We start from the raw sequence: 72,089 nt of genomic DNA on the forward strand, positions 1-72,089 counted from the left end.
AATACACACTAAAGCGATAACATATGTGCCACATGCAGCACTGATACTACGTAACCAAAGTGTTAATACTTTACAAACCACAAGGGGAAAATATAACATATTAAAAGTAACGCTTAAAAGATAAGTCTGACATATATAAAAGATAGACTAAACTAGGTAGTCCATCATACAACAGAGGCAATAGTTAGCCTCTTCCATAAATATTGGGATTGACATAATGATTCTGACAGTACTGACCTGCCTCCTGTCCTGCATAATCATTTATGTGATTGTGGTTATTACCACAATCTCATACTATAATTGAGTGAGTCAACTGTTTCGATAATATAACAATTACTAAATTATTTAGAAGCACATAATGCAATGATATGATGACAATTTTATATGTAAGTTTTATTTATTTTCTTCTTGCACTCCTATCATTAGAGCCTTTACTCGGTTAACGTATTATCTTGGAACCTATGGTCCTTCAACTATAAAGCTTATTTGTTTGTTGCTGAAAGCCTACGATCCCAACCGACTGAAAGCCTAAAGTCTCAGCCTTTTTATTATTAAATCTTTCATGGAAGCCTATGGTCCCATTGGTGGCCTATGCTCATCAACTTTGTTATTAATCAATTTAGTCATAACACTAAAATATGCAAAGTTCCATTCACACGCATACAATTAAATAAACTTGTAAACATGATATTATAGAAATCAGCATCACTCTCAATAAGTAATTTATACTTACAGTCATTTCCTGCTTGTGTGATAGTGAATTAGTACAAATTGCTAAAAACCTATTTTTACACTTTTGTCACTTTTGACTTCTAACATAGCTTTTCTAATGTTGCTAGATAATATAACGGCATATAAAAATAGGCCGGTTGCATGACCACATATTTTCATGTGGGCATTATTGCGGTATTAATATAGCTAATGCCTAAAATATCCATAAAGTAAAACAAGCATCATAACAACATTAGTATGCTAAATATGTAATATTCTTTGTGTAAAAATAGTAATAGTAACCCCATTAATATAAATAATGAGTATGATATTTTTAGAAATATATGGGCAGTATAATTATAAATAATTTATATTTTATCCTTTTATGAAATTCGGGTAGAATAACGGTATAAATATAAATAATTTCTATTTTATTTTTTTATAAAATTTAGCAGAATAATGGCATTAGTATGACTAATGCTTAAAAATATTTTTATAATTTTGGGCAGTGTAACGACGCTTTTATAAAATACTTACTTTTATTTGGGAATTATAACGGCATATTTATTAATTAAATACAACATTTTGAAAATCATGTTTAAACACAACATTAAACATTTAAATAACCCAATAACTTATAAATCACACAAACTAAATCATGCCTTAAGAGCTTACTCAAAATATCATAAAATAAGATTGGGAAATTTTTAAGAGGATTCCAACCAGGTACAACCGAAATAATGAGGAAGAGAAAAGTTCTTTTCTTCTCTTTCTATGGGCTGGCCGAAAGAGACATGGAGGAAGGGCGAAAGCTTGCTTTGATTTAAAAGAGAAAGAGGAAGAGAGCTTTTCTGGTTTTTCTTTTGGGCCGGCCGTGAAAAGAAACAGAGGAAGGAGAGAGTTTGAGAGAATTGTCTCCTATTTTCTGTTAAAGGGGTACATGCCGTGTAGCATAGAGAGAAGGAGAGCTTGACGTTTTTTCTACAAACAGAGAAAGAGAAGATAAGAGTTTCTGCAGAAAATAATAGAGAAAGAAGAAGAAGTGTGATGAACGTGAGGAGTTGCACTTCTATATATAATGATGTGGGTGACTTAGATCAGTTTGAGTCATACCTGAACAATGGGTGAGGATCCTATTCGTGGGCAGCAAGCTAGGTGTCGATGAGCTGTATGGTGAGTCATTGCAATAACAAAAATTTGCTATCTCTAATGAACTATCGGTTAAGTTTCCATTTAACCGAAAGTTTTCTCCTAACTAAATTAAGTGGTTTAACTAATTTAGTTTGCTTTAGTCTTCATAACATTTAGGAGTTAGATATTGACGAAATGGGTTCATGCATGGAGAGAAAATCATCAAATGGGTAATAATAATTTTGATAAAAATCGGATGACAGTTGTTCGGTGAAGTTCTGTTCTAAGCAATTATATGGCGTTCGAGCGTTACATTTTGGGGATCAAGCGCAACTGCGATCGAGCTCCATGTTCTGCGGATTGAGCGCAACTGCGATCAAGAGCCATGTTCTGTGGATCGAGCACCATGTACTGGGGGGATCGAGCACACATTGGATCGATCGCCCTCAACAAACTTGGATTTGTGTAATACGCGAATGTTTTCGCATATTAGATGAAGTCCAAAAATCATAAAATCATATCTAAAAAATACATTAACAAACAGAGTTGTATTTGGCTTTATCTTCTTACATGCATTTTAATATATGGTATCATATACTCTAGGAACATGTATCAGTTTAATAGATTAAGTTAAAGAAATTTTCTCAAAACAGTTGCAGGATTTTTGCATGCTTTTAAGAACATGTGTAATGTTTAATATACCGAATTAAAATAATTTTCTTAAAACAATTGGAGAAAAAAATTTATCCTTATCTAAATAGATAAAGAAAATGATCAAACCTATGTATTTGTTTTGGTTTAATTTATTATTTGGTCATTAAAAAAGGGGTAAAATCCAATTAGTGGACCCTACTTGAAAGTCGATTTGCAAATGGAGTATGCCCAAAAGCTTATATACACATGGTTAAGATTGCACTAAAGCCATGTAAAACACTTAGAATCGTAATATTCCACCACACTTTCAAATCCGACATCCGTGGTAGCTCATTCTATTCACATGGACCCAGTGGTAGCCTTTTCTCTTTTGAAAGTTTTACTCATCCGTCAGTATTCAATAATCTAACATTATATCCATACGTAATATTAAAACATCTTAATTAAGCCTATAATTATTTTCTTCCATGACTCAAACTCATAACGTGGTATCTGATCTTATACCAATTATAACAGGTCTAATATGAGTAATTAGGCTTAAGGAGTGTACTCCACTTTTCATTATTAGGTTAGTTAATAATTAAGCCCATTCTAATTATAGCTAGTTGAATAGTTAGGCCATTTTAGTTGTAAGAGTTGTACTTGTTACTTTATTAGTTGCGCTATGCAAACGGATCCTTTCCATTTCATCTGAAATGGAAAGGAGCCGATTTTCGAAAAAATAAAGGGCAAAATCACTACCAAAAAAAGAGGATTTTTGGACCCTTTTTTTATAGACGGTTTAAAAAACCGTCTATAAAAAAATAATTATAGACGTTTTTTATTTAAACCGTCAATAAAAAAAATTTGTGTCGGTTTTTTCAAACAGTCCAGAAAAATACAGACGGTTTTAATAAAACCGTCAGGAATTATAAAATTCCGGACGGTTTTATTACCAACCGTCTGTATACACATAGACGGTTATAAACTAACTGTCCGGAAATAGAAATTCCAGACGGTTTTTATATAACCGTCTATATATTTATAGACGGTTGTTAAAAAACCGTCTGAAATTTTCTAATTCCAGAAAATTCCCTACCAACCGTCAGTATACACATCGACGGTTATTAAAAACCGTCTAGAATTTCTATTTCCGAACGGTTTTTTAACAATCGTCCGTAACCCTAATTCTAAAAGCTTTTAATCCCTAGCTCGATCAAATGGCCGGCCCCCTGCTACCTCTCTCACTCTCTCTCTCCTCTATAGCTCAGGATCTCACTATCTCTCTCGTTCGGCCGAGCACCGTCTTCCGACCCATTCTCCGGCACTCTTTCTCACTCAGTCCGGCCGGCACTCTCTCTCTCTCTCTCTCTCTCTCTCTCTCTCTCTCTCTCTCTCTCTCTCTAGCTCGTACTCCGTCCGAACCGGCCCCTATCTCTGTCAGATTGAGAAGACGCCGGCCCACCCTCACCTTTTCCGACGACACTCAACTTGTCCTTGCAGCTAGCAGCCCCGACCGGGAGCCCACCCCCGACACCCGGTACGGTGTATAGGTAATTAGTGCTTCAATTTTTTGGATATATATATATATTTTTTTTTTTGTGCTCATGTGATTGATCTCATTTTCTGTATTTATGGTAAAATTGATAAGCATGCGTAGTTTTTGTTATTTTTTTGTTTTCTGTATTAATTTTTTGGCTTTTTTTTTTTTTTTTTTGGCCCTCATGATAAGCATGTATAGTTTTGGCTATAAATGCATAGTATTTATACGATTGATCAAGGGGAGTGTATATTATGCTTCGTTACATGGTCAGTGGCAAGGTTCTCATATTATACGTTACTAAATAGTATATAATTTTTTTTTTTAAAAAAAAAACATTAATTAAAAGAACATGATAACTATCCTATAGCTTCTTTTTATGCTGTTAAAAAACATTAATTAAAAGAACCTGTTATGCATCAAATCTCCATAAATGGCAACTAGAAGAAAATGTATCTTATATGCAAAGGCATTCCAATCTTCATCCATCATAAAAAATCAGATAGAAAATTAAAAATAAGGTCCAATGGAAGTTACCACAATATTGATGCATAATTTTATTTTATTTTATTTTTTTTTTGGATAAGTAATAGTGAACATCAAACTTTATCTGGCAAAGATTAAAATTAGTTGTCAAACCAAATTGGAGATAACCTGGAAAAACTACCATAACTCAATATGCAAACCTTGTTCTATTATCAAGTATTGTTGAACATGATAATTAATATTTTAAAGGTTCTCATATTATACGTTACTAAAGCTTTTTTTTCTAGTTGTCATTTTCTTCAAAGGTAACTGGAAAGGTTGAGACCGAGGGGGCTAGCTAAATGAAAGGGCTAGGTAGTTTGGGGGATCGATTGCAACTTTTTAAAGTTTGAGAAACACATTGAAAATTGGGTAATAGTTTAAAAGGATAAATGTAGTTTTCTCTACTTTGTAATTTGACTCTTTTGATACTAACTTATATACTTAAATACACTATTTTGAATGGGTATTAAAATCCATATATATATATCCTGGTTAATTATTGATCACTTTTTTATCAATTCATGCAAATTAATACATGTCTCATGGTAAAAATAGTTATACTATACGTATATAAATCTTGCATAAAGTTGTCAAATGCTTATGCAATAACTCTTGGAAAAGCTAGCTTACGACCTTAACCAAGAGGCATTACCTAGGCTAAAAGTCCAAAAAAAACAAACTTAAAGCCACCAAATGCTTCCAAAATTCATCATTTTTTTAAGCAACTCTTTGTTTAAAACAAATACATTTTAGAATCTATATGAGACAAACAAATACCTGTCGAGAATAGACTCAGGCTTCTATTCGGACTTCTGAGAGACTTTTGAATTTCATAATTCTATTTTAGTTCTCCCTGTGTATGAAAGAAATATGAGTTGGCCTGTTGGCCTGTATTCACTTGATGTTATTCAAATTATCAACTAAGCAGTTGATAATCTTATTCTTATATGGGTGATATATCTTAGATATATCTTGAATTTTTCTGATCTTGAGGTATCTTATCTCAAAATATTTGGACTATTATGTGATGTAGTTAGAAAGATCGACAAGAGCTGGATGAAGATGCTGCGAAGTTCGCGAGAGTATATTCGCGGGGTTATGGCGTTTGTGAAATTCGCACGTGAACATGAGAATAGAAAAGGGGTCATTGTGTGCCCCTGTAAGAAGTGTTTGTTGGGCAAATCATGGTCCAGTGAAGTCGTATTTGCCCATTTAACATTAGGTGCTGGGATTATTGAGGGTTACACTGAGTGGATAATGCATGGGGAATCACTTGGACCTCCCGTGAATAACGAGACAATACCTGAAACTCCTAGGACGCTTCAAGTGGATAGCATTCCACTACATGGGGGGTCCAGTGGGATGCAAGACATGCTTAATGACGTTTTCGCGATGCACGATGTTTGTGTAGAAGCCGGTGGGTCTCAAGTGGGAGTTAAAGCCGAAACCGAGTTTGTGGATGTTGAAATTGAAGACTCTAATAGGGTGCCGAATAAGTTAGAAAAATTGCTAAAGGATGCCGATACGCCACCCCATGGAAATACAAAACATAGCAAACTGGGAGCTATTGTGCGTCTATATAGTATTAAGTGTATGGGCGGTTGGAGCAATACATCATTCTCCATGTTGCTTGAATTCATCAATGAGCTGATGCATCTGGATGCAAGTTTGCCTAAAGACACATATGAGGCGAAAAAGTACTTGAGGGATTTGGGCCTTGAGTATGAGAAGATAGCGGCTTGTCGCAAAGGTTGTATGTTATTTTGGAGAGAAAATGAAAAGTTGGACAAATGTACATTCTGCAATGAGTCCAGGTGGAAAGATGACTTAACTAATGAAGATGGGTCGACAAAAAGTTTGAAAAAGAAGCCAGTCAAAGTGTTGCGTTAGTTTCCTCTAATACCAAAGCTGCAGAGGTTGTTTATGTCACATCATACATCGCCACATATGAAGTGGCACGCTCAAGGCCGTACAAAAGACGGTGTGTTGAGGCATCCGACCGATGGAGAAGCATGGAAGGCATTCGATTCTCGTTACCCAGTATTTGCATCAGACCCGCAAAATGTGAGGCTAGGTTTAGCGTCAGATGGCTTCAATCCTTTTGGGAAGTTGATTGGAAGAGGCGAAGTGTATTATACGATTTGTCGTATTGGAAAAATCAATTACTACGCTATAACATTGATGTGATGCACATAGAAAAAAAAATATCGTTGATAACATACTTGGCACGCTATTAAACATGAATGATAAAACCAAAGACAACCACGAAGCACGTCAAGACTTGCGTAAGATGAAATTGAGACCAGAACTTCATCCGTTCACCGCGGAAAATGGCAAAACACTTTTGCCTGCAGCTTGTTTCACAATGACGAAAAAAGAGAAGACAGACTTCCTGCAAGTGTTACATGATGTTAGAGTGCCAGATAGATATTCTTCAAATGTGTCACGTGGTGTGAAGCTCAAGGAATGTACTGTTGGGGGTTTGAAGAGTCATGGCAATCACATAATCATGCAACAACTCATGCCAATTGCACTTCGAGGAACCTTATCGGATGATGTTGTGAGGCCTTTAATGGAGCTATGTGGGTTCTTTAGGGATATTTGTTCGAAAACACTGCGGGTGGAAGATCTGGATCGTCTAGAGAATCAAATTCCCATAATCTTGTGCAAATTGGAACGAATATTCCCTCCGGGTTTTTTTACATCCATGGTGTATGTAAGCATACATTTAGTATGTGAATGCAAACTGGGCGGACCGGTATACTACAGGTGAATGTATCCCCTTGAGAGGTAATGTTAAAATTCTGTTAACTTGACATTTGTTCAACCAAATGACCTATTAAAATATATATTTTTTATGTGATGGTCTCATGGTTGAACTTTAATGTAGGTGCCATGGTAGATATAAACATACCGTTCGTAATAAGGCCGCACCCGAAGGATCTATTGTAGAGGGTTACATTGTAAACGAATTGTTGACATTTTGCTCGCGATATTTAGTCAACGCGCCAACAGTCCACAATAAGGCCCCAAGATACCGAGATGAATCGAGAGGGGCGACCAATTGGTTAAAACTTGACAATTGCACGTTTGAGCAAGCACACCTATATATTTTATTCAACTCTGACGATTTCCTCCAATTTCGCACGTGAGTCACATTATTGGTAGATATTGTTAGTTTCTAAATACAATGAAAAGTAACCAAATACATCTTTTGTTGACGTTTAATGTGACGACCAGTTTTTTTTTTTTTTACAAACATAAACAAGTCCTCACAGTGGCACGACAATGTGTCGCAAAGCCAACATATGGTACATACCCCATAATATGTACCTGGTAAATCAAAGTATAACATATAACTAACTATGCAGCGGAAACATAAACCTGAATAGTGGAAATCACAACTTATGCATCTATTACAAGTTATTTACAAAAAAGAGCCATTTAACATCTATCTGTTTAAGTCTTATCAACATAATAATTAAACAACAGGAGTGGCTTATACAATAACAAGTGACACAAGCGTCACAAGCCATAAACAAAACCTATAAAATAGTGGACAACCGTGGTCCTGCAATTACAACCGTCGCAGCAAGCTTCGGTCATAATATCTCAAGTACACCTCTACTACGTCATTAACTACGACCGGAGTACCTACAGCCAAAGAAACATCATCTATACGGTTGTGGGGGTTTGCCACATCCGTATAGGTGGAATTATGAGCCCACCGTCTTAGCATAAATAAATACACTAAGATCTCAGAGGTATATTATTTACTGAGTTTTCGCAAAGAACCAACTTTTCTTTTCTAGTCATGCGTACACTATAACAGCCACCAATTTTATAAACTTTTGTTTGAAAGCCCCCATAGCTGATATAGCACACACCGACCAATAGAAAACATTTAAACATACTAGGCAACTAAGATTATACGTAGAAGTTCTGTTGTAGAAACAACCACGTACGACCTCGCCTACAATAATACTTTGTGGTTTGTTTGCTTAGGTTTACATAACCCTTAAGTTAGAAAACAATGGCATTTAAATCATGCAACCATCCGATAGAAATATACATAAGCTCTTTTCCATTAAAACTCTTATGCATACCAATACGTATAGCAAAACTACTCATAATATAAAAACATCACACTCATCAAAACCATGCTATAAATGATTATGCAATGCACATCATGTAAATTAATCCAAGCATCATGGAAATTAATCCAAGCATCATAGGAGTTACCCCAAGCATCATGGGGTTACCCTAAGCATCATGGGTGTTACCCCAAGCATCATGGAAATTAATCCAAGCATCATGGGAGTTACCCCAAGCATCATGGATGTTACCCTAAGCATAGTTTCCCGTGGGCTATAAACCTCACTTCGATGCACGTTTAGCGTTCATATGCATATGCCTCATGCCTTAAAACAATATACATTTCATTTCATAAATCATGCCTTTAACACATGCTTTCTTTATAAAAAACCTAAACAATTCAACATGTCATTTCTTAAACAATTTGCATGACTTACCTCACTCTAAAATCATATTCATGTTCCATTGCAGTCTAGTTTTCAAAACGCCCAACCATAACATACGGTGACTCCATTCATTTAAACTCCACACATCATATTCATACTTCAAAACATCATCGTAATTTCAATATACTCGAAAGTACTCAAATCGATCATCCAAAACAGTTCATAATCAACATACAGTTGGTTCAAGTTTGTAAAACAATAGATATTTTGCAATTCATCGTATATGAAAATAATACTTCTCAGTGAGTAGAATACTCACCTTGACTGCATTTGACTCTAACTCGAACTCTACATTGGAGAACCCACTGGAGTCTCCAATCCGGACACTATCCTGCAAACATTAGTATCATTAGGCTACGCTATTGAACTCTACACTCTATGACACATAGACTACCCGTGTGCTTACACGTCGCATTTCCTTTGTCTAGGTCTAGTTAAGAATCCTAAACTATGATTAGGTGATCATTTAGGTTTAGGTTCACATTTTATTTCGCTTATTATCTTTAAAACATGTTTACTATTTTACTTGCCTACTAATTATCATTAAATCACATTATCATTGTTGATCCCTTTTTATAGTTTCTTGTTGATTTACCAAGTTAGCATTATATATATATTTAAGTCACATACATGTTCATGCATATGTATACATATATACATATACACATACAATACTTAAACCTAGTCCATGAATACACTAAAATATTTAGTGCACATAGATAAGTAAATTGGATACCAAGTTACCTTATTATCATCATTAGACATTAAGCTTATGGTTTGTTTATCCACATAAGCCTAGTTCAGTAATACACTTAAGTACTTTTAATATACATGAATAAGTGCATTAGTTATTTAATTACTATCCATATAAATAGTTTAGATTATAGAACCTTAATCTTGTTTAACATATTAATTATTAGATTAGGTTACAATCACGTACTACAATATATTTATTTATTAAAGCTTGAGACATATACTTAAACATCAGAGCTAAGGATTATACTTTGGGCTTAAGTTGCTATTTATGTGGATCTATTCATACCACTTGTCTCACTTTACCATTTTATTCTTTCTTTATCTATTCCCTTTTCATAATATATCCCTTTAGATATCACAATAACCTATTCTCTATTTCAACCGTATCCGTCATTTAGATAATAAGGATCTAAACACTTTAACTTCAAACCCTTCAATCCTTTCATAACTTCATTTACCTCACCTCAAAGTATTAGCCATAAGCTACCATAACTAACCTCCAATTTAAATAACCCCATCAACAATAACTTCTACTAACATCTCTTAACACTTATCGTTCTTAAACTACCCTCCACTTTCAAGATCACATATACCCATGATTCAATTTTTACCAAGGCCTAACACATACTCATCAATTTTCTAAGAAAATCAACCCTCAACCAATCTACACAATTCAACAATTAAATTCAATCTCTAACAACACAATACAAACCAACCTCATCAATCGGTTCCTATCAAAACCCATAAAAATAATACAAATCAAAACTAATAACTCACCCATCAAATCCATAAATTCACCATAAACCCTAGATTTTCATCTAAATTGAAACCCCCTAAAAGAACAATACCATACAGCAATCCATTCCAAAAATCACAATCAAACCCTAGGTTTCATCTCAAGCAAAACCCAATCAAAGCCCTAAGAACGAGATACCAATTTCATGCTATTTAGACGATGGGTATTCCGAAAATACAGTGAAATAGAGTTAGGGATTTTTCTTTTACCAATTTTCGGTTAACATCAACCTTAAACCTACAAATCCAAGACAACCACAAACCATCCAACACATACCCACAAAATTCACCCTCCAATCCGCATCTACAGAAAATCAATGGAAATCTAGAAAATCGGAGACAAGGGAAATGAGGATCTCACCAAAACAGGGCCGAAATCAACGGTGGTCCAACCACCTCAGTTCAGAAACCGCACCACCACAGCCAAGGATCCGCTTCCACGCACTCGGGTTCTCTGCATTACAACCTCTCCATCTCCTTCACGAACTCTCTCGGTGTCTCTCTCGATCTCTGTTTCTCCGTGTGTCACAGGTGCGGGTGACAGGGAAGAAACAGAGGAAGGGGAAGGGGGAAGAAAGAAAGGGAGAAATGGGTCTCTCTCGGTGACTTCATGGGTGCGTTTGTGTGTGAACTGAAGAGAAGAGGAAAAAATGGAAGAGAAGGGAGAGGGAGATCGTGCTGCTACAAAGAGGAGAGGGGAAGAAAAGAAAGGAAGAGGAAAAGAAAAGAAAGAGTGGGTTGAGTGCGTGAGAGGGAGGAAGAAATAAGGAAAGGAAGAAAAGGAAGAAAGAAGAGGAATGAAGGGTGTGGGCTGGTAAGTGGGGTTTGATGGGAGAAAGATATTTCTCCAAAACAATCCACGGCCACACATGGCTGTGGATAAGACCAAACCTTGGTCTTATTTCAATTCTAGCCTTTATCCATTCTAAATTGTAATTTTTTCCCCATGTTATCTTATTCATTTCTCAAATAATTATTACCCAACCGTATTTTATTTAATATCATTGCAACTTAACCCTACAATTAATTATTCACTACATTAGGACTCATTATTATTCTTATTCCATTATTTTATCCTAAGCTTATTTTATTTTGATAATATAAATATTATCACTTAGAATCTAATTATTAGTCTCATCTTTTTATTAAATATAATTTATAAATGCTAAACTCCCTATTTATTTTCTTGGTTTTTACATTTAGGATGCACATGGAGTCGTTAATGGAACCAAACAATAGGGAACGTACCTCGCATCAACAGTTGGTGAAGCAACATCGGGACCAATTTTGTAGCTGGTACAAGTCATACGTGAGAAAATTGTTGTTTTGAATAATTATTTACCTATAACAGCATCATGAAACTCTGATTTTTAAATAAGGTGTCTAAATCACAGGTTGATAAGTTGGCCGAGGCGGATAGAATGGCATTGGGAGAGAAACTTGTAAGTCATGCTAAAGGCCCAATGCTCGATGCTGTAGAATGTAAGCGGTATGTGGTTAATGGCGTGTTGTACCGCACCTTGGATGTCGACAAAGAAAAAAAAAGTCAAAACAGTGGAGTGTGTGTCACCACTGAAGATGGTCCCATCTACTATGGTAGGCTAACTCGAATAATCGAAGTTACATACTACGACTTGACGCGGTATGTGCTTTTCAAGTGTGATTGGGCCGACATTCAACCGAGTAAGGGATACAAAAAGGACGAATATGGATTCGATCTTGTAAATTTCAAGAACTTAATACACACGGGTGCACGAATCACTGATGATCCGTTCGTATTACCAAATCAAGTATCGCAGGTGTATTATGTCGAGGATCCCAAAAATCCAAATTGGGCTGTTGCTGTAAGGACAAAACCAAGAAATGTGTACGATGTTGGTAGTGGTGAAAGTGATGACCATGCCGAAGCTGACAGTTATCATGAGCACGAGCCTTTCAACGTCAACGTGACGGGGGACTTTAGTTTTGATGATATTGATTGTGCACGTACTAATGTACCGGCCACCGAAGCAACCTAATAATAGTATGTATGAATATGGTTAAACTATTAAATAGAATCCAAATATATGATGTCTAGAGTGACTTACTTATAGTCGTCTCAGTTTTATTCTTTAAGCATGTTGTTTCTGTTGCTGCATATTGTATATTTTATTTAGTATTAAATGTGACTTATTTTAATGTGTTTGCAGGTAGACATGGCCCCTAAAAAATGGAAGCCGCAACCGAAAAAGGATTTTTGGACGCCTATAGACCGCACATCGGAGGGGCGACCGGTTGTGGGGTCAGACTATACGACACAGGATCCTAACGAGACACAAGGGGACGTACATTATGAGCATGTACGGCATGAGTAACCAGTTGTAGGGTTAGACGATACGACACAAGACCCTGACGAGACACAAGGGGACGTACATTGTCAGCATGTACTTGATGACCAACCGGTTGTAGGGTCAGACGATATGACACAGGACCCTAACGAGACACGAGGGCCGGTAGATTCAGAACAATGTATAGCACCTGATATGGAGTTTGGATCATCAGCACAATCAAGACCTGAGACTTCACATCATAGTGGTACTACTCGGGTGCCACGTATATTACGGGGTGGGAAAGTTTACACAATAGGTATGAATTAATTTTATATTTGATGATAATCAATTACTTTGATAATATTTTACTAATTTAGTGATAGTGAAGTGTGACGTAAATTTTTTTTATGGGTTACAGATTAGCAGGGTAGAAAGAATGTTAGGACTGTTGGTAGTCCTAAGGACATATGGCACATACCTGATGCAGAAAAGGTGGTGATCGAATTCAACATGTTGTACCAACCAACCGGCCCAGGAGTCGAGAAATTTAGAAGGATTTGTGAGAAGATCATAAGAAATGGTTGATTTGTACAGTTGTATGGTAATTGGAGGAAATTACCATTGGAATGGAAGGAAGATATGTGGCGCACCCTAATGGTATGAAACGATTTATTTTCATGTCTATCACTTCTTATTTATTTATAGTTTTGTAGTCTTACATTTTTAATTAAGTTGCGTTGATTTCATTTTTGGTGTAGAAAAAATTTCATTTTGAGCATGTTCACCTACTTGATCACATAAAAAAATTAACGTTGAAAGACCTAGCAAAAAAAAGAAGGCAATACAGATAAGAGATCAAGAGCAGTCTAAATTTGAAAGAAGGTGATACCTTAGAGTCTAGGATCAGTAGGGCTTCGACAATGTCAGTCTTCGATTCCGAAGACTTTGAAACGCAAGTTGATACGTGGTTGTCTTCGGCTAATATGATATTTACATTTATTTATTAAATTTGTTGAAGAAATATGCCACATATTAACATTACCAAATTTATAGGAAAGAGCGTTGAAGTCCAAGACAAGCCGTAGCCAAAATGTATTTCTTCACACTCTGGGATCGAAGAGCATCGCACAAGTTGCACGAGAAATGGTACGTATAATAGATAAATGTTTACGGCTTGTACGTATTGTAGTAAGATAATAAGCTTATAACTGATAATGTTAATGATATTGCAGGAGGAAGACATGAGAGAAACACCGAACCGAGATGATATGTTCATTGTCTCGCATACCAAGAAAGATGGAAACCCTGTGAATGCAGCGGCTGGGGAAGTTATCGTAAGTGGTAAATACGTAATATAATTAGTTCTATGTTCAAGTTTTCACCCTTGGATATTATGTGCAAGCGAAGATGAGAGAAATTATCGATAATCAGTCGCTTACAGAACAAGTATGTTCACAAGGGTCAGTCTATTGGTCGCATAACGATGCATGTGCACAAGTGCTAGGACGAGAACATTCCGGTCGTGTACATGGTTTGGGGCTAGGGCCGACTCCCGGGAAATCCATCTCTTACACCTCCGGACAATGATCGATCTCTAGTGCGCCTACTCCCAAAGAACTAGAGATGGCTGCTGAGATGGAACGTTTGAAGACTTTGTATGAAGCGACAAACATCAAACTGCAATAGCAAAACAACAAGTATGAAGCGCAACAGGACGAGCTGGCAGCCTTCAAACGAATGGTAGCCATGATTATGGCAGGGAAACAACCATCAATGGAAAACAACCAAGAAGGTGATGTTTTGCTACTTTCAAATTCATTGGACTTGATTTATTTTTACACTATTTATGGCCACGAGTCATTTTTCATGTTGTGGTTGATTAGTATGATATGACGAAAAAGCTCTCAAAAGTAAATAGAAATGTATGAAGTGGTGTTATTTTTTCTATCCTTACAATGTCATTTATTCAGCTAGAGTTAATTTTAGCTACGTCTTTTATGTCTTTGATTTGTTATGTGTCTCTTGTAAATAGTTGAGAATTTTTTGTCACATAATTTTCGAATGGGGAGATTGTTAAAGTTCATATTGGGTTGACATATTTTATAATACTATGCCTAAGTATAAGTCAAGGGATTCTCATGTTGTATATGCACTCAGAACCTTGTGTCATCTAAAGTCACTATGTATGAAGTTGGATCTTTTGTTCAATCAATTTTCTTTTAGGAAGTTTCATAGTCTTTGTTTCTGTAGGATTGAAGCCATTTCTCTAGGCTATGAGTTTGGATTATAATGATTTGACTTGTCCATCAAACAAAAATAACAGACAAAAAACAATTTTAAGTTGAATATGAAAGGTTTTTATGGTAACACATAAAGCATAGCAGTTTATTTGTGTATTTTCTTCATTCTCTTGTTCTTGTTTGTCTCAAACATCTAGAAACTCTTTTAGATTGCAAAAATTGTTTTCTAACTAGTTCCATATTATAAGTTGTATTATGGTTATGCCGTTATGGTTATTTATGGTTGAAGAGGAATATTAATCTAGGCAGTTATATTATAATCATTACTTGTATAACGTTTTCACCTTGCAACATGTTAATCGTAGCCTCATAAAGATGATTCTTACATAACAATTTGAGATTTGTATACCTATTGCAGCAAACACATAAAAGCATAAATGAACAAGATGGTTGATCGAAGCAAGCAAGGCACACAAGGTCGTAAATCGGATTCTCCTCTGGGCCGACATGCATGCATTGATGATTATAATGGTGCATGAAATTTAGGTTTTATGTTTTTGGATTTTAAGTATGTATTTATATTGGAATTCTGTAATAGGTATGCATGAATTTTTGAGATATGTAAGCTATTAGACTGTTGTTGTGAATAGTTCGAATTTGGAAATAGTTTTGGATTTGGATTTGAAATGTATTGACTTTGGATTTGAATTTAGGATTTTGGAAATGGATTTGTTATTTTGTTGTATTAGGGATTTTTTTAGGATTTTAATTATATATATTAAAAAAAAATAAAAAAAAAAAATATTCTAGACGGTTTGGGCCCAAACCGTCCAGATTTATTGAGGTACTCGACAGAAGGAAATTCTGGACGGTTTGGGCCCAAACCGTCCGGAATTTTACGAACGGTTTGGGGAAAAACCGTCCGTAATTAATTACGGACGGTTTTACCCGAACCGTCCATAAATGATTATGGACGGTTTAGAAAAAACCGTCCATAAATGATTATGGACGGTTTTAGTAAAACCGTTCGTAATTGCAGACGGTTTTTTGCTAAAACCGTCCGCAATTTTGAATGCCGACCCATTTTCATGGACGGTTTTAAACCGTCCAGAAAAAACCGTCTAGACCTATTTCCAGACGGTTTTTTTTTTCCGATTTCTAAACAGTTTTAAACCGTCCAGAAATCACCTTTTTTTAGTAGTGAATTATCCAAAAAATTGAAATGATAATTTTGCCTTTTATTTTTTCACTAACCAGTTTCTCTACATTTCATTTGAAATGGAGATGATACGTTTCCGTAAAAATAGTTAGCAACTGAGTCTATAAAAGGCCCATGAATCTAAATGTATACGAGTAAAGAAAGTTCTATTGGAAGTTGGGCTACATCGAATCAGCCCATTATCAATTTCATTCAGACTTTCAATTCATTTTTATCTCAAAAATACAATCAAATTTACTGTAATGTAACATCTAAGCTCTTTCTACTATTATTTTCTTTTGCCCAAACCGCCCAACACAAAAAGTTGGTCATTCACTTGCATGTGGGGATGAAAATGGGTTATTCTATTTTTATAATTGTAACCACTTTGTGTTAGGCAGTTAGCGGTTATTTAAAGTTATAACCACATCGCACAACCGCTTTTAAATTTGAACATTTTGAGATTGTTTTAAGTGTTGAGCCTTCATTGAAACTTTTATTTTTTTTTAAGCTTATTTTAATATATTTTTAGGCCTTTTTTTTTTTGTGCTGAATGTATAGTATCATTTTAAATCTCATATGAAACGGCGTAGTTTTGTGTGTGTATATATGTATATATATGGATAGGTTGTCAGGAGACATAAACCTTATCAAAAAGGAAGGGTCAAGTGGAACGTTACGAAGAAGTCCAATATTATAAGAGGAAACAACACATTCTTGCTTGTTCTCCAATTCAAAAATCAACCTAGAAGCTAGATCTTAGAGATTTTGTGGGAAACGATTTTGTTAAATCCATTTAGCACTTCAGAAAATTGAACAAAATACATTTTAAAGATATCGTCGATGCAATCAAATTTTGAAGTCCTTAATTATTTTATTTTTCGCCTTCAGAATTTTTCCTTTCCAACTCAATTTTTCTAACAGGTAAAGTTCTGAGACATTAAATTTGCCGATTGAACTGGGTCATGTGGTTGATGCTCAGTGTTTATCTAGAAAAGACTCACAGTAAGGAAGAATATGCATGGTAGTAGTGTTCAAAATAAAATAAAATAAACAAGTCAGACTTAATTAAGATAAACTTGAAGAAATGACAAGTAATTGTACGTTTTGTTTAAAATATGATTGAGTTAGCTAGATCCTTCTATAGAACACAATGTTCTTGACTTAAATTTTTTGATGGAGTGCAAAGTTACTCTTCTATATATTTTTCCCACTTTCTTCCTTACCGTCCCATTTCCAAAGAACAAACAGATTATGTCTCTATAATCTTTGTTTTCTTTTGAAGAAAGAGCTTACTTGTACAAGCATAGAGTTTTTTTTTTTTTAAAAAAAAAAAAGAAGAAAAAGAACCAATTTGGACGAGATTTCCTTTTGTTCAAGAAAGATATAATTAGATAGAAACCACATTAGAAGGTAAGCTACACAATTAGATTGAGACACCAATCTCTAAAAAAAAATAAAAAATAAAAAATTGAGACACCAAAAGCGAAACACAACTATGAACATGAAAAGAGAGATGAAAAAGGTAACTTTTCTTGGGTTTGTCTAAAATTTGGAAGTATGGAAGAAAATTATGAGGAGTTGTTCTTTCAAACCATATAAATGAATATCAAGTTCTTAAATAGCATAGTCATATAGTCATATCTATATCAACAAAATGGAAGGGAAGCATCATTTATATGATTTCTATAATTCATACTAGTAGCATGGGGATTGAGTTAATTGTCATAAACATAGGGTTAAATACCCCATTGGTACCTGAGTTATACGTGTTTTTAAATTTAGTACCTCAGTTTTGTTTTGTATCATTGAAGGTACCTGAATTAGAGGTAAAAACCCATTTGGTACCTCTGTGAAATTTTCCTTCCAAATTTTAACGCCAGGCCACGTGTCAACTGCTGAGGTTGACATGTGGCACTATATAAAAATAAAAAATTAAAATCTTTAAAAAATTATTAAAAAAAATTGAAAAAAAGAAAAAATAAGAGGGGTGGTTGAGCCAACCCCCCCCCCCCCCCCCCCCCCAAATTTGGCCACGTGGGCATTCTATATTGACAGTTTCAGAAATTTGGTAGGAGTATATTGCTAATTTTTAAATATTAGAAGCAAGATCTAATAACTTCAACAAATAACTTCAGATAATGAAGACAAAATGAGAGGAAAACGGGCATGGTGGATCAAGGCCTAGCCTTGTAGGATATTTCTCCTTTCCTTTCTTCTTCTTCTTCTTCTTCTTCTTTTCTTTTTTCTTTTTTTCTTGTTGTTGTCGTCACAAACATACTCAAAATCAACATGGAGATCCGGTATAATCGGTTAGACCATTGATTTTTTTCATATAATAAACATTTGTTAAATAGTATTCCTAATTCTGAATATATGTAATTAAAGAATAATAAATAAGTATTAAAAAAATAGCATATATATCTTATTAAAGAAGCTTTCGTAAAAATCGAGTGCAGTTAACTTGAGATAGGATTTTATATTATGTAATTAACATGATAAATATACGTCGACGCATTATTTAAAAAAATTAAATAATGCATGTGGCATCATTTATATCATTAGATCGACGCAACAATTTTAAATCTTGATCGTAAAATCGCTCCTTTATGTTTCACTCCAACTAACTGGTTGTATTCATGCATATAACAGAAAAAAGTTAATATAAGACATGTGCGGACAAGTAAACCTCATTTAATTCCATGTACACTAATATGTATTATGTACATGTAATGTGTTGGGAATAACAAACAATTCCGTCTTTATGAATTTCTAGATAACTTTTATTTTAAATAAAATTCCTATTATAAAGGAGAGGTTGGTAGATCAACTATAGCTATTTTAGTTGAGTGTGATTATTATAGCCGCATGCGCTCTCTCAAGTAGGACTATGCTATAGCCTGATCCAGTCCTATCAAAAGATCAGTAGGATCTAATGAGATTGGTACTAATAGAATAATAGGATTGATAATTTTCATTTTGAAAGTCAAACAATCAATTTAATACATATCCAACTGCTTTAAGAATTTCCTTTAGGCCACCAAACGGTCCAAACCTCCGTCTTTGTCTTATCGATGAATTTTGAGGTAACTAGTAGCCTAAGTAATTAAACAAGGGGAATTGCACAGCTAATCATTCATCAGGAAACAGTACTCCATTAATGATGCACATGCAACCTTATTCTTTTGAGTCTAATGGAAAATTTATCGGTTGCTGGCAGCGTACGAATCAGGGACGGAGCTAGAAGTTCTTATCGACAGGGGCCAATGGCCAAAAAAAAAATTTGATAGGGGCCAAATAAGCTAAATTTTTATTTTTACCTTATATTTTTTAATTTTTTAGAAACCTTTTTTTTTCTCACCTAATTAAAAAAAAAATTAGGAAATTGGGAGGGGGCCATGGCCCCTGCCAGCCCCCCCCTCCCTCCGTCCCTGGTACGAATATCCCACTTTTTTCAGCTACTTCTTCTGTTTTTTTTTTTCGTCTCTCTCTCCATGGAATAAGAATTAAATTAAGAACAACGCTAATTGCTAAACCTTCAACCAAGAGTACGAAGCTATTTGTGGCGAGAAAGGTCAACAGCTTAGCCCATATATATATATACAAGAGTAATGATTTAATGCCACTTAAAGATACAACTTTTCACCACCTTACCTATGTGGTAATGTAGTTCCCCACTACTTATTGAGTTTTTTTATTTTTTAAAAATAAATTAAGGTGGTGAAAAGTTGTATATTTAGGTGGTAGTGAATCATCCTCCACTTTATTTTATTTTTTAAAAATAAAAAAACTCTAAAGTTAGTAGGGGACCACCTTGCCACATAGATAAAGTGGTGAAAAGTTGTATATTTAGATGGTAGTGAATCATTACTCTTACTCTATATATAAAATGAGTAATGATTCATTATTTAGATGGAAAATTTATCGGTTGCTGGCAGCGTACGAATATCCCACTTTTTTCAGCTACTTCTTCTTTTTTTTTTTTTTTTTTTTTTTTTGTTTTGTTTTTCGTCTCTCTCTCCATGGAATAAGAATTAAATTAAGAACGACGCTAATTGCTAAACCTTCAACCAAGAGTACGAAGCTATTTATGGCGAGAAAGGACAACAGCTTAGCCCATATATATATAATAGACTTTTAATTCATATAAAAATAAGTATTTTTATTTATTTTTTAATAAATTTATATTTTTCATTAAGATGGACACGTGTCGTTATCTTATTGGCGACACGTGTTGTTGACGTGGCATTTGACGGAATCTGTTAAAATTTTTAACAGAATTTAACGCTAGGGAACAATTTGTAATTATTGCATACCACGAGGACCTCTCATGAACTTTTTAAACCATAGGGAGTGAAAAATAATTATGACATACCACAGGGACCAACGGTGTAATTTTCCCTAAAAATACATTTGAACGACATAACGCCTACACGTGTCAGAAGGAAAGCGCGCGAGAAAACCAACTAACACATTCGATCTTGTCTGAACGAAATTGGATATCCATGTTAACTTAATGTGTGGGATTAGATGAGAAGAGACACTGGCTTACCATGCATTTAATGCAAGTTAACTTGTTCAAATGAACTTTAATCGAGTAAAACCTAATTAAGTGTACGTGATAGTGAGTGTTTGGATTTTGGTCAATGTGAGTGGCTATAGTTGGTCTGGGGTGTCCGAACCACCCATGTTTGGCATGGGGGTAATTTTGTACATCTACATGTGTTTTTTATTTCACTCATTTGGTCTAAAAAACAAGCTTACAAGGGAATAACCCCTTTAATGCTGCATAAGCAGTTTTAGGATCCATTTAGATTTATGATTATGATTTAAAAATGTATGATATTTTAAAAATGCAGTTAAGTATTTGGTAAAAACGCGGTTTGCCCTTTAAAATCATAGTTTAACCTTTAAAATTGCGCATTTTTAAAAACACAACCATTTATCTATGATTTAAAAAAGGGAAAAGTACACATATAACCTCCTCAAACTACCATTCAATTGTCAATGTACCCCCTAAACTACCAATTGTGTCAATGTCCCCCCCTAAACTACCAAAAAATGTCAATTCACCCCTAAGACCAACAAAAAGACAAAAATGACCCTAATTTTTTTTGAATAAGACAAAAATGTCCTCATAAATTCAAAAAAATTAAAACTAAAACTTAAAAACTTAAAAAAAAAAAATAATAAAAAAAATTAAATAAATTAAATAAAAAACGAATTTTTTTTTTAAAAAAAAGAACAAATTTTTTAATTTTTTTTAAAAAAAAAGTAAACAAAAAATAACTGATTTTTTTTAAAAAAATAAAATAAAACAAATGAAAAAAAAAAAGAAAAAAGAAAAACCTGTTTTTATTAAATTAAAAAAAGAAAAAGAACAATTTTTTTTAAAGAAAAAAAAACGAAAAAACAAAAAATAACTGAAATTTATTTATGTAAAAAAAAAAAATAAAACAAATGAAAAAAAAAAACAGTTTTTATTAAATTAAAAAACGAAAAAGAACATTTTTTTAAAGAAAACAAAAAAAAAACTGAAATTTATTTTTTTATTTTTTTAAAAAATAAAACAAATGAAAAAAAACCAGTTTTTATTAAATTAAAAAAACGAAAAAGAACAATTTTTTTTTGAAAAAAAAAAACTGAAAATTATTTTTTTTAAAAAAAAAGAAACAGTTTTAATTTTAATTTTTTTTTTGGAATAATTTTTTGTTATTTTATATTTTTTTAATAATTTTTTTAAGTTCTTATTTTATTTTAATAATTTTATGAAGGGCATTTTTGTCATTAGGGGGACATTGACATTTTCTGGTAGTTTAAGGGGGAAGATTGACACAATTGGTAGTTTGGGGGGTACATTGACAATGATGTGGTAGTTTGAGGGGGTTATGTGTACTTTTCCCTTTAAAAAAACACTCTCTAACGATACATTTTTCTACAATTTGGTTTAAAATTGCACTTTTAGACTGTGAAATCACAATACCAAACACATTCTTAGACGGTTTTGAATGGAAAGAGTGAAATAAAAAACGTGAAAAAACATAAGAAGTTAAAAGTCATAAATAAAAAGGGACAGAGTAAATTAAAATTTGGTGATTATATGGAGTCCAATTATTGGATACAATTATTGTCAAGTTTAGAAAGAGTATAGAGAAAAGAGAGAGTAGCGGAAGAGAAGAATCTTGAATAATCTGAATATGAAAATGTAGTTACAGAGAATGAAAGGAAATTACAATATATAGCATGAGAACTCGAGTTATCTAAGCTAAACTGTTACAACTAGAAGATAACAAACATAACAGCCTATCAACAATAAGTAACAACTTAACTATATACAAAAAAATATATCTTCTATCTCTGATAATTATCTTACAGGCAGTAATTTGGCGTCCATTTCTCACACAAAAGGTTCAAAATCCAATTTGTAAACCAAATAGTATACATTTTATGAAAAGTCCACTGAATTTGTAGTGTTGTGGGAGCTACCTCACCTTGAGAGATGATAGGGCTGCCGCCCCTTCATTGAGACAATGGTTAAAAAAATAAATAAATAAATAAAAATAATGCTACACACATCTTCACACTTAATATTTTGAAGGGTCAAAAAAACTCCGGAAATAATACTCAAAAAGTTTAATTTCCCTCTAAAAATATATTGCAAATATGAGCTATTAATATAACATTTATATCACATCAATAACTTTTTATTACCACTAAAAATAAAAAAAAAAAAAATACCCCCATACTTGAAGGAAAGGGGGTTGCCAAATGGGGTGCACTGCCGAAACACTTGCTGCTGGGACTCTTCTTCTGAAAATGTCTTTCTCGCACACTGCTCTAAAATGACAGAATGAAGCTGTTGCCTTTTTTAATAAAAAAAAAAAAAAAAAAAAAAAACAGGACACACCCAGACATGTCATGGCACCCACCAAGGCAAGTCACGGCACCCATCATCCACTAAGGCAAGCCATGTCACTCACAAAGGCAAATAGTGGCAAGCCATGGCAACCACCAAGGCATGCCACGGTGTTTTGCTTGCTGGTTGGTTGTTTTTAATGAAATCTTCTTACACAATAAATAAATAAATTTGGGTTTGAAAAAGACAAGTGGGGCCCACAGTTAAAGACTTGTTGAAATACAAGTCGCCACTTTAGGTCTTGTTTGGCAAAGAGAGGTGCATAACAGAGTAGTGGGTTGTTAATTTTGAAATTAGTAAAAAGTGATGATGTGATATAAAGTAAAAAGAATTTGTATAAAAAAGTAAAAAAATTTTGTATTATTGTGATTTTTTTTATTTGAACAGTAATAAAAAAAAAATTATTAATGTGATATAAAAAGTGAAAAAAAAAAAAAAGTAGGAATGTTTTGATGTTAATTGTTATTAAAAAAAATATGAAAAAAAAAAAAGCACATGAACAGTAAAACACAATACTGTGTTTCGTTCACATTCTTACCAAACAACCCCTTAATTACACGACACCTACTATAGTACTATACTAAGGATCAATATCACTGCCTAGCTAGGTAGTTGTTACCGTCATGGTTGCTTTAATGTTGGTTATAATAGCTGCATGAAACAGAGAAGAGAAGAGAGAAGTGGTAGCTAGCAATATTATCATCAATCTTGAGTAACAGTGCAGTTTGATTGAAAGAAACGGGGAAAGAATGTGGAGGCTTAAGATAGGAGAGGGCGGCAATGACCCTTATATCTCTAGTACAAACAACTTTGTTGGGAGGCAGATATGGGAGTTTGATCCCGAGGCTGGCACCCCACAAGAGCGGGCTAAGGTTGAAGAGGCTCGTCAAAATTTCTACAACAACAGGTTTCGGATCAAACCTAGCAATGATCTCCTATGGCGAATGCAGGTACGTACCCTCATCTTCTCTCTCTTCAATATATCATTATCATTTCCTCTGCACTAAAAATAGCTACTTTTACTCCAACGGGTTTGCCCGAGTGATAAGTCATTTGGCCCTATTCCTCATAAGGTTTGACCTTATTGAGTTCAAACAATTTATTGGGGTAGGATTTTACCCAAAGAAAATGCTAAATATGAGTCTTTCACCCTCCCTTATCACTTCATTTTCCTTAAAAAAAATTAATTTTTATTAAAAAGTCGTCTCTGATGTATCAATTTTTTTATTATAAAGGGGCGATAAGGTGGGGATGAGGGGTGCAGGTGTAGAAGGACTCTTTACCCAAACTGTGTAGAGAAAATATTTTGTATGGTGATTTAAAGATCTAGTTGGAGCGAAGCTCCGAATACCCCGATTTTATATATATATATATAAAATAATAAAAAAATAAAAAATAATAAAAAATAAAAAACAGCTACTTTCCTGCCATGTCACAACCTTTCTCATGTATCAAAATCTGTGTCACCTTGCTTAATTTGAAGGGGCCGAAGGGTGGAAGGTTTTGAAGCTTTTTCGTATGGTTAAAATCCAAAATTTTACCTTCATATATAATTCGGTTCTCATATTAATATATATAGAAGGAAGCAAGGCGCTATTTGATATAAAACTCATTATAATGGAGTATTGAATGATTGTTTCATTATAATGGAGTACTGAATAAATGGGTTCTGGGCCAATCTGAGAACAAAGACATCAAAATCAATTTCAACATGCGCTTAAGGTGGCACTACCATGCACTTTAAATGCTTACAAACATAAAAAGAAGAAAAAAGAAAACACATAATCCTTTCAATCTACTATCTCATTTTTAATGTCTTCCCAAACGACCAATTGTGTCAATGACTCAATCTCCCCATTTTACACTACCAAAAACTGTCAATGTCCCCTCTACTGACAAACATACCCTTCATAAAATTATTAAAATTTAAAAGAAAAAACTAAAAAATTATTACACTTTTTTTTTCATTTGTTTTTTAGAAAAATAAAATTGTTTTATAATTTTCAGTTATATTTTTTTAATTCTTTGTTCTTTTTTGTTTTTTTTTTCCCTAGTTTTTTCTTTATTTTTTTATTTTGGTTTTTTTTTTTTAACTTTTTTTTTTTTTTTTTTTTAGTTTTTCTTTTGTTATCTTTTAGTTGTAGTTTTTCTTTTGTTATCTTTTATTTTCATGTAAATAGTTTTTGGCATTTAGCTCGTACGAAAAAATCACCAACGGTGAAAAACTACCGGTGACAAGATTCTGTCACTGGCCAGTAGGATTCCGGTCACCTTCAGCCGATTCAGGCTACTGTTGCCGGATTCTGGGATTCTGGTGATAGAGGCCGGAATCCGACCGTACTAGCTAGATTCGTCGAAATGTCGGTTGCGACTGTAAATTTTGAGGTTATGATTTCAAAAGTGGTGAAAAATTAAGGGTTGTATGCGAAGTTTTTCCTACTTTTTATTATTTTTTTTCAAGACATTTCCTTGAACCAACGCAAAGGTATTGGATTTCAATGTTTAAACCAAGGAACATCACTTCCCAAATGTCTCAGTTATGTGCATGTACAATGGTACGTTACATCATACTAAAACCTGACATACGAGTTAAAATTTGTGTCACTAAATCCTCAGTATAACACAGAGCCTAGATAGCTCGTAAATCTGTGTCACTAAATCCTCAGTATAACACAACCTAGATCTATAAATGCTATTTTGGTTGTTAGTTTAGGAAATGAAATTCTATGGTATTAGTAGGTGATGATATTGCCCTCCCACTTCTGGATACAGAGTAATCTAGCAGCTTTAAAATTCATATATATCATGAGATATCTAATGATTCAGAAATTGTACTCTAATATGCTTATTTCCTTGACAAAATGATTGCAGTTTCTTACGGAGAAAAACTTCAAACAAACGATTCCCCAAGTAAAGGTTGAGGATGGAGAGGAAATCACATATGAAAAGGCCACAACTGCATTGCGAAGGGCCGTCCATTTCTTTTCGGCCTTGCAAGCCAGTGATGGCCATTGGCCTGCAGAACTTACTGGCGTATTGTTTTTTCTTCCCCCCTTGGTGAGACTCATAATTATTATCAATCTTTTTTTTTCTTTTTTTTTTAATTTTTTTTTTTTTTATCAATGTCATCATTGTGATCATCACATAATCAAACAGATACTGATTTTGGGATATTTACGTAAAAAAAAAAAAAAAAAAAGGAATACATCAGGACCTTTTGTGATACCAGGACAAATCATCAACAACATAAAAGCTTTTCTAATGATATTTAACACTGAAACATCTTCTAAGATTGACTGGACTATGAACAGTACCATTGGATTTATGACGGCATGTCTGCCTTTGACTTGTTTTGGTTTTCATCTTGATGCACTGCTAATTGTATTCTTTTAACCTGAAAAAATGCAGGTAATGTGTTTGTACATTACAGGACATCTTAATACTGTGTTCCCTGCTGAGTATCAAAAGGAAATCCTTCGATACATATACTATCACCAGGTGTATATTCTTGGAAGCTTTACATGTTAATCATGCAAACAGGATTAGATTTTCTGTTGAATTACTTGATTCCTTTCCTTCCTTTTTTTTTTGTGTGTTTAAACTGTCATGTTTAACAATTATGCTGTAAATTTTGCATATTGTAGAATGAAGATGGTGGCTGGGGATTACACATAGAGGGCCACAGCATCATGTTTTCCACGGCTCTCAGCTACATTTGCATGCGTATACTTGGGGAAGGACCCGATGGTGGCCAGGACAATGCTTGTGCAAGAGCGCGAAAGTGGATCCTTGACCATGGTGGTGTAACACACATACCCTCTTGGGGAAAGACCTGGCTTTCGGTATGACCATGTTTCATGGCTAGTTGGGAAATGAATATGCATATATGATTACTGTTTGTTTGCTGATAATTAACTCTAGTATGCATTTTCCCTTTGTTGTAGATACTTGGTGTGTTCGAGTGGATTGGAACCAATCCAATGCCTCCGGAATTTTGGATCCTTCCTTCATTTCTTCCCATGCATCCAGGTTTATACATATCTTCTTACAACTTCATTATACTTCCTGAAAATGCCAGTCTATTTAGATCCTTATTGCATCATGAAATGTTTTTAAAATCATTTAGTCCAATGTTGAAAATTAAATACAAGTTTTAATTGAAACATGGTTACCACTTCTGTTTGAAGCCTCTATTACATATAAGTTTTACTTATTACATAGAGGTTTTACTTTCTTCTCTTTGATATTAAACTTGCTACATATTGCTTATCACTTGCCTTTCCCCTAAAATGCAGCCAAAATGTGGTGCTTCTGCCGCTTGGTGTACCTGCCTATGTCATACCTGTATGGGAAAAGGTTTGTAGGCCCAATCACACCTCTCATTCTGTCATTGAGGGAGGAACTCTATACTCAACCTTACCACGAAGTTAACTGGAAGAAAGTGCGTCATCTATGTGCAAAGGTGAGTTTATACTTGCTCATGGTTGATACTTGCTCATTGCTACATATGCTTTTCAATGTTCTTCCAACCCATTGATTATGCAAAACTATTGTTATAGGAGGATCTCTACTATCCCCATCCTTTGATACAAGATCTGCTCTGGGATAGTCTATACATATTCACTGAGCCTCTTCTCACTCGTTGGCCCTTAAACAAGCTGGTAAGAGAGAAGGCACTTCAAGTAACAATGAAGCATATTCATTATGAAGATGAGAACAGTCGATACATCACCATTGGATCCGTGGAAAAGGTAATGTTATCATACAATCAAGTGAAGCAATGGAAAGTATCTATTTGGGCTATATAACAATACTCTTAAAGCCATTTGCATTGAACAGGTCCTATGTATGCTAGCTTGTTGGGTGGAAGATCCAAATGGGGATTATTTCAAGAAGCATATTGCTAGGATCCCAGATTACATATGGGTCGCTGAAGATGGAATCAAGATGCAGGCCAGTATACATATTCTGCAGAAATAATTGCTGAACCTTTTGTCTGTCTATTGAACATTAGAATTGCACTTCATATATATTGAACTATGAATGAAGAGATTTCCTAAAATGAATTTCTTTCTAGGGTTGGTTTTGTAAATATAACTATTCAAACTTGAGTATAAACCCAAGCTCTTGTTTTCTGGCTTCAAGTCTATAAGTCCGGAGTCTTTGCAAGAACATGGAAGGGATCATTGACTTCAATATATGCCATTTGTATTTAGGGTTGCGGAAGTCAAATTTGGGATACCAGTTTCGCTATTCAAGCTTTACTTGCGAGTAATCTCATTGATGAAGTTGGACCTACACTTGCGAGAGGGCACGACTTCATCAAGAAATCCCAGGTTTGATTTTCAATTCTGAAAGCATCTCTTCACCATAATCGTCAAACTAATTATCTGTTTTCCCTTAAAAATTGTAAAGGTCAAGGACAACCCTTCTGGGGACTTTGAAAGCATGTACCGTCACATTTCTAAAGGATCGTGGACTTTTGCTGATCAAGATCAGGGATGGCAAGTTTCTGATTGCACTGCAGAAGCTTTGAAGGTAATTAACTTCATTTAAATGTGTCAATGGGGTATAGTGTTGCACCTTCTCCATAATTAATGTTTTCCTCACCAAATTCTCCTCTATTTCAGTGTTGCATGCTTTTATCCATGAAGTCGCCAAAAATTGTTGGTGAGAAAATGGAACTCGAGCGATTTTATGATTCTGTAAATGTCATACTTTCTTTACAGGTGAGGATGAAACTTTCACAATTGTTAAATCACCGGTCATCTCAAAAGTTTAAGCTAATAAAAAAAAAAATTGTCTATAATTATTTAAATAATATTTCAACACTCTCACGTGTGGGCTCAAACTCCTCCTTAATAAGTAAATAATGGGAAAATGTTGATTTTCATTATTTAACTAATATTTTAACACTCCCTCTCACGTGTGGGCTCAAACTACCCCTTAATAGTGAAGCCCAAAACGTAGAGAACTCAGAATCTTGGCTCTTATACCATGTTAAATTACAATATCCCAAAAACTTAAACGGATAGAAAATTATTAATTTTAATCATTTAATTAATATTCAAACAACTAGTGTTGTATTATGAAGTACAAATATTTCGCAACTATCGGCATTGAATAGGAAAACCAGGCTGCAATGTTTATCTAGTGCAATGTTTATTTCTTAAGTATTTCACTGCATTCATATCAATAAGCTCTATTGTATGGCTTAATGCAGAGTAAAAATGGTGGTTTAGCTGCCTGGGAACCAGTACGAGCCCAAAATTGGTTGGAAGTAAGTACCTTAATGTATTGAAGTGGCCTTGAAATGTGCTTAGGGGATTACTTCAAAATTATCTAGTGCTTCTATATTCTCCCTTTTCTATCGTATATTAATGGAAAAAATCTTCTTTTTTTTTTTTTCATTAGTTGCTTAATCCCACAGAGTTCTTCAAAGACATTGTTGTTGAGCATGAGCACCTTGAGTGCACTGCATCAGCAATCCAAGCTTTAGTTTTGTTTAAGAAGTTATACCCCGAGCACCGGAAGGAAGAGATACAAGATTTCATGAAAAAAGCTGTTCAGTTCATTCAAGACATACAAATGCCTGATGGTTCATGGTATATATGTTCCTCCACTGGTTTATTAGATATTTCTCTTACATTAGTTTGTTTTTATACAAAAGAAATCTATTACATGATTAAGCATTTCCACAGGTATGGAAATTGGGGAATTTGCTTCATATACGGTACATGGTTTGGACTTGGAGGATTGGCCGCAGCTGGCAAGACTTACAACAATTGTCCAGCTATGCGCAGAGCTGTTGATTTTCTACTCAAAGCACAAAGGGATAATGGTGGTTGGGGAGAGAGCTATCTCTCATGCCCAAACAATGTAATGTTTTAACAACCATAAATGCTAAAACCCTTGTAATTCTTAATTTATTTTTTATCTCTATTTTCAAACATCATTAGTTTTTTTAATTATCTTTTACTCTAAACATCATGGATAACAATTTAAGAACCTTTATTAACATGCATCGTGTTGTTCCACAAATTCTTATTAGTGGAAGAATTTCGGTCAAAGAAAAGTCTTTCTTGTTTTTGTCTTTCTAAGATTTTGCAGATGCTAGATAATAAAACTATAATCTCTTTGTGCTTGATTATATAGGAATATGTACCACTTGATGGAAACCGATCAAATTTGGTACAAACTGCATGGGCAATGATGGGTCTCATTCATGCTGGACAGGTGATCGACTTGATGGTTAAAAAATCTAGCCTTGTTTTCTCTTATACCATGCTGTCATTATTGTCATATGCTTTGATCTGGCATATTCTGATGTTAAAATTGTATCTGTAATAGGCTGAAAGAGACCCGACACCTCTTCACCGCGCTGCAAAGCTGATAATTAATTCTCAACTGGCAGATGGTGATTTTCCTCAACAGGTACGTCCTCTCTTTAAAACATGAGAATTTAATTCAGAAAGATTGGGGAGGAAAGCAAAATAGCATAACTTGGAAGTATATTATGCTTGAATTTTATCTCCAACTCTTCCTAACCATCCGTCGACACTCTTTCATATATACAGGAAATCCTTGGAGTCTACTTGAGGAACTGTATGCTACACTATGGAGCATACAGAAATATTCACCCAATGTGGGCTCTTGCAGAATACCGCAAGCATGTCCCATTGCCATTGTTGTAACATCCCCTGCCCAAAATGGGGTTGGTTCGTGATACAGTCAGATTTCCTAGGGCTTACGTGGCAATATCGTAGCCATCAAGCAGCCCCCAAGCCAGCGTGAATAAGGAGAATAATTCTCCAAATTTCTTTCCTTGCATGTTTTAGCTAAATAAGGAATGTATTTCCACTAGTTTAGTTCTTTCCTAGTTAATTTTCCTGCATGATGTAACGATGGCTAGACCTAATGGCTATGTCTTATGACCTAGCCGTCTTCTATATAAGTATAAACCCTAATATATAAAGATCACGCTAAATTATAATCAAATCTATAACCTTTGTTGGAATCTTGGAGGTCACGGCTCCCTCGAAGTAGCTCATATCCCTTTTTCCTTTGTTCTTTTACTATTTGATTGCATCAGTTCATCAACTCTCCGTTCAGAGGCGCAAAGAATTATAAGGCATGTATCATAGCTTTATTGGAAATCATCATTTCGAAATTAAGTTGTGTCTTCATTGAAATATTGATGTGTTAAATAAGCTTTGAAGTGTTACGAAAATAAATCGTTTTAAGTATAGGGTTTTAAAGAAAATGAATTTAACCCAACTGTTTTATGGTCGAGGATTTATTTATTGAGCATTTCAGCTCATTCAGTTTACTTTTTGTTTTCAAGTCTTGAGCAAGGACTAGGTGGCTGGGATGTGGGGCTAGGATATATATCCATAAAGAACATATCATGAACAATTTTTCCTTAAATTAAATAAGTGCAGTGGCACATGAGTATTTTCAATTATGAACTTATTACTATCGGAATATCATTTTGGAGGTTTTGATCAAACACTTCCGCACTTAAATAAATTTTTAATTACAGCCAGTCCTTTTTACCATGCATTTATTATCTCATTTAGTTAACTACTTTGGCATGCCTTAAAATTCTTTGCACCTCTAAAAGGAGAGTTGACGAACCTACCACTTTTCAGGATGGGGATGTTACAATTGCCATTGCCATCCAAAATAATTTAAATCAATTAAGTTGTGAAATCTTAATTAAAGAAAGCCAGTTGTGAATTCTCTTACTTTTTCTTTAGCAGTGTTGACTGTTGGGGAAATACTTAGAGAAGTTTTTTTTAGTGAGCCCATAATATAATATGTTGAGACACCATAAAACCCAAAAACTTAAGCGCATGAGTTTGGGCCCAACAATACTATATAAACCACTCACTCTCCTTACATCTTAGCAATGTGGGAACACCCCATAAGTACACTCAACAATCTCCCCCTCACTTGTGATTCTCCTCCACATTGACTCAGATCCCCCTTGCTTGTGAGTCTTTTTACATTTCCAAGAGTGTCACGCGTACCGGGCAAAAACAGGCGCGTCTAGACACTCCTCATAAGAAACTAACCATAGCTCTGATACCAATTGTTGGGAAAATACCTAGGGAAGTTCTTTTTAGTGAGCCCATAATATAACATATTGAGACACCATACAACCCAAAAGCTTAAGCCCATGAGTTTGGGCCCAACAATGCTATATAAACCACTTACTCTCCTTACATCTTAGTAATGTGGGAATACCTCACAAGTGCACTCAACATTGACGTTTGTAAGAAGTTTCTAAACACACCGCCGAGTAATTCTCTACGTCATATCCATATCATTTTTAGAGGGACACCAGACATGAGTATGATGTATAGAATTGCTCCACACAGCCACCTAAGGTAGATAAGAATAAGGAATATATTATACAATGATGTACCAGTGAATAATATGTTAGAAATTCCTTAATTATATTAAATTGTGCCACATGTATTTATTGTGATTTAAATTAAATGTAATTATGGGTATTCAATAATTTATTCCAAACTAGCCTATATTGCGTAGGTTATTTCATTATAATTTATTCGAAAAGTCTTTAAAAGATATATTATCAGTAACCAATTTCCTTTTCCCCACTCAATTAACTAATTGTCTACTACGAATGAAAAATGTTCATAAGATCATTTTTGTAACGCCTTGTCTTTTACAAAAAAGCGTAAATGATTATATCTAAATAACCATGTGACATTACTACATCAAAGACGGTAAATCTCGCAGCGAAAAATATGTATATCTTTTTTTTCTTTTTTGAAAGAGAGGGGCAATTCCCTTATAACACATCAGAGCTTGTTGAAAATACCTCAATATAAATAAACATGAACAACGTGTTCTTACATAATAAATACACACTAAAGCGATAACATATGTGCCACATGCGGCATTGAAACTACGTAACCATAGTGTTAATACTTTACAAACCACAAGGGGAAAATATAACATATTAAAAGTAACTCTTAAAAGATAAGTCTGACATAGATAAAAGATAGACTAAACTAGGTAGTCCATCATACAACAGAGGCAATAGTTAGCCTCATCCATAAATATCGGGATTGCCATAATGATTCTAACAGTACTGACCTGCCTCCTATCCTGCATAATCATTTATGTGATTGTAGTTATCACCATAATCCCATACTATAATTGAGTGAGCCAACTATTTCGATAATATAACAATTACTGAATTATTTAGAAGCACATAATGCAATGATACGATGACAATTTTATATGCAAGTCTTATTTATTTTCTTCTTTCACTCCTCTCGTGAGAGCCTTTGCTCGGTTAACGTATTACCTTAGAACCTATGGTCCTTCAACTATAAAGCTTATTTGTTTGTTGCTGGAAGCCTACAGTCCCAGCCGACTGAAAGCCTAAGGTCTTAGCCTTTTTATTATTAAATCTCTTACGGAAGCCTATTGTCCCATTGGTGGCCTATGCTCATCAACTTTGTTATTAATCAATTTAATCATAACACTAAAATATGAAAAGTTTCATTCACACGCATACAATTAAATAAACTTGTAAACATGATATTATAGAAATCAGTATCACTCTCAATAAGTAATTTATACTTACAGTCATTTCTTGCTTCAGAAAATATTCACACTAGTGATCACTGTAATACAATTTTGTAATGTGATAGTGAATTAGTACAAATTGCTAAAAACCTATTTTTACACTTTTGTCATTTTTGACTTCTAACATAGCTTTCCTAATATTGCTTACATAATATAACGGCATATAAAAATAGGCCAGTTACATGACCACATATTTTCATGTGGGCATTATTGCGGTATTAATATAGCAAATGCCTAAAATATCCATAAAGTAAAACAAGCATCATAACAACATTAGTATGCTAAATATGTAATATTCTTTGTGTAAAAATAGTAATAGTAACCCCATTAATATAAATAATGAGTTTGATATTTTTAGAAATATACGGGCGGCATAACGGCATAATTATCAATAATTTATATTTTATCCTTGTATAAAATTCGAGTAGAATAACAACATAAATATAAATAATTTCTATTTTATTTTTTTATAAAATTTGGCAGAATAACGGTTAAAAACATTTTTATAATTTTAGGCAGTATAATGACGCTTTTATAAAATACTTACTTTTATTTGGGAATTATAACGGCGTATTTATTAATTAAATACACCATTTTGAAAATCATGTTTAAACACAACACTAAACATTTAAATAACTCAATAACTTATAAATCACACAAACTAAATCATGCCTTAAGAACTTACTCAAAAATATCACAAAATAAGATTGGGATATTTTTAAGAGGACTCCAACCAGGTATAGCCAAATCAATGAGGAAGAGAAAAGTTCTTTTCTTCTCTTTCTATGGGCTGGCCGAAAGAGACAGAGAGGAAGGGCGAAAGCTTGCTTTCATTTAAAAGAGAAAGAGGGATAGAGCTTTTTGGTTTTTCTTTTGGGTCGGCCATGAAAAGAAACAGAGGAATGAGAGAGTTTGAGAGAATTGTCTCCTATTTTCTATTAAAGGGGTACAGGTTGTGTAGCATAGAGAGAATGAGAGCTTGATGTTTTTCTACAAACAAAGAAAGAGAAGAGAAGTGTTTCTGTAGAAAATAATTGAGAAAGAAGAAGAAGTGTACTGAACGTGAGGGGCTGCACTTCTATATATAATGTTGTGGATGGCTTAGGCCAGTTTGAGTCATACCTAAACAATGGGTGAGGATCCTATTCGTGGGCAGCAAGGTAGGTGTCGGTGAGCTGTGTGGTGAGTCATTGCAATAACAAAAATCTGCTATCTCTAATGAACTATCGGTTAAGTTTCCATTTAACCGAAAGTTTTCTCCTTACTAAATTAAGTGGTTTAACTAATTTAGTTTGCTTTAGCCTTCATAACATTTAGGAGTTAGATATTGACGAAATGGGTTCATTCATGGAGAGAAAATCATCAAATGGGAAATGATAATTTTGATAAAAATCGGATGACAGTTATTCGGTGAAGTTCTGTTCTAAGCAATTATACGGCGCACAAGCGCTACATTTTGGGGATCGAGCGCAACTGCGGTCGAACTCCATATTCTGCGGATCGAGCGCAACTGTGATCGAGAGCCATGTTCTGTGGATCAAGCGCCATGTACTGAGGGGATCGAGCCCAAATTGGATCGATCGCCCTCAACAGACTTGGGTTTGTGTAATCCGCGAATGTTTTCGCATCTTAGATGAAGTCCAAAAATCATACAATTCGGAGAGAAGATAGAGAACTTTGAGTAGAGTTTTCTAGTTTTTGAATCAACTAAATCGGAGCTCGTTTGATCATAATTCTGTCATTTTAAAGTTTAAGGTTCGATAAACTCATCTAATGAATTTGGAACTGTAATCGTACCTCAAATATCAATGAATATTTAATCCTATAAATACTCATATAGTTCTTTTTTCAGATTTACCACTAGCATTATTATTTGTGTGTGTGTGTGTGTGTGTGTGTGTGTGTGTGTGTGTGTGTGTGTGTATATATATATATTTAGTTACAGTATTATTTTCTCGGGCTTTACAATTTTGAATCGAAATTATTAGTCAACAGCAAAAACCCCACATATCAAATAATTTTAGAAATTCTAAAGTTTGATCCTTATAAAATTGAAACGTGTTAAATCTTTGTAACCATAGATGTAGTTTAAAACGAAAGGAACTATAAAGGGTAATAATTATCAAAATTACAACCAGGATTAATAAATAATAGAAGATGAACAAAGTCACAAAAATGCAACCAACCACAATCCATCACATACCACTTCCCCCTCCACTGCAAAATAATTCTCTCTTGACTATTAATGACTAATCTGCAAACTTAAAATAAGTAAAGTTACAGTGATATCAAATATCAGCAATTTGCTTTATTTCTCTAATTGAGTTATAAAAGTGTTATTGTATTATTTTAAAAAAAATATATGGAAAATATAAATTTACTCTCAATAATCGTGTAATTTCAATTTATTCCCTTGGGTTTAAAATTCAACTTGTAACTCCTTAAGTTTTTCTTGTTTTTCACTTCACTCATTCGGTGTAAAAAAACAAGCTTACATGGTAATAACCCCTTTAATGCCGCAAAAGCAATTTTAGGGTCCTTTAATGTTTGCGTGTCTAAAAAGTATGATTTTAAAATATGCGATTTTTAAAAACGCAGTTTAGCCTTCACAAATCGTGCATTTTTAAAAATGTACTTATTGCTTGCGATTTGAAAATTTATAAAAAATAAAATAAAAAATACACCACCAAACAATACATTTTTCTACGATTTGATTTAAAATCACACTTTAATACTGTGAAATCACAATGCCAAACACACTCTTAGACGGTTTTGAACGGAAAGATTGAAGTTAGAAACGTGAAAAAACTTAAAGTTAAAAGTTAGATATAAAAACCAACAGAGTAAATTGAAATTTCGTAATTATATGGAGTGCAATTATTGAATACAAAAGGTTCAAAAGCCAATTTGTAAACCAAATACCATACATTTATGAAAAGGTTCACTGAATTTGTAATGTTGCGAGGGCTGCCAACCCTCCTCATCACCTTTATAGGTTGGCCAAACCCGGTGGTGGACGGTTGGCTGCTGGCCTCAGGGGCTAAAAAAAAAAAATTAAAAAAAAAAAAAAAAAAAAACAGTAAAAAAGGTCTACTTAGGTACTCCCGCTACCAATCCCCGCCCCCCCCCCCCCCCCCGCCCCATGCTCACCCCTGTCTGCACCTATAGCCCCAGCCTTCCATTTCCGTCCAACCTGGCGTGATAGACATCTATTTTTGGGATCTGAATCATCTTATAGCTTGCCTTTATAGGCAAATCTTATAGCCTTAATTAATGCAGTAAATGAGATCATAGCTTTTTCTAACATGACTTTTTTTTTTTTTCTAATTTTTTCGGTGGGTTGGGAACAAAGCACACAAATTGAATCAGATCTCCTACAATCTCAATTTTTTTTGAAATTAAGCCCTTTTTTTACATCAAAATAACGTAAAAAATGCTATATATTAAAGATGTAACATGTTAACAATGAAACAAAAAAAATAAAAATAAAATAAAAAATAAAAAATAAAAATTATTCCTGATGGTTTTTTCTTCACTTTTGAAAAGACGCTTCTTTTTTATTAAATCGAAATACAATTTTTTATTCAAAGCTTTTATACGACATAAAATGTAAGAAAAAACTTTTTGAAATGATTTTTTTTTTTTTTTGAGTTTGTTAACATGTCATATCTTTAATATGTAGCATTTTTCACGTCATTTCGATGAAAAAACAACTTGATTTCAAAGAAATTTGAGAATATCAAATTTCTTTGAAATTGTAAGGGATCCTGATCCACACACATTTGGGTCTCACAAATTCAATGGTAAATCGATATTTTCTACACATTTATATAAAAAAAAATTTTAAATTTATCATATTTGGGTTCCTAAATTCAATAGTAAATTTAAAAATGAAATATGTAGGACATGTGTTTATATCATTGCTGCACGACAAGTTTTTTAAAATTCATTTTATTTTTTAAATGTAAAATATATATATATATATATATATATATATATATATATATATATATATATATATATATATATATATATATATATATATATATATATATATATAGATTTTTTTTTTTTTTTAATTTTTTTATGTTCCCTAAATCAAGGAAATTAAGAGTGATACCTTCAATTAAGGGGATCGGGATTCCCTATAATTCTAAAGAAATTTTAGATTATCAAATTATGGAATTTACATCGTTTCTAGGCATCAAAACCCTAGGAAAACACCATCTATTTAAAATGTGTATATTTTCATCATGATCTTGCACTCTATGTTGTAAAAATGCTTTGAACAAAAAATCATATTTTGGTTTTGGTTTTAGGAAGAATAAGCGTCTTTTAAAAAGTAAATAAAAAGCTTTTTGGGAGGGAAATTATTGATGGTTATTTCATAACATGCCATCTTTTTAATGTGGCAATTACTGAGCATTTCGATGTCTAAAAATGGCCGAAAATTTTAATCCAAATTTAGGATAACATTTTTGCTTCCCTTAAGTTATTTAAATAATATAAGACAATGGTTAAAAGAAAAAATAGAAAAATACTACAAACATTTTCACTCTTAATATTTTGAAGGGTCAAAAAAACACTCCGGAAATAATAGTCAAAAGTTTTAGTTTCCCTCTGAAAATATATTGCAAATTTGAGCCATTAATATAGTAACCTTTCTATCTTTCATACGTATCAATGGAATCCAACTTGACTGCCTATAAATATCCATTTTATGCAACGAATATGATATCGCTCAGTTCTCTCTCTCTCTCTCTCCCTGCTTTTGCCTCTGGAATCTTCCGCCTCTCTCGATGTAATGCTCAACCAGTCCACATTTCATCCAAAACATGCATCTTTTCCAAAATCGTTTTCTATGACTCTAACTCTAATTCTAACGCTTTTTTCTTCTTCTGTTTTTAAAGATCTCCACGTACGTGTGTGTACGGTTTTGCCAAATGTCGAAGGTAGGAGGAGCATTCGATCTCGCGTCAGGTGTGGGAGGGAAGATGGAGAAGCGCGATGTCCTCTCCGCCGTCGAAAAGTATGATGTTTCACTTGGTACTCTTTGTCTCTCCAGCGTTGTGATTGTGGAGCTTCAAACAAATCTATCTGTTTCTCTGTCTTTCTAAATGATGCTTCAGACTTAAGTTTGATATATAACATGCATGTCCGGACAAAACCCAAAAGTTTTCCGTTTGATATAACATGTGGGATTTTCTATATTACGCCAAACTTCGACTTGGTGTCTGCTTTTTCTCTCTAGCTATACGTTGAATCTTCTTGCTCTCACTAAAATGATTCTTCAGCTTCAATCTCTGTTTCACTAAAATGAGAAGTATGCTACATCACTCTTTTTGTTTGACAATTCAGGTACGAGAAGTATCATGGCTACTATGGTGGTGACGAGGAAGAGAGAAAAGCAAACTACACTGACATGGTGATGAGTGATGTTCCGTCTTTACCAATCTTTTTATTCCATGCAATGGCAGGGTGTTACTGTCTTTTGAATTTACTATAATAATCTCTTCGGTTTTTGGTTTCTAAATCATGTTATAATTAAGGTGCTCTGGTGAGTAGATCAAATGAGAAACCCAAGCCAGCAACTTGAATTATTGTAAATTTATATTTGTTTAGGAGGTTTTTTTTCCATCTTATATATTCGTTGCTTTATTGGTTGAAATCATGAGGAAAGAGTATAATTTCTATTATACATGTGTGAAGAACAAAATTGAACTGTCTGTTGTGGACTTCAGGTTAATAAATACTATGATCTTGTTACTAGCTTTTATGAGTATGGCTGGGGGGAGTCTTTCCATTTTGCACAAAGGTAGCCTTAATTTGAAGAAATGCAGTATAATTTCTTTTGGCCTACAATATTGTTGATTATATCTAATCATGTTCATACTTTTGTTCCTAAAGATGGAAAGGGGAGTCTCTTCAAGAGAGCATCAAGCGACATGAGCACTTCCTTTCTTTACAGTTAGGCCTGAAGCCTGGACAAAAGGTTTGTTCATTTAGTAGAACATGGGAAAACCGACAATTTGGAGATTCACTATTTAGGTTTTGACATTTATTTTGTTTGCCATAACAGGTTTTGGACGTTGGATGTGGAATTGGTGGACCACTAAGAGAAATTTCCAGATTCAGGTGAATGGCAGTCTATGATTAAATAAGAGTGTCATGGAGGTCATGCTTTCAACTTGTTTGTAGTTTTCATTTATATTCAAATTAGATCGGAATTTGGATGAATATTGAAAGTACTAACTTTCTCTTGAGGAAAGGACTCTTCAGTTATGTTTGCAAATTGCATTAATGGTGATTTGTTACAGCTTAATTAACATCGGTTACGGGGGTGAACAACAATGAATATCAGATATCAAGGGGAAAGGTATATATCTAGAACAATCATTTTTCTTCCTGTTTAACCTTTTGTATTGAGCTCAAATAGTATTGGATTATAAGGGTTTTTTTTTTGCAGTTGGATTTGGATTTTATAAAGATTGATCAAGTGCTAATTAAAATCTCAAAATAGCAATAACATTTGCAAGCTTCTGTTGCTCCACAGGAACTAAACCGCATTGCTGGAGTGGACAAAACCTGCAATTTTGTGAAGGTTGGTTATAAAATCCTTTATTTATTTATAAGTAATTCAATATCATTAAAAAAAAAAAAAAAAAAAAAAGAGCCATGGGGTACAACCCTTTACTTTGAAATGTTTTTCTTTTTTTTCTTTTTTTTTAATCTCATTCTCCTGTAAGTATTTTATATTAATTAGTAATGAGACTTGGAAACAAACCTTTTATGATACTACAAAAGGATTAATATTGGTTCTTGATGATGTTGACACCCCTCGATCCGTTAGGATTTAACAAAAAATCCTAACAAATAGGTGAAATTGAAACATTTTGAAAAATAAATACATTAAATTGAGAGTTTTTGAAGTTTAGGGAAGTAATTGCAAATGTGATGAAAGTTTAAGAGATTTAAGTGAAGTTTCTCTGACCTTTTATGATACTACAAAAGGGTTTTTGGTGATAGATGTCTGAGTAGTATTGGTTCTTGATGATGCAGGCTGACTTCATGAAAAATGCCATTTCCTGACAATACCTTTGATGCAGCATATGCACTTGACGCTACTTGTCATGCACCAGATGCAGTATGTATTCCAATTTCTATTCATTACAACCTTGGCAAATCAACTTCCACTTCTTAGTGTCTTTTTCTTCTCTTCGGTTCATACTGGTTTAACATTTGCTTCTGATCTGCACAGTATGGATGCTACAAAGAAATATACAGAGTACTGAAACCTGGCCAATGCTTTGCTGCATATGAGTGGTGCATGACTGATTCTTTCGATCCCAATAACCAAGAACATCAAAAAATAAAGGTGAGAATTAAGATATGCTTGATGCATGAAAAAACTGCTTTCTTATGTCATTCCAATGTAACAAAGTTTCATTGGCACAGACAGAAATTGAGGTTGGTAATGGCATTCCTGAAATCAGGTTGACAGGAAAATGCCTTGAAGCTCTCAAACAAGCAGGTTTTGAGGTGACTGCAAGTTATTCCTTTTTCTTTTTCTTTTTCGAATCTCTTTTTATTATTGGCACAAGTTTCAACTTTTTGATTTATTTTGCACAAAGGTCATATGGGAGAAAGATCTTGCTGAGGACTCACAAGTCCCTTGGTACTTTGACATGGGTACAAGTCACTTCACACTGAGTAATTTCCGTATAACTGCTGCTGGGCGTTTCATTACAAGGAACATGGTAAGATTTGTTTCAGTGAAATGTTTCCTGCTTCTACAAGATTTGCAAGAATTCATACTTGTTCAACTGTAGAAAGGCAGGGATTTAGAGCTGAGTTTTCATTTTGGTAGGTCAAGGCCATGGAATTTGTAGGACTTGCCCCAAAGGGAAGCCTACGTGTTCAAATCTTTCTAGAGCAGGCTGCAGATGGCCTAACTAAAGCTGGAAAGTGAGTGTTCCCTCTGAAATACTTACTCTCTTTGATCTCATTTGAGAACTAAATATGCTAAATCTTTGATATATCATTCCTTAGCAACATAAAGGTAGTAATTATATTTCATGTTTGAGCCTCAATGATAAGTAAAAAGAAATGGGTAAATGAAAAAAGAAAGCCTTTGAATTTTTATTTTTTTTTTGATAAGTTAGCCTTTGAAATTATTTTCTTATAGGAGTTGAATCACAGTTTTTATCTTTCTCAGTCATTAAGTTGATATACACATTAGCTACTCGAATAATTATATTACTTTGTCTTTCAGGAGAGAGATTTTCACACCAATGTATTTCTTCTTGGTTCGGAAGCCGTTCCTAGACAATCAGTGACATGTTAATGTAAACTAATAAACCTGATATCATAGTCAGACAATCAGTGACATGTTAATATAAACTCATAAACCTGATGTCATAGTCATGGAATCTTGCCTGGGATTCTGACAAGTTGAAATGTATGTTAGAGATTCGGGTTTTTACTATGCTAGATGACTTTGTGGTCTCAATAGTAAACATTTCAATTGTGACAAATAATTCATGGAACACCTTTTTTAACCACTTTGAAGTTTGTTTACTTATTGTGTTCATTTAAAGTTGAAAAATTGAAATGACTTCTAAAAGTAAAGTGTGTGCATAAGTGTCAACAAAAATTAAGGCACAGCGGAAAGTAAATGACACAAAGATTTTTGTTGACGAAGTGGAAACTCGGTTAAGAGAAAAACCACTCCGGGGTAGCCAAACCCAGGAATTCCACTATTCAGAAGACAAAGCTAGATACAAGATAGTAACACTCACATGTACCGATGCAGTGGTTGTACCTTGATCTCTGACGTGTAACCCAACACGAACGCTTCCCAACTAGGTACGCTTCCCAACTAGGTTCACCTACCTGAAGGGGTCTTCAATGGAACTCCTTACCTTAGAGCCGACCTCTAAGATAGGCTTCAACTTTTAGCGCAGAACACTTGAAAAACGGCTTCAGAGGAAATATCACGTCTCTGAGCTCTAATGGAATTCACATCGAATTCTTGCAACTCTAAGTGCCCAAGGACCCCTATTTATAGTCTGGGGGTCAGAATAAGCGTCAGGCAAAATTTGCCTAGGAGCCGTCCGGACGGTGGACCATGGACGTCCGGACGGACAACTGTGCGACAGGATTTTTCCGAAATTCCGCGGAGAAATCTTTTCTGTATAAGAGCATCGTCCAGACGGACGCACGTCCACTGCAAGTAATTTCCATATCAGGCTTCGCACGTCCGGACCATGGGGCAGGAGCGTCCGGACGGCTAAACTTCAGCACGCAATTTCCATATCTGATGCGTGTGCGTCCGGACCATGAGGGGGAGACGTCCGGATGGTTGAAGTCGAATCGTCAGTTACCATATACGATGCACCAGCGTCCGGACAAGATACCACATTGTCCGAACAGTTGATTGATCTTCCCTTTCTTGAACTTGGAAAGAATCAGTGAACTGTTCAAGAACTGATACGGGTCCGGACGTGCTGCTGAAACGTCCGGACGGATCAAGCTGGAACAGAAACATCTCGATACATTGAAGTGTCCGGACGGAAGAAGCACGTCGTCTGGACGGATGATGCTGGACTGTCTGGCGTCTGGACAGGATGACACATCGTCCGGACGGATGGAGCAGTAGACAGATGGGCATCCAGACGAGATGACACATCGTCCGGACGGCTGACAGGGAACTTGAGAATCTTCTAATCTTGATATCACTATGAAAGTGGAATCCCTGTTTACCACATCATTACACATAAGTGATTTTGTCCAAACACAAAATAAGGCCAAAATACTAACAAAAGTCCATGCTAAACTTTCCCCGTAACGTTCTGCTCCTTCGTCTGCAATTTACCTCATCTTTAGGCGAGGTTTAAATCATAATGTTAACACTAAACTCAAATTGTAAATATTCACTACAAAAAACACTGTAAATCGCCGCGTGTCTACAGTAACCGGTACTGTAGACACGCGGCCAGATGGCAGCGTGTGTCTCTGGCCACGTGGCCATATGTGGCGTAGAAACAATTGGCAGCGTGTACTTATACACCCTAGGTCCGGACCTATCTCTCTCTACATCTCCCTCTCACTCTCTCTCTCTCTCTGTCTCTCTCTCTAGCTCTCTCTCTCTCTAGCTCTCTCTCTCTAGCTCTCTCTCTCTCTCTCTCTAACCGAACCACAGTAGGAACCCTAACCCTAGGTCCGGACCTATCTCTCTCTACATCTCCCTCTCTCTCTCTCTCTCTCTCTCTCTCTTTTTCTCTCTGTCTCTCTCTAGCTTTCTCTCTCTCTAGCTCTCTCTCTCTCTCTCTCTCTCTAACCGAACCACAGACTAAACCCTAACCCTAGGTTCGGACCTCTCTCTCTCTACACCCATCTCTCTGACTCTATCTCTCTCTACATCTCTCTCTCTCTCTCTGAAACCTCTCCCGGTGTCTCTCTCTCTCTCTGCCTTGTACGTGATTGCTATTTTGGGACTTGTTTTGGGATATTATTTTGGGACTAATATGTTTTAATGCAGGTACATTTTGGCAAAGGAGCATACAAATCACTCAAAAAAAAAATATTTGTGAGTAATTTTAGCATTAATTTTTTTTCTTTATTTTTGGCTATAATAAACTTGGTGCATTTAAATTAATTTATTTAAAATCTGTTTCTAATTTATTAAATAGTTTCATATAATAATTGTGGATTTAGCAATTAATAATGGTCTATGCAATGCTGTTAATTTTGTTGGGTTTGAATATCTATTGTTGTGTAATTTTATGTGTTTTGATGTGGTTGGTCGTTATGCATGAAAAATATTCGTACAGTTGTGGTATTATTTTTTTTTTTTGTAATATGTTTTACTGTACTACGAATTGGTGTGTGGATTATTATTTGTGGCAATTATTTTATTAACTTCATCATAAAATCAATGATCAAAACCAATAAAATATAAATAAGTATGCGGTACTACAAAAAACAATTTTTGGGTTTTTTAAGAACAAAGAAAAAAAGTTTAATAGTTCATTTTCAGGTAATTTTTTTACAAACAAAAAAAAAAAACCATTTCAAAGTAAACTCGCCATCATTTCATAATAAAATGATCGTATCTAACGATTATTGGATAGATACAGAAAATTAAATTTGGCCACCGTCTACCATTTATAATAATTTTTTTTATTATTCAATTTATAACAAAGGTGTAAACAATAAACCCTAAATCCTAAATCAAAACCAATATAAAAATCCCTATGATAAAATCTCAAAACCAAACCCCTAAGCTTTATACTCTAAAAAACAAGCAAAAACCATAAACCCTAAACCCTAGCCCAAATTACCGTTCACCCTAAAAACTCTAAACCCTACAAAAGAGTGAAATTTTTTTATTACTTTTTTATTTTAGTTAAACCCTAAACCCTAAACCCTAACCCTAAAAACTAAACCCTAAAAACCTAAAACCTAACCTTAAAACCCTAAACCCTAAACTCTAACCTTAAAACCCTAACCATAAAAACTAAACCCTAAAAACTAAACCCTAAAAACCTAAACCCTAACCTTAAAACCCTAAAACCTAAAACCTAAACCCTAAACCCTAACCTTAAAACCCTAACCCTAAAACCCTAAACCCTAACCTTAAAACCCAAACCCTAAAAACTAAACCCTAAACCCTAAACCCTAACCTTAAAACCCAAACCGTAAAACCTAAAACCCTAACCTTAAAACCCTAACCCTAAAAACTAAACCCTAAACCCTAAACCCTAACCTTAAAACCCTAACCCTAAAAACCTAAATCCTAACCTTAAAACCCTAAAACCTAAACCCTAAACCCTAAATTCTAACCTTAATACCCTAACCCTAAAAACTAAACCCTAAAAACTAAACCCTAAAAACCTAAACCCAAACTTTAAAACCCTAAAAACTAAACCCTAAACCCTAAACCCTAAACCCTAACCTTAAAACCCTAACCCTAAAACCCTAAAAACTAAACCCTAAAAACCTAAATCCTAACCTTAAAACCCTAAAACCTAAACCCTAAACCCTAAATTCTAACCTTAATACCCTAACCCTAAAAACTAAACCGTAAAAACTAAACCCTAAAAACCTAAACCCTAACTTTAAAACCCTAAAAACTAAACCCTAAACTCTAAACCCTAACCTTAAAACCCTAACCCTAAAACCCTAAACCCTAACCTTAAAACCCTAACCCTAAAAACCTAAATCCTAACCTTAAAACCCTAAAACCTAAACCCTAAACCCTAAATTCTAACCTTAATACCCTAACCCTAAAAACTAAACCGTAAAAACTAAACCCTAAAAACCAAAACCCTAACTTTAAAACCCTAAAAACTAAACCCTAAACCCTAAACCCTAACCTTAAAACCCTAACCCTAAAACCCTAAACCCTAACCTTAAAACCCTAACCCTAAAAACTAAACCCTAAAAACCTAAATCCTAACCTTAAAACCCTAAAACCTAAACCCTAAACCCTAAATTCTAACCTTAATACCCTAACCCTAAAAACTAAACCGTAAAAACTAAACCCTAAAAACCTAAACCCTAACTTTAAAACCCTAAAAACTAAACCCTAAACCCTAAACCCTAACCTTAAAACCCTAACCCTAAAACCCTAAACCCTAACCTTAAAACCCTAACCCTAAAAACTAAACCCTAAAAACCTAAATCCTAACCTTAAAACCCTAAAACCTAAACCCTAAACCCTAAATTCTAACCTTAATACCCTAACCCTAAAAACTAAACCGTAAAAACTAAACCCTAAAAACCAAAACCCTAACTTTAAAACCCTAAAAACTAAACCCTAAACCCTAAACCCTAACCTTAAAACCCTAACCCTAAAACCCTAAACCCTAACCTTAAAACCCTAACCCTAAAAACTAAACCCTAAAAACCTAAATCCTAACCTTAAAACCCTAAAACCTAAACCCTAAACCCTAAATTCTAACCTTAATACCCTAACCCTAAAAACTAAACCGTAAAAACTAAACCCTAAAAACCTAAACCCTAACTTTAAAACCCTAAAACCTAAACCCTAAACCCTAAACCCTAACCTTAAAACCCTAACCCTAAAACCCTAAACCCTAACCTTAAAACCCTAACCCTAAAAACTAAACCCTAAACCCTAAACCCTAACCTTAAAACCCTAACCCTAAAACCCTAAACCCTAACCTTAAAACCCTAACCCTAAAAACTAAACCCTAAACCCTAAACCCTAACCTTAAAACCCTAACCCTAAAACCCTAAACCCTAACCTTAAAACCCTAACCCTAAAAACTAAACCCTAAAAACCTAAATCCTAACCTTAAAACCCTAAAACCTAAACCCTAAACCCTAAATTCTAACCTTAATACCCTAACCCTAAAAACTAAACCGTAAAAACTAAACCCTAAAAACCTAAACCCTAACCTTAAAAACCTAAACCCTAACAACCTAAACCCTAACCTTAAAAACTAAACCCTTAAAACCCAAACCCTAAAAACTAGAACCCTAAAAACCTAAACCCTAACCTTTTTAACCCTAAACCCTAAAAAAAGAAACCTTAAAACTCTAAACCATAAATAAAGAATAAAGAATAGCAAAAAAAAAAAAAAAAAAAAAAATGGGAGAGATCTCTTTTTTTTTTAATTACTTTTTTATGGTGAGGTAAACCCAAACCCTGACCCTACAAACTAAACCGTAAAAACCTAAAACCCTAAACCCTAAAAAAAAAAAAAAACAAAACCCTAAACCCTTAAAAAAGAAAGAAGAATATTAAAAAATATAAAAAAAAAAGGTTCGAGATCTCTTTTTTTTTATTATTACTATTTTATTTTAGTTAAACCCTAAACCCTAAAACCCTACACCCTAAAAAACCCTAAACCCTACAAATATTAAAACCTAAACCCTAAACCCTAACCCTAAAAACTAAACCCTTAAAAACCTAAACCCTAACCTTAAAACCTAAAAAGAAAAAACCCTAACTCCTAAAAAAAGTATGAAAAAATGATACTTTGAGTTAACTGTTTAAAACAAACAGTAAACAATCAAGCACTTTATTTACTGTAATCAAATAACATATTTCGTTTCAGACTGTTAACTCGCGTACAGAGGAATATGGACAAGTCGTGGATGTCAGCACCTAGAGGTACGACACAGTATAACGACGGGTGTAGAGCGTTCGTGGCATTTGCCGTTCGTAACTGTAGGTCTGCTGATGGCAAAATTTACTGCCCATGTAAGTACTGCCGGAATAACCAGCGGCACCCCCCAGATTACGTTCTTGCCCACCTGACAGGGGGGAAGGGAATGTCCACGGGATACGGTTTCTGGTATATGTGATGTGTGTTTTAAATAGTACTCGCAAGTGCACGAATCGTTTTGCAATATAATGTTATGCAAGTGCGAGGTCGATCCCACAGGGAAATGGTCAAATATTGGTATCTTGCTTAATCAACCTCATTTTAACCTAGTTCCAAAGGTTTGAGACTTGATTCAAGAACAAAAGACTAAATGAAAGAGATGTAATGAAATATGTAAAATAAAAGGAACTAAGGTTAAGGAATCCACCAAACCAAATCCTACAACTCACACTCTTGGTTTCCACTTGAACACCCAAAGAACATTAAGCTTAGGGTGTTATTCAAGTTTCTTAACCATAAACTCAAGAACCATTAAATGAATCCAACACATTGACAAATCACAAAGAGTACCGATTGAAATCAAAACATCCAATGTATCATTCAATCACAATGGATATCATCATTCAAACCGATAAAACAATGTATTAGTCGGTTGAAACACATAAAATGTCCTCTATCCACCACTAACCACATTCATTGCAAAAGATAAAGCTTTAAATGAATGGAACTTGAACAACTAACATGATATATCATTAAATGTGCAAGTGGTACAGCAAGGTTGTGAGTGTCATCAATGAAAAGGTTTCATCCTCAACCCTAGTTGAGGTTACTAGCCTTCCATGACTAAGAACACCACAAGAAAATGATGAACAACCATGGAAATGAAAGAAAAGCTCTACAAAGAGAAAGTATTCTGAAAATAAACTACTGAATTACACTACAATAAGCACGAAATTAAAACTAACTACAGAGTTTCTGCTCTATTCTTTCCTCTCCTACTCTCTCTACTACTCTCTCAACAAGGGGATGGCTATGGCTTTTATAGAGGAAAGCCATGGCAAGAAATGACTCCTCTACCCTCCTCTAGAGTTCTTCTGCAGCTAGAGACAACCCCAAACACGAAACCAGCGTGTTCTGCAGCAGAAATTAGAGGGAAGACTGCTTTTTGGCTTCTGATTGGGCGTTCTGGCGCGCTCTGCAAAAGCAGTTTCTGGGAAAATTCGATCGATCGACTTTTATTTCGATCGATCGACTTCGGGCAAATATTCGATCGATCGAATTTTAAGTTCGATCGATCGACTTGTCAGGGTCTCCGAATTTCCAGTTATCTTCTTATGAAATTTGTCATTCCTCTCTTATTGTCCGACAGAAACAGAAAACACAAAAACTACCCAAAACATTAGAAAAATAACAAGGCTAAAGGTCTAACTAGTGCAAATCAAGGGGTCCAAATACACAATATTTGGCACTCATCAATATGCACGGTGAGACAACCCTAAACCCTGCTGGTCCTGTTCGGGGTCACGACCATCCCAGTGTCACAGATACGGCTGCATGTGGCATTGAACATGTAGAAGTCACAGAACAAGGTGGAGACCTGGAACAAGGTGGTGACATGCACGCCATGTTGCGTGACGCCTTCGGCGTGCACGAAGTAGGTGACATCGATCATGTTGGCCAGCCCGGAGAAGTAAATGAAGGAACCTCTGCAAGGGACACATTGAAGTACCTTGAGTTGTTGAAGACTGCCGACAAGCCACTTCACCCCGGTACAAAGCACAGTAAATTGAGTGCTACTGTACATTTCTACAACTTGAAGTGCATTGGAGGTATTAGTAACAAGATTTTTTCTGATATTCTTGAGCTTGTCAGTCAGTTATTGCCTCCTTGCGATGAGGCATTGCCGGTTAATACGTACGAGGCGAAGAAATTCCTCAGTTCCATGGGTCTCGGGTATGAGAAGATTCCGGCGTGCCGTAATGACTGTATGCTATTCTGGAAAGACAATAAAGATCTAGATACCTGCACCGTATGTGGAGAATCTAAGTGGATGGCTGATATACATTTTGATCAGGATGGTGAGGTAATATCGTCGAGGAAAAAACGTCCAGTGAAGGTGTTGAGATGGTTTCCACTCATCCCACGGTTACAGAGGTTATTCATGTCGGAGCACACGGCGCACAATATGAGGTGGCATGCAGAAGGCCGCACTAGGGACGGCGTATTGAGGCACCCCGCGGACGGTGAGGCATGGAGATCGTTCGACTCTCTACATCCGGATTTTATGGCCGACAGTAGGAACGTGCGGCTTGGACTGACAGCAGACGGGTTCAATCCATTTGGGAACATGAGTACATCCCACAGCACATGGCCCGTATTACTTGTACCGTACAATTTGCCTCCTTGGATGTGCATGAAACAGACGTCGTTCATCCTGTCACTGGTTATCCCCTGACCGAGCTCACCTGGTATGGATATCGACGTCTACCTTCAGCCACTGATTGATGAGCTGTTGGAGCTGTGGGATGTAGGGGTACGAACACTAGATGCTGCGAAGATGGAGAATTTCAATATGCGTGCTCAGTTGATGTGGACAATAAACGACTTCCCGGCGTATGCAGATTTATCCGGTTGGCCTAACAAAGGTGTGAAGGCATGTCCTTGTTGCATGCATTCGACACGTTCTAAACATCTGAAGAACGCTTGTAAATTTTGTTACATACGACACAGGAGGTACTTGCCAACCGAACATCTGTGGCGGCTGAACAGAAGAACGTTTGATGGGACTGAGGAGTTAGAATGTGCTCCTGATGTGCCTTGCGGGGACGAGATCCTCCAACAGTTGGACGGAGTTGCGTTTGGGAATGAGAATGCGGGTAAGACGAGACGGAAGAAGCGGAAGACGGGTGCACGGGGTGCTGATGATGTTGTATGGAAGAAGAAAAGTATTTTCTTCAGATTGCCGTACTGGAAGGACAATTTGATTCGGCACAATCTTGATGTCATGCACATAGAGAAAAATGTCATGGACAATATACTTGGCACTATTTTGGACATCAAAGGGAAAACGAAGGACAACTTGGCAGCTCGACTGGATTTGCAGGAAATGGGGTTGAGACCTAAATTGCATCCGTTCACCGCCGCAAATGGTAAAACATATATACCCGCGGCTTGTCACACGATGTCCAGGGAGGATAAAGAAAGCTTTTTAAAGGTGCTTCGAAATGTGAGAGTTCCAGACGGATATGCGTCGAACATTTCACGGTGTGTTTGGATGAAGGACCGTACAATTTCAGGGTTAAAAAGTCATGACAGCCACATACTGATGCAGCAGCTTCTACCAATTGCATTGCGTCAGTCATTGCCAGACAAAGTGGTCAGACCTATCGTTGAGATGTCAGCATTTTTCAGAGGCATATGCTCAACCAAGCTAACCCAAGCTGAGATGGACCGACTGCAGGGTGACGTCTGTATCACACTGTGCAAGCTGGAACAGGTATTTCCTCCTGGGTTTTTTACTAGCATGGTCCACTTGGTCGTGCATCTTGTGCGCGAATGTAGACTCGGCGGACCCATTCAATATAGGTGGATGTACCCGGCAGAGAGGTAAAATACAACAGAATATATATATATATATATATATATATATATATATATATATATATATATATATATATATATATATTTCATGTAACTCGTGGCATTAAACGGGGGCAAGTCCTTAATGTTTGTGTGTGCACCAGGAGTCTTGGGGGTTTCAAGTCGAATGTGCACAACAAAGCGGCTCCTGAGGGGTGCATTGCGGAAGGTTACATAGCGACCGAGCTAGTAACGTTCTGTTCGAGATATCTAGAAAATGCACCAACCTTCCACAACAGACCTTTGAGAAACCCTGATGGTTCCAAGGGGGCGGGAACGCGAGTTAGATTGAACCGGTTGACGATGCATCAGATTCATCGTTATATTGTGTTCAACTCTGAAGAGTTTCTCAATTTGCGGATGTAAGTAGTGTTTACATATTGAACCGGATTCAAATGATATAATTGATAATAATTAGTTTTTTAATTATATCCGCTGAATGTAGGATGCATAAAGACGCTATTAGGCGATCATGCGTTAGGGGTCGCATCACAGACGCTCTGATTGAAGCCCAACATCACGAGCAGTTCTGCGAGTGGTACCGCGCATATGTAAGGAAATAGTGGTATTTTCGTATATAATATTTACCTATGTTCAGTGTCAATTTAAGATAGGGTTCGACAATATGCCGCTATTAACCGATGTATTCTTTTAATATATGAAATGATAACATAGGTTGATGGCCTTGACGATCAAAGTAGGGAGGAATTGGGGCTGAAATTGGTTATGCGTAGTAGAGGGTTGAAGGAGACAGCAGTGAAGTATAACAGGTACGTGGTAAACGGGAAATTGTTCCGCACGCTAGCCCATGATGTGGGAAGGAGGACTCAGAACAGCGGCGTATGTGTGCCAACCATTGACGACGAAACCTACTACGGGCAGTTAACCGATGTGGTTGAGGTCGAGTACTACGATAGGACTACGTACGTCCTATTTAAGTGCAATTGGGCGGACCCCACGATGGACAGAGGATTTAGAGTCGACGATTATGGTCTAGCGTTTGTCAACTTCACTCACCTCGTCCACAGGGGAGAACTGCTTACTGACGAGCCTTACGTGCTTACATCTCAGGTAGACCAAGTGTTTTATGTCGAGGATGAAAGGAACCCAAACTGGGTTTGTGCCGTGAGGACTAAACCGCGCAACGTGTACGATGTTGGTCAGGGGGAAGGGAGTAGTGATGCAGATAATGCATATCACGAGTGTGTACCGATCGTATTACCCACTGATGACCTGCATGATATGAATGATGAATTCGATCACGACAGGCCCGACATTGATCCGATTGAAGCTCATGTTATACAATGATTGCTATATTTATTATTGGTACAATTTGCTTAAACTCAAAATACTTTCTTATTTTGCATAGAGCTCATTGTATATTATGCATATTCTATTTTAATATTAAAATTAAAACGAATTTCAAATAATTTGTCTCACATTTGTTCGCAGGTTTCGATGGACCCGAGACCCCCTACTTGCGCACATCGTGCACCACGCCAGCCCGTGCATTGCACGACTACATCCACACCGGCGATGTCAGCGGCACTACATACCACACCGTGGCCACACCACCCGGATGCTGTATACAGACCATTGCCCCCGGGTACGGCGGGGATGAGCAGGTCAGATCCCGGGCAGACGAGCACAGCTGGATATTCTCCTTCTCTATACCCGCCTACGTCGACACCGGCGATGTCAGCGGCACTACATACTACACCGTGGCCACACCACCCGGACGCCGTTTATAGACCATTGCCCCCGGGTACGGCGGGGATGAGCAGGTCAGATCCCGGCCAGACGAGCTCAGCTGGATATTCTCCTTCTCCATACACGACGTTATCGCAGTTGGGGCTGACCTCACCGGGTCATATTGATCGATGGTGGGCACGAGAGTGTCATGATCTGAGCAGATTTCCGTTGTACTACCCATACCCCCTTCCACCACCTATGCCAGTCAACCCTGATAGTGAGACTCAGGATGACAGATTCCCGCTGTCACAGCGAGGGGGGATGCCTATGCCGGCTATACGGTCGGGACAGCTGTCGGCACCGGCGGGGGGCCAGGGCCCGGCACCTGGGGAGAGCCAGATGCATGTTTATGGACAGAGCCAGTTGCCGCTTCCTAGGGAGAGTCAGGACCCAGATGTGGGGGAGAGCCAGCTGCCCCGCGAGGGGGACGATGTGATGTTGGGTCTTGATCAGATAGCCCATGATGTCCCCCAGGATATGCCTTCGGATGACGATCATGATGATGAGCATCACCCAGAAGATGAGGTAGGCGAGGAGCATGCTGGTGACCCAGCGACCGAGCACATAGCGTTCGACCATATTCGGCTGATGGGTAAGTACATTTGTATACATCATTATAAACTAATTAATTTAGTAAGTTCGTATAATATTTAAATTGAATTTTTAATTTATTAATATAATTAAGTTATTTAGTGTTAATATATTAACGTTTTATATTTATTGACTAGGGTATAACCCAGACGGGAGCATCTATTTTGAGGTGATTAAGGACCCAGAGAGAAATTGGGTGCTCCCGAGGGGTAAGAAAGTTGTGTTGCAGTACAATGCTGCAACACAACCAGTGGGACGAGCATGCAATCGTTATAGACGGGCTGCGGGCAAGCTGTTACGGAGCGGGTCCCATATTCACTTGCGGGACAAATGGGCAAAGGTAGATAAACAGATTAAGCAGGCTATGTAGGATGCCATAATGGTATGTGTATGAAACTAATATATGTATTTTGTGAAATTAAAGTTAAGATGATTTTTTCTTTATTGAACTGCTAAAATTAATCATTAGATTGAATGTGCAGCAAGAATTTTATGTACCCGTATCCGTCGACCAGCGCCTGGCACAGAATGAATTCTGGGGTGATATGGGCCGTAAGCACCGTTCGTGGAAGTCGAAGTTGAGGACCCAGCTAAATATTCGAGACGGTGACACGCCATTGACAATACGTGCGAGAATGCCAGATACGTTTTTTGATAAGTATGACCGAACGGATGTGGAGGACGTACTGCACGAGTGGTGCACAAAAATAAATGTGGTATGTAGGTCTTTAAATGTATTACTATAATGTTGTGTTTTTTTAATAAACAGTTCATTCAATCATAACACATAAGTAATTAAAAGTATCAATTCTGACATTTTTTTGGGAATGTTCAATGTAAAGGAGAGGTCTGAACGAATGAAGCGGCTGCGGGAGCAGAATGACATCCCCCATAGTCTGGGGTCCAAAAGTTATGCCAGATTTAATCACGATGAGGTATGGAACAATATGTAAAAACCCTAATTCTTATTTGTGCGTAATTGTTCTTTCTTAACGTTAAATGAATATCCAATGTTTGTTATATATTTATACTGTATGGCACGCCCCCCACTCGCGCCGAGTCGTTTGTGAAGACGCACACAAGGAAAGACGGCACTTACCTGAACGAGCGGACACGGGACCTATGCGTATGCTATTGTTATAGGTTATCGATTATTATTAGTTATGCGTGTAATAAAGTATTTATTAATTACCAGTGTTTTGTATGTTGACGACGTACAGGAGCGGATGACACAGAGTTTGTCCACTGATCCTGCTGCCTTGGACCCCGTCTCATCAGATACGGTGCGTTGGGCACCTGGCGACGTGTACGAGCAAGCGGTTGGGCGACCCGAGTATGCGGGTAGGGTTCGGCAGGTTGGGCCGAACGTTACTCCTGTTCGCGGGACTTGTTTCTCGTATAGGGCCCGCACACGGGGGGGACCGGCCGAGGGCACGTCTCAGGATTGGGCTGCTCACAAAATTGCGGAGTTGGAGGGCATAGTGCGGGCCGAGAGAGAGCGGGCTGACAGCATGGAGCAGCGCATGCGACATTTTGAGGCCTTCATGTCCTCTACAGGATTATCGTTTGTATGCCCTGGTGCTCAGCAGTCTTCACCTGCACACGTCGGTAGTACGTCATCTGTTAGTAGTGCGCCTGCAGGTATGGTTCATATTATGTATACACTTAGGTTTATTTTTAATTTGTTCTCATTACTTGTTTAAATTTGCATATAATATTATGTAGGTTAATTATTTTTAGTACTTGCAGGTAATGCGACAACGGTTGGTCCGTTGTCGCCTTCTGGACAATTGCTGAGCCAACAATCCCCTCTCGGGACTCCTTCGCCCGTTACACCATCTCTTGCGGGACAATCGACAGTTGGCGAGCTCACGCCCGGGACTGCACCTCGTGATCCGCAGCGACGTCCTCCAGATTTGTAGATATTTTGTGTATTTTTTTTTTTTTTTAGTACCGAATAACTTTATTAAATTAAGAATTTCAAATTTGTTGATATTGTTGTGTAAGTAGTTATTGTTAGTAATGAATATATTTATTAGTACATGGTATTCGAATTTTTAAATATTGTTGTTTTGATTAATTTGTGCAATTTGATTTTGTGATATTTTTGGATAAAATAAATTTGGAGAATTTTAGTAAAATATATATATATATATATATATATATATATATATATATATATTTTAAATAAAAAGAAATTAAAAAACAGAATTAAAATATATATATATATATATATAAAAAGAATATTTATATAAAATATATAAATATATTTTAAATAAAAAGAAATTAAAAAATAGAATTAATATATATATATATATATATATATATATATATATATATATATATATATATATATATATATATATATACTGCGGCCAACAGTTGGCCGCGTGTATTAATGTACACGCGGCCAGATGTTGGCCGCGTGTACATTTATACGCGCGGCCAAATGGCAGCGCGTATTAATGTACATGCTGCCAATTGTGCAATTAGCGTTGCCCAGATCCACCGCGTGTATCTACGCGGCTACTTACACGCGGCGAACAGTTTCCCACGTGTACAGTTACTGTACACGCGGCGAACTGCAAGTGGCGATTTACAGTTTTTTTTGTAGTGATTGTTCCTAAATTTTTATGCCATGAACCTATTCCTTATACTATTTCCTTTTAAGCCCTAAACACCCCCCTGCCCCCTTCCCAATCTCTTTTTTACTAGAGTAGTCCACTCGACACTCAAACGGGTGTCAAGTGTCTAATTTGACCAAAATTTCTTGAGACGTGGCCTGATTAGAGTAGGCTCGGCCCTCACTTCGCTCGAGTGGACTTAGGGTCACTCGAGCGAGGTGCTCTACCATGCATTAATTGTCCTTAACCTCTAAAAACCACCCCAAAACCTTTATTTTCTAAACTTTCTCTTGGTTTCCTTCACAATACTCCATCACCCAACCAAACCCTACATTTCTAAATAATAAAAATCACCTAAAAAAAACATCCAAACAACCAATTATCCTCCTTTGAAACAACTCAAAAACCTCCTCACTTTCCTCTTCCCCTCCATTTTTTCAACCACCACAACATAAACAACCAACAAACTACACAAACGAACACACACACACACACACACACAAACTCAAAACATTTCATTCACCTAACTCACACATCCAAAAACCCAACACCTTTCCCAGACACACTAAAGGCCCCGACAAACACCACAAAAAAAAAAAAAAAATCCTTCCACTTCTTCTCACTTTTCCCGTCACCATTCTCAAGCACCAAACGACACAACCAACAACACCCACTACAACATCAACCAAAGCTTAGAAAGAGAAACTTGCCTTTGAATAACTCATTCCCTTCCACCTCTTCAAACTCCTTCTCTGATGCAGCACTACAATAGTTGATAGAGAAAACAGGGGAATTAAAAGAACACGACGCACACACATAGCCTTATTTTTTATTTGTGCTAGACCACTCGAGCGGTCTGTAGAGCGTCCCCTTGAGCCGAGCATTCTGCTACCTATCCACTAGAGCGGACTTGGAATTATTTGTTGCTACTGGGATGGAGAATAGGATCCTCTTCATTTCAAGTCCATTTCACCTGAAATAGAGATGAGCTATTTCATGGTTTGGATTTATTATTGTTGTATATAATTGTGTAGAGGATGTGACGCGAGAAAAATGGAAAGGATCCTTGTCCTTGGGATGCTGTTGACATGCTATGTTTACATTTAAATGCAATATGGTGTATAATAATGGAATAGGATCTTGAAATTGAGAGGAACCATCTTATGATCAAGATTTTGTTTTGTTACATGTAACAGTGTACATGGTGCCACGTCATTTAAATATTAATACTATTAAATATGTGAAAAATAATCTGAGTCATTAAATAAATCATTTTCATTTCACTTAAAATAGAGAGAATCCTAATCCTATAATAATTGCAATACTTGAGGTTGACGGGTAGGTTCCCCATATCAATATGTTTTTAGAACTCCAAAATCTTTTTCTTGTTTTCCCCACAATTTGTAATATTTTCTAGGCGCATGAGTTGCTTCCCTAGCTATGGCAGGAATTAATGACAACTTGTTAATATTTGTTATCACTTTGTTAGTTAAATAACATTCAAGACTACATTCATTTGTCTTATAAAGGCACTTTTTTTCCTTCTTTTTTTTCAATGACTAATGCCTTTATAAGAAATGCACTTTATTAATAAAAGAAAGTTTTTCTTCAACCTGCCATATTAAACTAAGATAAATGGTTTTATGTATGAGAAATGCTAGAGGTACCAAAAATTTTACAAAAAGATGAGTACCAAGATGATGTGGAGCTTATTCATTGGAGATGATCAAAACAATTAATAAAAATAAATGTTACGAGTACCAATGAATAAGTTCAACATCATCTTGGTACTCATCTCTTGGTAAAAGATTTGGTACATCTAGCATTTCTCTTTATGTATTCTCTTATCCTTCTCCTATCCTCTCAATTTAAAAATTAACTATTGGATTAGTAAGACTCATTGTCACACATAAATCATGTGTAGCTCCTACAAATTTAATGGTTAATTTTCAAAATAAAAAGATGAAAGAAAGATCCAAATATACTAAATAACATCTCTTTAATATTTATTTTTAGGGGATGTGACATTAGGCACGTAATTCCCACTACATTTTTCCAGTGGGCAGAATATCACATAGCTTTCTAATCTGACACCACTCACCAAATGAAGCAACAATACTAACATTAAGCAGAAGACTTCAAACAGTTTAGATAACTAGTTTCAGTAGTACATGGGCCTAATCAACGGTCATTTTCATAAAAAGTAGGATCTTATAACCGTTGCCAAATCTCTATCACAAGAAAAAAGAAAAAAAGCAGATGATAGAAATAGCATCTAAGCTATAGGGACAACACTAACTTGATGAAGGACTGGACCACAAAGGGTTCCGAAGTCATCAACTCTAGTATGGTAGATGTTAAACTACCACTTGACCTAAAAGCTTAAAGTGATAGGAAGAGGTAAATTTAATCACTTAATCAATACTTTAACACTCCCCTTCATGTGTGGGATCAGACTTCCTTTTAATAGGTGAGGCCCAACACGTGGAATATTTTAATTGAAATGAGAGGTAAATAACGGAGTCAAGGTTCGAACTCAGGACCTTTGGCTCTGATACCATGTTAAACTACCACTTGACTTAAAAGCTTAAGCCGATAGGAAGAGGTAAATTTAATCACTTAATCAATACTTTAACAGTAGAAAGAGCTGAAGAATGTGATTCTGGTCCTGATTGACAGTGCTTTGAACTTGAAGCTCATTGTCCTTGAACCTACCCTTGCCTTTGGATTTGAAGGGTACTTTCAAGATGTTTTTAGCAGCAAATGCTTCAACCATCATCGACCCATGGCAACCGTTCTTTGCATCTCCAACAGAAAAGGTGAGATTTTAGAATTTGTTGGGAACCGTACTGAGAATTTGGGCAATGGCACTTTCTCTTTCTCTCCCTGCAACAAGTTCAACTGCAGCATGTCCAAAAGGGACGTTGAAGTGCTTCGCGTCTATGAATTTCACAGCTTTAAGGGATTCATTCATCCAACCAGGAAGCAGGGATGTGGGATCTTCCTACTGCGGAAGAAGGAGAACACCATGGGAAGAGTTTGCCAGATGATAGGGACCCTCCTCAAAGCTTGGATTCTTCGCCAAGTTATCTGCAAGAATTCATTTACAGGTAGTGATAAGAACCTAAGTTGTTCATTGATAGAAAATACATAAACACAATTCTCACTAATAATACAATTACAATAAAACGTTCAAAGCAAAGAGCAGAATTCGGATCACAGTAATATTTCTTGTAACGACTCATGAAAAAGATTAGTCAAGTTATAATTATAGCACCCTAAAATCACTTACAAACTTGGTCTTACCCAATTAGAAAACCAATATAAAACTTAACACGCACAAGTGCTCTATAATTCATGCACTTTACGTGGAATACTCATTTTCCTAATATTGAACTAGGGTGTACATTGACAAATAAAAACATATAAAACAGAGTAGGCTCAGAACAGGGACTGCAATTCCCTATCTCAATGATAGTTATGTTCTTTTCTTGTCCATCTGTTTGAGACTCTATAAGGAATTAACTTAGCTATAAACCACAGAATGGCAGAAAAAAATAGCAAATAGATAATAGGGAATATAGGTGATATCATGGAGATAAGCATCAATCTCACTGCCTAGACGGCATACTCGTGTATATAGGGTATATAGGTCATATCATGGAGAAAAAATAGCAAATAGATAATTGACGTAATTTTAGACGGCATACTCATGTGTCCCTCCAAAATTGATGTAATTTTAGACGGCATACTCATGTGTCCCTCCAAATCACTATTAGATCAATAATGATTTTGTGACAACCCTTTTTTTTTTTTTATACATATATATAACATACAAAATAGATGAGGCATCATAGTGGCACGACTACTCGTCGCTCAGCCAACACATGACACATATCCCATGACATGCACCTAATAATCAGAGTTACATCTAAGCAACCGAAATACATGTAATTAAAAATCGCATTAACAGTGGAAAAGCACTTCTAAAATACCATTAGTTTACTACACAAAAGAGCCATCTGTTTAAAGCTTAAAATTAATTACATCATATAACAAAAGAATGGCTTATACAAAAGAGTAGGCGATACACACATCACAAGCCATAGACAATATACTCAAAAGAGCGGACACCCATGGTCCAACCAATAACAACTATAACGTCAGGCTTCAGTTGTAATACCCCAAATACAATGCTACTAGATTGTAGTCTATCTCAGATGTTCCTGGAGCCACAGCATCAATGTCTGCATAGTTGTGGGGTTAAGCACAACCGCACAGGTGAAATTGTGAGTTCACCGTCTCAGTATAAAATATACCAAGACCTCAGTAGTATACTAATCACTGAATTTTCACAAAGAACTGACTTCCTTTTGTCAAATATCAAAGTACATCGAAACTCGATGCTTTTAAATCATGTAATATAACCAGTCGATAAAAATATACAAATGCTCTTGTCCATTAAAACTCATATGCAGACTAATACATCTAGCATAAAACTACTATACATAATATCATGAAAACATCATACTCATAAAGACAATGTCATACATGCTCGTGCTAGTTTCCGTTCATTTACTCCTTGTTGCCAAGTATCGTGGGACGTAAACCCCCACTTAATTAGTTCATTTACTCCATGTTGCCAGTTACCGTGGGACATGAACCCCCACTTAATTAGTTCATTTACGCCATGTTGCCAGGTACCGTGGGACGTGAACCCCCACTTAATTATTGTCTGTCCATGCTGTTGTTGTTTCATGTTTCATGTTTCATGCTCATGCTCAATTAGTATATTATTACTTTCATGCTCATGCCTTTAACACATGTTTTTAATATAAATCCATAAACAATTTAACAAATCAATCAATATTTGCGTAATTTAAATCCCAACAAGAGTCAATCAAACATTTCAAATCATAATTCAAATCACACTTTTCATTCATGCATCATTTCATAAACATCATTGATATATTTCAACATAATTGAAATTACTCAACACATCCAAAACATATTGTCGGTTCAGTAATAAAATCATCTATCATTTGTAAATCTATTAAATACATAAAAGTACATTTTCTCAGTGAGTAGAATATTCACCTTGGCTGCGCGAATAACAAGGTCAACAAACCTTTCTAGACAATTTTCCGCAATGTGTCACTATAAAAATAACACATTGCACATTACTTAGTATTTCTCTAACACTAGACTAATATTTTAACTCTTAAATTACTAAAGAGCTAACCCATGGAAAACCCATAAAATTTTCTAGGGTTCCAAACACATACTCATAAACCTTATACATTAACTAAACCCAAATAATACTAACCCAAAATATTTGCTTAAGGTTAGACATTAAAATCACAACCCAAACAAATGCACATGACAATAAACACTAACCCATTAACATAGAACACTAGCATATTCAAAATAACATTAACCCATAAGAAAATCTTAGGGTTAAACTCATAAAATACTAATTAAACTAAATACCTATAAATTAGGGTTTGAAGAAACTTACCTAAAGCTCACCCAAACACTACCCAGAGTTCGGAGAATTTTTGCAAGCTCCAAATAGCCCGAAACCTAGAAAACAATCAAGATTAAACTCACATTTTACAAGATTTAACCAAAAATCTCAAAAATACGAGTTTAAGGATTTACCTCAAAACAATCGGTCAAAACGTAGATCCTCACACGTAGATCACGTTTTTAAGGTTGGATTTTAGGTATAGGACTTAGGGTTTAGTAGATCTAAGGTTTTCCATGAAAAAACCTTAAGAAAATGATAAAACCCCGCTCTTTTCGAAACTAACGTTCAAAATAGCTTCTATCCGTAAAAATGCACTGGGGCATTTCATTTAAGCGCCCAACGCCTATTTTGTGAAGGGCCGTACGACCCTTCATTTTTTTCTTCACCTGATGTGCCCCGTTTTGGGGCGCATGTGCCATGTGGGGTGCAAAGTTTGGACCTCACGTATCTTTCATTTTTTATTTTTTATTTTTTACTTTTTTTACTTTTCTTTTTTACTTTATTTTATTTTATTTTCTATTCTATTCTTATTTCATTCTTATTTTATTTTTTATTTTATTTTCTTTTTCTTTTTCTATTTTCTTTTGACTTTAAAAATATTCCTTATATTTTCTTTTCATGGCTACCATTTACAAGCTCATAGGACAAAAACAAAACTTTGTTTTATTTTACCATACTAAATAGACTTATTTTTATTTAATATTAATAAACCCATTAAATATTTTCTTGGACATTACAAATTTATCATAAATTCAATGGTGATTTTAAGTTTTGGAGGGACACAAAAAGGACATGAGTATGATTTGTAACATTACTCCTTATTGACATGACTATTTTAAGTGACTTACACTTTTGTTTTTTTAGAGTGGTTGACATTGAAATTCACTTAAAACATATCATGTCATGTCAGACAGTGTAACATGGGGATGATAAACGGATGTTTTAAATGGCTAAAACTACTTCAATCTTTATGTAACATCATGCCACTTTTTTCAAACCAAAAACAAAATGCGCTATCTACAAAACATATTTGGCTTAGGTGATGTAAATAAAATAAATTAAAAAAAAAAAAATTACAACGTGTGTTGTAGTTTCACTCAATGGTTCAGATATAGTTTTACTCTTTCTTTCTCATTAAAAAATTGGAACAGAGTTGATAAAACTATAAAACACAAGCTGTAGTTTTTTTTTACAGAACCTAAGTCAAACATCCCTTATAAACAATTAACAAACAGAGTTGTATTTGGCTTTATCTTCTTTACATGCATTTTAAAATATGCTAATCATATGCTCTAAAAACATGTGTCAATTTAATATATTAAGTTAGAGAAATTTCCTCGAAACAGTTGGAGGATTCTTGCATGCTTTAAGAACATGTGTATGTTTGATATATCGAATTAAAATAATTTTCTTAAAACAACTGGAGAAAAAAATTATCCTTATCCAAATAGATAAAGAAAATGATCAAACCTATGAATATGTTGTGGTTTAATTTATTATTTGGTCATTAAAAAAAAGGGTAAAATCCAATTAGTGGACCCTACTTGAAAGCCAATTTGCAAAGGGACTAAGGGAGCATGTCCAAGAGCTTATACACACATGGTTATGATTGCACTTAAGCCATGTAGAGCATTTAGATTCGTAATATTCCACCACGCTTTCAAATCTAACATTCACAGTGGACCACTCCATTAAAATTAACAAAGTGGTAGCCTTTTCCCTTTTGGAGGTTTTACTCATATGTCTATATTCAATAATCTAACAATATCCATACATAATATTAAGACATCTTAATTCAGCCTATAATTATTTCCTTCATGAGTCAAACTCGTAACGTGGTATCTGAACTGATACCTATAATGTCCTGAATTTTAAAATACGTTTTAAGAATAAGTTTAATGGATAGATGACTAAGATTAATTTGACGACTAGAAAATACAATAGGACGCGTTGAGAATATTTTATTGTCTAAAGAAATAAATAATATAAGTGAAAAATGTGAGAAAATGAATTAGAAAGGAGATGGAAAGTTGAAAATAAAGGAAAGAAGTGAAACTAATGTGACGGGTCCGAACGACATAAGAGGCTCATCCGGACGGTACCTTATCAACATGAGGCGGACGCCCCATTTCACGTGCCTCCGGACGCCTGACTTAATGTGTCCAGACGGCTTGCAACGAATGGCGCATGTCTACTTAAATGGCGAGAGTCCGAACGCTAGTTAATGCCCGTCCGGACGGCCTTTGTAAATGGCGCGCGTCCAGACTGTTTATGATGCCCATCCGGACAAAGTTTGTTTTAAAGTGGGTAGAACGCCCATTTCTCTCTGCAGCTCGATTTTTCTTCCTTATTTCTATATAGTTTTTCACCTAAAAACCGTGATATCTTAAAATCTAGCCATCAAATCTTAGATCTGACTTCGATAACATAATCTTCAAAGCCCGATCTACGTTTTGACCGAACGTTTTGAGGTATTTTCGTTAAACTCATGTTTTGGAGATTTTAGTTAAATCTTGTTAATGTGAATTTCATCTAGTGCTTTCTTTAGGTAATGGGTTACTTGGAACTTACTTGAGGCTACCCAAACCATGGGTTTTGGTTTGGTGAATTTTTGGTAAGTTTCCTCAAATCCTAACTTTTAGGTATTTAATTTTAATTGAGTTGTTATGTGATTAACTCTTAATAAATGATATTGGGTTAATAATATTATGTTTGGAGGTAGTGTTTTGTAAATTAGGGTTTAAGTTTGGAATCCCAGTTTTATAGGTTAAATTAAATGGGAGTTTTTAAGTTTTCAAAAGTATATCGTTAAATCATGTTAATAAGTTAGTAATTATTGTAAAAACAAATAAATATTAGTGAACCCGAATTTTAGGGTTAATGTTATTTTAACTACGATAGTCATTTATGCGACTAGGTTAATGAAAATAATTTATGGGTAGACGTTTGAAACCCTTAAAAATATTATGGGTTTTCCAACGGTTAGCCTTGAGTGATTCAAGTGCTAATTTGAGTGTTAAATTACTTAGAGTGTTAAATGATGAAATGTGTTATTCCACAATGACGCATTGCATGGTGGTGTCTAGGAAACCTAGTGCTTAAATCCACGCAGCCAAGGTGAGTATTCTACTCACTGAGAAAATGTATATTTTTATATATTATGGATTGGTAAAATATATATTGTTTTATGAATCCGAACCAACCATATGATAAAATATATATGTTTTGATAATTTGAATAGTTTAATTATATTCAAATTATATCAATGATATTTAAGAATTGATACATGAGTGAAGTGTGTTAAATTGATTTAAAGTGTTTGAGTGTGTGCTGCGGTTGACATTTAAATTATGCAAAATGTTTGAGAACATGTCATGTTGAAACTATTTATGTTTTATGAAGAAATTATGATTTGAATGATTTCAAAGTGTTTGATGAAATGTTGAATTCTTTTAGTTTTGAAAGAACATGATTTAACAACTACATGATTTTATAGCATGATACAGTAGTGAAACTTATACTGGTAAGGCACAGAGCATAGATGTGACGACCCATTTCTTTTTTCTTTTTCTTTTTTTATACAAAACATTTCATAAACATTAATCTCTTAAAATACAAATGGATCCTCACAGTGGCAGGACGATGTGTCGCAAAGCCAACATATGATACATACCCCATAATATGTACCTGGTAAATCATAGTACATCTAACTACTATGCAGCAGAAAACATAAACCTAATAGCGGAAATCTCATCTTAAACATCTGCCATAAATTAATAACAACAAGAGTCATTCAACATTTATATGTTTAAGTCTTTCCTCAATATAAATACATAACTGAAATGGCTTTATACAATAACAAGTGACACAGGCGTCACAAGCCATAACAAAACCTATAAAACTGAGGACGCCCATGGTCCAGCAATTACGACCATCATGGTGAGCTTCGATCATAATATCTCAAATGCACATCTACAACCCCATCAACTATGACCCGAATAACTGCAGCCAAAGAGACATCATCTATACGGTTGTGGGGATTTGCCACATCCGTATAAGTGAAATGATGAGTTCACCGCCTCAGTACATAATGCCGAGACCTCAGTGATATTAAACTAATTGAGTTTTCGTAAAGAACCAGCTTTTTTCTTTTTAGTCTCGCGTACTCTACAACAACTACCAATTTATAAACCTTTGTTTGAAAACTCCCATAGCTGATATAGCGATCACCGACTATCAGCAAACATTTAAAACATACTATGTAGTTGAACCCATACGTAGAAGTTCCAATAGCTTGGACGCAACCACGTATAAACCCACCTACAATAATACTTTTATGTTGGTAGCTTAAATGCACACAGATCGAACATTACTAACTGTGATAACACCGTGCCTCGGGGCATTACAACTTAATGTATATGGCACATAGTTGTCCATGCGGTTACTAGAGTAAAACTCTGATATCTAAACACTTCTTACTGATGTACTACAACACTCTATCTACCTATTCCCAAGTCACACTGGTATTACAACCAATAGCGTCACAACCAATAGCGTCACAACCAAGTACACTAAGCTTAAAACATGCCATCTTGCTCTTTAGTACGAGCTTACTATCATTTTCCGAATATGGTTAACATCGAATCCTAGGGCATTACAACTTCATGTCAAGGCACATAGTTGTCCATGCGGTTACTAGAGTAAACTCTGATATCCAGGCACTTCTTACTGATGTGCTCCGACAATTCATCTACCTACTCCCAGGACATTGTATTACTCATACCAAACCATAACAATACCCTTGTACCTCAAAGCTCAATGTTCTTAAATCATGGAACTAAACAATAAAAGTATACATAAGTTCTTTGCTAGTAAAACTCTTAGGCATACAAATACGTCTAGCATAAAAACTACAATATTCTATATCATGAAAACATTACACAATTTAAACAATGATATGCATGCTCATGATTGTCTTTTCATTCCTTGTGAGACTTTCCTTCCCTTTCATTCTTATGAGGCTTACCCTTTCTTTCATTCCTTGAGGTTTACCCTCCCTTTCATTCTTATGCTCATACTCATGCTCATGTTTCATGCTTTACAATTCAAACTCTATACTCCTATTCTTTGCAAATCATTCTTTCTTAAAAATACGCTAAACCAATCAACATGTAATTTAATCATTCTACTTTGTATAATTTAAATCTCAACCACAGCTCACATTAAAACACTCTAAATCAATTCGACACATTTCATTCATACATCATTTCATAACATCATTGATATATTTGAACATACTCTAAAGTATTCAAATCAAGCAAAACAAGTATATTCAAGATACAGTTGGTTCGGATTTATAAAACATATATATTTTGCAATTCTATAATATGTAAAAATAATAGTTTTTCAGTGAGTAAAATATCACTTTGGCTGCATTGGACTCATGACTCCAACATTTTCCCGTGTTCTAGTTACTTGGAACACTACATTGGAGAACGAGTCGACGTCTCCAAACATGACTCGAGCCTGCAAATATTTATGATGTTAGACTATGCTATCGAACTCTATACCCTACGACACTTAAACTACCCGCGTGCTCACCTATTGCGTTACCCGTGTCCAAGTTTAGTTAAGCACCTAAACTATTATTAGGTTATCATTGGATCTAGGTTCCTTCTTTTTTTTTTTTTTTTTTTTATAGTCTATTACTTAATTTACCAACTTAGCATTATATATATATTTATATTGGAATCATCTACATGTTTGTGTTATATACATACAATGATAATCAAGCTCAAGTCTAATCTAATGATATACTTAAGTACTTTGCTATACATGAATAAATGCATCGGTTATTTATTTACTTGTTTACTTTATTTTATTCCTCATTCTTCACTTAGAACCTCCATCACTATCTAAGGATCCTATTAGACCTGTATCCTGAGGCTCATCTAACACCCCAATTCTTTAAAGAGTATCGTCTAGTACTTCATCTCGTAATCAAAACATCCAAATAGGCTATAACAAAGAATCCAATCATTTATGACAACCAACTTCTACGGCCTTCCAATGCAACATACCCCAATTTCTCTTCGAATTCTTCTCCAATAAACCAACCATTAGAAATTCATCTTATGTACTAAAACCAACTCCTATACTAAATCTAAACCCATGAAACATAATCCAAGGCTAAATAAACCCAATCCCAACCATAAGCAATAACACCTCCTGAATAACCTAGATTCTTATCATTAAAATACATATCCATCAATACTGTCAATAATACTCTCAAACTAATAATTTTACAACAAGACCCAAGAAAGCATTATCAAATAACAACAAACATCAACCCCGAAATCACCGATAATCAAAAAAAAAAAAAAAAAAAAAAAAAAAAAAAAAAAAAACCAAAGAACTAGTGCCAATAACCATAAATTCCAGAAATTTCACCCCTCAAGCAAAGCTTCCGAAATAGCATCGCAATAAAGTCTCAAATTAGCGAACATCAATAAATCAAACACATAGAGTCAATCGATTACATAAACATCTCAAAATCAATTCCAACCTTCAACCATAAACCACAATCTATCTTCAAAATTCCATTATACTTTATAATCCAATTTCCACCAAAACTTAATGCATACTCATAAATCTTACTATGAAAGTCGACTCTCAACAATTTACACGAAGGCTAGAATTTTATTACACAATCTAACACAATTTCCTTAGATAACTCGCCACTCTATTTCAACACAATAATGCTCCATAGGAAGCAATGAACATCATATTGAACTCAACCCAAGGATTAACTATAATCATTCAACAACCCTAATTTACCTCCAAGACTTCATCCCATTCTTTCCAAATCAAACACCAATTTATAATTAACACACCAATACAAGCATGACAAGAAATCCAACCAATAAACTCCACCAATTGGAATAACCCAATCAACTAAAACTCAATCTCTAACAAGTAAGCATAAACCAACATCATTACCCAATTTACAAATCTCAATCGATTAAACCAACCCTAAAATTACATCCAAATATCATTTGAACAAAAATCAACACCAAAGCCCCAATCGGGACTTCCAAAATCACCACAAAATATCACATTTTCCTTCAATTGGTAAACATCAAAACAGAGAAACTAAACCAAGTTTCACAACCCACAACATCCATACCTAGTTTCGGATTCCACCAAAAACAACATTATATAAGCCTAATAAAAAATCCAGCAACTCATTTTAGAACATCAAACACTATCTAATATCATCAAAACCAAAACCCATATAGAAAAATGCTATTCAACCAACCCTTCCAAAAGTCATCTTGAAACCTTAGATTTTCTATCTTAACAAAACCAAATCAAACTCCATTTTTGTCTAGCATCAACCCTAAAATATGGATACAAAAATCACCCATAAAAGAAAATCCTAAGGTTTAACCTAGATCAAGCCCCAAAATGACCCATTCGGTTTTCCAAAAATTCCAAGGGATAAAAGTGAAATCAAATGCAAGGAAGGAGAGGAAATCTCACCTAGGAATTTCTGCGGAAAATCTCCCTCGGCTAGCCAATGTGTTCTCGGTGGTCTCCCTCCATTTCAGGTCATCCCTCTCACTCGGGTCCATGTGTGTGCATGAGAGACGAGGGGACGAAGAGAAGGGAGAAATGGAAGGGGTTCGGTGGGCTGGGTGCTGCGTGTAGGGAGGGAGAAGAGAGGAAAAGAAATGGAGAGAGGACGGGTGAGCTGCAGAATCGAGAGAGAGAGGTAGAAGGGAGAAGAAGAAGAGAAGATGGGTGTCGGGTGGGGAAGGAAAAAGAAAGAAAAGAAGAAAAGGAAAATGAGAGGCGTGAGAGAGAGGGAAATCCGGATAAAGGGTAAAGAAAGAGAAAATGGAGAAAGGAGATAAAGTGCCATGTGTCTTCAAGTGATTGGTTGAGAGAGGATAATGTAATCTTCTTTTAACCAATCAGGTGGTGACATGTGGCAAGCTAGGATTTCCTTTTATTTTAAAACCTCAACTTCTATTAATTACATCAAGACCCTTATTTCTAATAGCTCTATCGTTTAACCCTTTACATTTAACCCTCCACATATTTTAATTACATTCAATCCATTCAATTAATTACTTATTTTATTAGGACCCTTTATTTTACCTAGAATATAATTATTTATCCCATTTATTTAATAAATGCAACTTACTAATTGCTAAAACTCCTTATTTAATTTCTTGGCCTTTACAATAGAGCATGTAGTATAGAGCATACATACAACAACGGTACAATAGTAACAGAACGTAGTAAACACAGTTAAACAGCATCGTGGGGGACCTAAGTCCCAGTAAACCCAGTTCATGCATATCATATATAGCATTGTTTTATGAGTGTGATGTTTTTATGCTATGAGTTGTTTTTACTAGACGTATTGGTATGCATAAGTGGCTTAAATGGAAAGAGTTTATGTATATTTTTATCGGATGGTTGCATGTGTTTAAGAAACATTGAACTTGAAAGTACATGGGTTCATAATTGTCCAGGTGTGAGTAATGGCATGCCTATGAGTAAGGGTGTAAGATGAGCTTGGCCGCTCGTGAACTCGGCTCAGTTCGGTTCGGTTAAACTTGATTCGGTCTCGATTTGAATAATAAATGAGCCATTCGTGAATACAATAATATGTTCAAATATTAAATGATACATACTCGTATAAACTCGGCTTAACTCGGATAAGCTTGTATAAACTCGTATCACTTCATTTCTACAATTTTTTCTTAGTATTATTTTAATTTTGTAATAAGAACAGCTTAAGTAAAAATGAATCATCTTCCTAATATGATAGATATAGCTTGAATTATTGTTGTGAGTTTAATTTTATAGTTTTGTGTGTACATAAGTGTGTTTGTGATTATGTGTGGTTATATTTGTTTGTGTGCACACATGTAATTTGTGTATGTACATAATAAATTTATATACATACATATAAACTCGAGATTATTATTTAAGATTCAAGTTAATTTATTTAATGAACTCAGATGATAAAATTTTAACAAGACTTAATTAATTAATGATTAGGATGGATTTATGAAAATATAAACAATCATGATATTTACTTTATATAAGAAATGAATAAATTAATTGAGCAGCTCGTGATAAGATCGAACTCGACTCGTATTCGAAATAAAACTAAATGAGCCAAGCTTGAACATAATATTTCATTCGATGATAAGTTCGAGTTCGACTCGTGTTCGAAATAAAATTAAATGAGCCGAGCTTGAACATTCAATACTCGACTCAACTCGGCTCGAATACAGCCCTACCTATGAGTAAGAAGGTTGACTGTTATTTTTCTTTAAGAAAGACGCGTTAACATAATTGAGTTTTACTGTAATGCTCACATGATCTACTGACGTTCGAGGCACGAAGCTAAAATACGATTAGAGACGATGTTGCAAGTATTATGTTGAATGATGATATCCTAGTATGGAAGAGTAAGATACCATATTTTATTGCTTAAGACCTATGTGTAAGTGTGATATCTGTGATGGAGTGATCGTGTGCACATATGTATGAGCCACCATTGAAAAATATTATTATAAAGGGGTCTATATGTAGAAACTTCCAAGGATGGATGATTGGAACTTCTACATCTGTTCCCAGCTATATAATATGATTTAAATGTTTTTTGGATAGTCAATGTTTATTGTATTAGCTATTGGTAAATTGTGGCTGATAAAGTGCTCGCATGACTAAAAATAAAAAGAAGGTTGGTTCTTTGTAAAAACTCAGTTAGCTTAATATCACTGAGGTCTTAGTATGTTTTATACTGAGACAGTTGACTCATTCTTTCACCTATGCGGATGTGAATACTACCACAACCATGTAGATGAG

At 35.3% G+C, this 72,089-nt stretch overlaps 2 protein-coding genes and 1 pseudogene across 2 annotated transcripts; all 3 read left to right on the top strand.

Moving 5' to 3' along the window:
- The first annotated feature begins 24,047 nt into the window (after window positions 1-24,047).
- Window positions 24,048-31,186, top strand: LOC133879656 (beta-amyrin synthase-like). Its single transcript, XM_062318305.1, has 17 exons — window positions 24,048-24,248; window positions 26,170-26,355; window positions 26,707-26,796; window positions 26,943-27,140; window positions 27,243-27,327; window positions 27,594-27,760; window positions 27,858-28,049; window positions 28,138-28,251; window positions 28,515-28,634; window positions 28,714-28,836; window positions 28,929-29,027; window positions 29,522-29,578; window positions 29,713-29,903; window positions 30,000-30,177; window positions 30,454-30,534; window positions 30,649-30,732; window positions 30,876-31,186. Exons 1-17 carry the CDS (start codon window positions 24,048-24,050, stop codon window positions 30,990-30,992), a joined length of 2,283 nt encoding a protein of 760 aa, XP_062174289.1. The 3' UTR covers window positions 30,993-31,186.
- Window positions 31,187-38,852: 7,666 nt separating this feature from the next.
- On the top strand, window positions 38,853-42,260 carry LOC133880383 (cycloartenol-C-24-methyltransferase-like; annotated as a pseudogene).
- Window positions 42,261-55,331: 13,071 nt separating this feature from the next.
- LOC133879488 (uncharacterized) lies at window positions 55,332-55,994 on the top strand. The gene is made up of 2 exons (XM_062318063.1): window positions 55,332-55,685; window positions 55,794-55,994. Exons 1-2 carry the CDS (start codon window positions 55,556-55,558, stop codon window positions 55,964-55,966), a joined length of 303 nt encoding a protein of 100 aa, XP_062174047.1. The 5' UTR covers window positions 55,332-55,555; the 3' UTR covers window positions 55,967-55,994.
- Window positions 55,995-72,089: the final 16,095 nt, after the last annotated feature.

This window comes from Alnus glutinosa, chromosome 10 (genome assembly GCF_958979055.1).
Source record: "Alnus glutinosa chromosome 10, dhAlnGlut1.1, whole genome shotgun sequence".
NCBI lineage: Eukaryota > Viridiplantae > Streptophyta > Magnoliopsida > Fagales > Betulaceae > Alnus > Alnus glutinosa.

Excerpts from the sequence above, each read along its gene's own strand:
- LOC133879488 (XM_062318063.1), top strand. The coding sequence starts at position 55,556 with ATGGAGCAGCGCATGCGACATTTTGAGGCCTTCATGTCCTCTACAGGA. Across the intron at positions 55,686-55,793 it reads TGTTAGTAGTGCGCCTGCAG|GTAATGCGACAACGGTTGGT; the intron begins GTATGGTTCATA and ends TAGTACTTGCAG.
- LOC133879656 (XM_062318305.1), top strand. The coding sequence starts at position 24,048 with ATGTGGAGGCTTAAGATAGGAGAGGGCGGCAATGACCCTTATATCTCT. Across the intron at positions 29,028-29,521 it reads ATGTCATACTTTCTTTACAG|AGTAAAAATGGTGGTTTAGC; the intron begins GTGAGGATGAAA and ends GGCTTAATGCAG. Across the intron at positions 29,579-29,712 it reads GAGCCCAAAATTGGTTGGAA|TTGCTTAATCCCACAGAGTT; the intron begins GTAAGTACCTTA and ends TTTTTTCATTAG.